Source organism: Pinus tabuliformis, chromosome 6 (assembly GCF_031772625.1).
Source record: "Pinus tabuliformis cultivar Carrire ecotype Pingquan chromosome 6, CPIR1, whole genome shotgun sequence".
NCBI classification, from domain to species: Eukaryota; Viridiplantae; Streptophyta; class Pinopsida; order Pinales; family Pinaceae; genus Pinus; species Pinus tabuliformis.
The window spans coordinates 492,726,577-492,798,665 of record NC_142292.1 but is presented as its reverse complement, the minus strand read 5'-3'; positions in this window follow the sequence as shown (position 1 = coordinate 492,798,665).

Here is a 72,089-nt window from a genome sequence, read left to right as displayed (position 1 = left end):
CTTGTTGACTTGTTTTCTCCATTGAGCATTGTTTGTGTATTTATCTCTTTGTTTTAGTTTATGTTTGTGTATGCATTGTTTACACTATTTACAATGATTTGTTTATCTAATTAGGCCGATAGGCCTTTCCTATGCATCAACTTTTCGTCAACACTTTTACTCTGAGCCGTTTGATCAGATGAGACACTTTCAACCGTGGATTTGAACCAGAAAAAAAAATAACGAAAAATCAAGAAAGCACGGTAATTTTGGCAAAACGCAAGATTTTCTGGACGCCATGCACCAGAATATGCATCAGCCTTGCTGTTTCTATTATAAAGCTTTCCTCCCTCTGCCTCTTCAATGCAATTGCCATGCGTTTCATTCATCACATAGCCGAAAAAGAGGAAAATAGGTGGCTGGAACTGCGCCTGGGCAGAGAATTTCTTGTCCCAGACGAGCAACCAATAAAGCAATTGCTTTGCCTGTGCTTGAATCAGTTCGGCCTTTCAAGGTATTTATTAGGCAATCTTGATCTGGAATTCAAGATTTGCAAGGGTTTTATGGCATCCAGGGTGCTTCCATTCGTGAGCCGAAGAGCCTGCAGAGTTTGGTCCTCAGCGAGGTCTGATGAATTCCGTTACATCAGTTCCCGTAACGTGAATTCCTCTTCGAAAACCCTGCAATATTTTTCGGTGGCCGCAGCCACGGCTCCTCAAATTCGTGCAGATTCCGTCAATGGAGCCATTAACGCTCCTGCTGCCGTTCACGACTTCGAAGATCATATTCTCAGAACATCTAAGATATACATGTAGCCAGAAGAATATAGATTGCGGCAAAGTCTCATTTGTTCTCATTAAAAATAAAATTTCTCCTTTTTTCGGCATATGCTTTATTGGTTAAATGTTTTCGACTTACCTTCACACAAATGAAAATATTTATTTTCGTGGTCATCACTATGAATGCATTTGTTCAATATGTATCCACGGTTCTAAGCATTTCCGTTTCTGTTCAAGGAGGGTATAGGATTAACTTGGTCAATTTTTTAACTTTTATTTTAATTTATTATCCTCTCTCAGTGAAAAGAGAGTTAAAAGAGATAGTTTATGATGCTGTTGAGATTGAACGGGAGTTTGTTTGTGATGCTCTCCCATGTGATCTTGTTGGGATGAATGCTATACTCATGAGTCAGTATATTGACTTTGTTGCTGACAGGCTTCTGGTATGCATTTGTTATTGTCAGGAATAAGTAGGGCTTTGTATCGTACATGCACATGATGTAATGTTTTACCAATTTAATTGGGCAATCTCTTTGTTGGCAATTCAGGTTGCATTGGGGTATAGCAAAGTGTATAATCCACAGAATCCATTTGACTGGATGGAGCTGATCTCTCTTCAGTAAGTATTTGGTTTTTATTGTTGATTACATTTCCTATGTGTTTGTATTTACTTAGAAATTTGTAATTTTAATTGGGTTTCTTTTCAATGAATGTGCCGAGGGAAAACAAATTTCTTTGAAAAAAGAGTTGGGAATACCAAAAGGCCTCTGTTATGTCTGGTTTGGGCAACATGGACGGAAACCATATATTTAAATTGGACGCAGATTTTTTAAATTTGATTAATTAGCCTCCCCATCTTGGGAGGGAAAGGATGGTGGCCCATTGTGCTTGTACAAAGATTTTCATCGAGTGAAATTTTGATGGCGTTTGAAGTTTCAAAATCAATCCTATCATTTCCATTGTTTTGATTAATTAGATTGGGCTATTCCTTTGTGCTTGTACAAAAGGTTTTTTAATGAGAATGAATGCATTTGGGGTTTCAAAATTAAATTTCCTTTTTTTTAATGTTTGTTAATACATTTGAGCCAATTATTTCAGGATCTATGTACGACAACTAGAAAATTGTTTACTAGTAAGATAATAAACAAATTGCCCTAGCATACAGGATGTCAATTTTCATGATCATTAATACATCTAAGGCAATTATTTCAGGATCTATGCACAACAAACAGCAAATTGTTTGCTAGTAAGATAATAAACAAAATGCCCTAGCATTCAATTCTTGAGCCATTTGAAAATTTATAAGCTACCCACTTCTTCTTTGTATGTAGCCTGGAATTGAACCTTAATATCAGGATTTGGCGCCAAGGACCTTGAATAAATACCCTATAATGATATATTATGACTTAAGGCCATTAAACATTCTCTTTGGTAAGTAGTCATAGGTCTCTGATCATAATGCAACGAATACCAGTGAATGATGTTTATATAAGCCAATTCATATTGGCATCCAAACAGTCTATAAGCAAACTAAATTAGCAATTTAACAATCACGACTTGGAGCCTCGAACAATGTATATCAGAAATAAGATTCATGAGTTCTATCATTAAATGCACATGAAATTACTCAACACTTGTCTGCTATATGTGGGATTTGGCATCATTTGGCATCAGCAGAACAGAGTTTTGAGAAATAAAGACCAGTGCCCTTGATATATTGCTATGAGGCAATGGAGTGTTGGCTTAGAATAAACAACCGACTTAATAATTTATATGATTAATGGAACCAGGTGTGTTGACCAAAGAAAAAATTGTTGAAATACGAATTTAGGTAGTTGAATTAACAGAGTACCAGAGCCCTTTTTAGGTTGAATGGGTTGAGGTATGGATGGAGGAGCTTGCTTTGCTGAAGAGAAATGACTTTACTTTCTAATAATCTTCTTTGGTAGTGATGAAATGTAGTCACTATCACTGTAATATTAGTATATATAACAAATATTAATGGGAATTCACCAATAATGTATCCAATAGCCATGGGATATACCAGGAATTCACCAATAGTGTATCCAATAGCCAAGAATACAACTACTTGAGCCACCAAAGTATATACTATGAAGTAAACACATTCATATTACTCAATAATAAATTCAACCTCAAGTGAGAACACCATCATATACCAAATTAAAACTTCTCTCAGAAAATCAAAAAAATAATTCAATACTCAGTCTTTCCAAATATATTAGTATCAGGGTGAGTGAATTAATATAAACCTTGGGTTTAAGGTGGATGGGCAATCTACAATATGATCAATACATTTATAGACATTCAAGTCGTGGTATGTAATACGCAGATCCAGTTATGACCATTTCATTCTCTGCATTCAATTAAGCTTAAAACAGAGATTTCAAAAAACATTCCTATTGAAGTGGAATAGCGGAGATAATTAATATGGAGAATACCCTCGACTGTCTATACGCCCCAAGGTGAACGGATGGACTGCTGCGCAAACTCTTCTTCCAGTTGTTGCTGCTCTGATCTCGAGGATGTATAATTCTATAGTGCCTTGTAAGGATGAGGTGAATATTGAGGTTTATATGAATGAGTATGGTATGGACACTCGTATTTGCACTGGCCAGGAAGAAGTCTGCCAAGAGTATGCACAAGGATACCAGGGATCTCCAACAGTATGCCAGCTTGCTTATGCCGCCTTCGAATCGGAAGTGGCTCAGGGAGGAGCTCGTTGCAATTGCTGAGTCGCAGATCCTATTTTCTTTCCCTTCATTTTGGTTTAAATTCTGCTTCTTTGTTTTGACTGATGCCGAACGAACCATCTTTGATGTCAAGAGATTCATTGGGAGAAAGTAAGTACTCTGATCTCTGATTTGCCCATTTATTAGACAATTATATTTATTGCATGTCTAATTCTGCCTTGATATTGAACCCACAAGGGTGCCAGTCATGAAATTGGCATGTTAAGTCAGGGTCGAGCAACATTTTGGTTCGGGTCAGATCAGGATTTGGTTTCTACCCTATCCAAACTTCACGAAAATGATTTAAAACTTTTACTTGATGAGCACAATTAAATGAAAACATTTGTTTTATATAGGTTTGAAGACAAAAAAGTTCAGAAGGAGATGAAACTGGTACCATACAAGATTGTGAACAAAGAAGAGAAACCTTATATTCAAGTTCAGGGACGAGATGGAGAGACAAAGGTATTTAGCCCTGAGAAAATCAGTGCTATGATTTTGACTAAGATGAAGGACACTGCAGAAGAATTCCTTGGCAAGACTATAAAGGATGTTGTGGTGACTGTCCCTGGTATGCTTTCTTTTCAACTTTTTTTTTTAATGAGGTTGTGGGTAACCAATTGTTGACTGCATTGTCACTGTTAACTTGTGGGCTTGCGCAACTTATTTTACTGATGCACAGTGCCAAGCAACGAAGGATGTTGGTGTTATTGCTGGCTTGAATGTAGCTCGCATTATCAACGAACCCACAGCTGCAGCAATAGCTTATGGCTTGGACAAGAAGGGTGGAGAGAAAAATATTGTTGTTTTTGATCTTGGAGGTGGCACATTTGATGTCAGCGTTCTGACTATTGAGAAAGGAGTTTTTGAGGTTTTGGCTACAAACAGTGATACCCATCTTGGAGGTAATCTATCTGAACTCTGTCTTGCAGTTTTACATTACGAATTTGAATACGTGCACGGTCGTTATCATTGACTTTTTTGGTTGGCTTTCGAGCTTTGAACTTACCGGGATGTACACTAATATGCAGGTGAGGACTTTGACCAAAGGATAATGGAATATTTCATCAAATTGATCAAGAGAAAGCACGGAAAGGATATTAGTAAGGATAGCAGAAATGAAATAAGACATTCAATGTGTTCCTTGTAATATAGATATAAACAAAACATCTAAAAAAAGTAATTGCACAATGATTCAGTCCAAGAAAACAAGGTTTTCCACAAACCAATTAACTCTTCTAGAAAAATTCAACAATTCCAATTTAATAATCCTATCGGCCTCTCTTTGTACCTTTTCGGACAATTGCTAGTTCTATCCACTAACAGCAACAACTTTATCTGTGATCCTTTGCAAGGAACAATCAATTGTTAAGGAGGCGTCTTTTGGTACACCATTCCCACAAAAACACTACCACAGAGTCGATAGTCGAAAAATTTTAAATACCCTTCACCGGGTTCATTGTAATCATCTAGTTTTTGTGTGATCAATTGAAGAGTCACAACTCATGTTATTGTGTGTGTGAATTTTGTATTATTTTGTGCCTTTCTCAGTCCTCAAGCAGCAGCCTTATCTCTTGTCACTAAACAATGCACAGTTTCTTCCTCCCATAACTGTGCACTGCGCAATCCCAGTGCTCAAGCCCAACCCCCTTAAGCCCTAGAACTGTGCAATCTTTCCCTCCATCCAAGTCTGAACTGTGCATTGCACAGTCTCAGTCCTCAAGCCTCGACCTTGAGCTCTTGAACTATATGATTGCACAATCACCTGGCCTCTTGTCCTTCCAGAATTGCGCAGTGGGGAAACTCAGTGCTCAAGCCCTCAGCCTGGCTTCTTGAACCCCTCAATTGTGAAATTATCAAGCCCAGTCCAACCTAAACTATGCATTACATAGTCTCAAGGCTCATACTTCACCCTTGATTGCTTGAGCTGCTTGAGCATCTTATACTAGCATTTTATCTGACTGATGTCGTCTTGTCATGAGTGAATTTCAATCGCAGGTATTCTACCATGTTGTGAAAGGATGATGATGAAGGAGATCGAGATGGAGGCCATCTTAGAAGACACCTCTGTACATGAAAGTACAAGTTGATCAATCAATAGGAAGTGAAGGGACATTATATTGTGACAATAGCACAAGGTCCAGATGACACTGAAGACTCCTCATCTCTAAGCCATATGGAGGTGAATGAAGAGATCGTGTTCTATCTTTAAGAACACACAAAGCAAGTAGCAACAAAGGATGGCTTAACATTGCCATGTCATCATGTAGTCCATGTTATCAGTGTCATTTCATGTCATGTCATGAGTCATCATGTACCACATCAGTTTGTGGATTATGTAATTTTCTATTCAAAAATGTATTGTAAAGTGGAAGTCCAAAGGACATGTACAGAATGTAAAGAGTCATGTAAGAGTTGAAAAGTCATAAGGAAGTCAAATAGTCATGAGGGTAGTCTAAGAGTCACAAGGGATGTGAAGGATCACCCCATTTGTTATATATACACCCTAATTGTATAAGCAAAGGACTTTTCACCTTGGCTTCTCCCATAAGGAAATGGAGAGACAAATTTTGTAATTTTTTATAGCAAGTAGTGGCTCCAATGCTCCACTATTGGAGAAATTGATGTTCATTGTATTCTTGCATTCTAGTACTTTTACTTAATATTTGAAGCCTGATGGCCAACACGTTTTTCATGTATGGATTATGAATATTTGTAAGATTGTTCAATACATATTTATGATTCATGTTTTCTTTCACATGCACTAAAGTAGTTGAACTATTTCAGTTATTTTAGTGCTTATTATATTGAGAATGTGTTGTAGTGGTTGTAATGATCATTGCAACTTTGTGGACTATTCCGCTATATGTTAGACGAATCTTTCATGTTTGTGTGTGTCTCTGCTAGGGTGGTACTATTGCCTCTCTCTTAGAGGCTCACTTTCTCCTCCCTCCACAATAGAACAATCTTAATGCACCTGCAACTGAACATTCACCAGGAACACTTGCTTTTTGAAGGCACATATGTGATTCTCTCTCTTGCTAATAGCTGAAGCCAAGGAAAATATTTAAGTAGATGACAACCGAGCCATATTCTAGATGGTTCTCCTACAACAAACGGTGTGATGTCTAGTTGGGACCGCATATCAGGGAGACCCCTTTGAATGTTGGCAGGTCCAACACTATCAAAATTTATGGTGCTAGAAGGAGGGCAACTAGCTTTTCATGGTTTATAACTCCACACATCTACATCATTCTTCTTTCGTACAAGGTAGAAACATTCCCAGCACCTCTCCGAACCATATTCCTAAAATAGGAGGATCTTCTTAGTCAAGCCCAGAACCCACTTGTGAAGTTACTTACGAGAAGATCTGGGCAACTCAACCTATAACTCATCGATTTGTGAAGGTTATTGGACTAATTCCTGGAGCAAAAAATCTTCCTTATTTTTCGAAGAGAAAAGAAACAACTCCTACTTGAATAGTGGTTTCTATAGTGGAAGATTTGCTTTTTTCTACTCTTGAAGAGTTAGCAAAATCTGTGAATGACACAGAACACCCAGATCAGTGTCCACCTTACAACAATTGGTACAAGGATAATGGTGTGCTTTTGAACGACATTTTCCATGGGATAGGCGATCACGAATAGGATTCATCATATTCTAAAGAGGAGGAGGAGCAGAGAGATGAGAACATAACATACCAAGATCTGGATTGGATGACTCAAGGCCCACTTGCTCTTCCAAGTATTTTACATGAAGTTCCAAGACACCCGAAAAATTTGTTAACGAAATAAGACCCTGACAAGTCGATCAAGGTGGAATACCACTTGTATAACTTCTACCTACATCTGCAGATGCTCGAGGTATGTTATGATGATGTTGCATGTAGATTCTTTCCTTGTACCTTAGAGGGTAGAGCAGTTGTTTGGTATCATAGTCTTCCCATAAATTCAATTCAGAATTGGAGGGGTTTTAAAAGGTTGTTCCTTGAAAATTTTGTTGAGAGTAAAACCCCAGCCATGTTATTAAAGGAGTTAGAGAATTTAAAGATGGGGTAAAAGGAGAAAGTTAAGGATTTCAACGAGAGGTTCAATCAAATATTGAACAAATTCCCCCCGGATATGAAGCCTCGTAGCTCAATCACGATTGATTACTACACTTTTGCCTTGCCGACAAGCATTTCACAATTTATGAAGAGAGCTGTGAAAGAAAATGTAATGCAAAATTTTGAAGAATCCATCACAGTTGGAAAGGACTTGTGTGCGATCGCAGTCATTATCGATAATGAATCATCTAAAGACTCCAAGGAGACTGGCAAAAGGTCTCGGACCTCTTCAAACAAGGCCAAGGATAAAGAAGCTACGGATCTTGAAAGCTTGATCCATACCATCAAGTCTCTTTCCAATGAGTTGAAAGAGTTGAAATAAAGGACAAGCAAGACCATTGTCAGTAGCAAGGCCCCAAGTTCAACTTCCTAAGAAGGAGCAATAATAACAACAACAGTAATCAGCAAGCTAAGTCTGTGTAGAGCTCGAATCTTGTTATGAATTTCAAAAGTATGGGCATGGACCAATACTATTCTTTTCATCAAGAATATCATTTAGAAAAGACATGCCCAAAATGGAACCACAACATGAACACTCTGACTACGCACATTACTGATACAATACTTTCATATAAGAAAACTGAGTAGATAGAAAAAGAAGAATCTATTGTGGCTAAGGAGACTGCAAGTATTGAACTCGCAATGAATACTTTCAGTTATGTTTTCACTATTGAGAAGGAAAATGTTGAAGAACCACCACTAAATGAGGCCCTAGTTCAAAAGAAAAATAGTTGATACAAGTTGAGAATTCAAGGGCCTATTTTTGAACACGAGCTAACAATGTAGAAATTAAAGGAACACTTATTAAGAAAAATCACACTACCTTTCAACTCTACTCAGAACACTTAGAGCAAGTTTGGAAATACTGCTACAGCGAAAAACACTTCTGCCAGTGGTAAAAGCAAATCTACCATTTCATAAGTGTCAAACAAAGTCACTCCTCCAGACACTTCAGCAATGTTTGTTGCATATCAAACATTGGATTACAATATAGTGGAAGACATGAAGAAAGCTCACGTGAATTTTTAGTGTTAGTCTTTGAAGCCTTCCTCCAGTGATCAAACATGCTCTTACAAAGTGATTTTAGGGTGTCAAGGTCAAATTTTGTCATTTCAATGAGACTTCAAGTAAAATTTGGTCACTAGGTATTAGGTCTAGGATTTTTTTTCACTCTTTTCAAAGTTTTCCAAAAGTCGGTCCATGTCACCATTCGGCTGAGTGTACCATCATTGAAAAGGTTGTCATCATCATTTCAAGCTCCAATGGGTCATTTTACACTTTGTCCGTGCTTTAGTTGTGCTCAAGTAAGGCTCATTTCCCAATCCTAGGGTTTTTGTTTCTGAGCAAGAAAAAATGAATTTGGAAAAATTGAGAAAGGTTCTTGTCCACAATAGGCGAAGGAAGAAAAATCTAATTCACTTTACACAAGTATCATGGTTTTAGAGAAATGTCAAAAATACAGTTGCCTCAAGAGAGTTGTTGCACCTCTAGAGTGACCTTGGTAAAATCAATTTTTCTCTAAGATCAAATGACCAAATGACTTGCTTGATGAGTCAACTGATAAGTAGACACAAAGATATTTCCAATGAGCTATCATGAGTTCACTTTGGAGTTGAGGAAGACCTTCAAAAGTTGACTGCAACAACACTCTACATTTGGGCAGCCTCATTCTGCACATTTTGACCAATCTTGGGATATTGGACTTTTGACAGGGAAAATGAACTCCAAATTGGAAAATTCAAGATGTTCTGGAAAGCATACTCAATAATCTTTCCAACAAGCTATCACACGCCCAATTTGGACGTCGGGAAGGCCTCCAAAAGTGGTCTAAAAAATGGCGCTACGCACCAAAGTTCGGCGCTACGCATAGAAGTGGCGCTACGCATAGAAGTGGCGCTACGCACCTGGGTTTTCCCTACAGTGTAATTTTGAACTGGTGCTACGCACCAAACCAGTGCTACGCACCTAGGTGAGTGCGCTATGCACCTGCAATTGGGCTACAAACAATTTCAAATTTCATCAAATCGCCTCAAAACTCCCAAATTCCTTCATTGCAAGTAAGTAACATCACTATTCCTGCTAAAAAGAATTGTTGCATTAGTTTTGTGTTGTGTTGTCTCCCAAAAACATCAAACCTATTTCGCTGAACTATCTCATATATTGTAAAAAATACACTCATTACTACTGTCCTATATCATTTTTACTGTTTCCCTAAATCCCATCCTCCCATACATAATTCCCTAAACTTTTCCCTAATTCCCAAACCCTATACACATACATCCCAAACCCTACACTATTCACTAAACCTACTCACACCCTACATCCCTTTCCAATTCTTGTTCACCCTCACCTATTTTCCTATTTCAAATCTCTTCATAATCATCTCACCAATCCACCACTCTTCATTCACCATAAAGAGAAACAGTTGTACAACAATGGAGATGGACGGTGAGTATGAAATGGAGGAACAAACCCATAGTGACAATTCCAGGAAGAGAGACACACAGGGAAAAAGGCCTCATAAGGGAGGAAAACATATTAGAGAGAATCCCACCACTTTGAGGGAGCCTTGTGCCAAATCTGGGCAAGTTTTGGTGAGGTTTTGTCATTTTGAAATTTTGAAATTTTCCAACATAGAAAACTGCATTAGGTGCGTAGCGCCACCGGTGCTACGCTTTTGACTGGGAGAATTTTTGGAGAAATGGTTTGCATATTTGGATTCAGCATGATGAGAGCATCAATCCTTGAAAGTTTCAGCAATTTCGGAGTAAAACTTGGTCACCTAAATGTCAAAAAACTAAAAAAATAAATAAAATAAAATTAAAATTATAAATTATAAATAAATAAAAATAAAAAAAAAGACCTCTCTGCCTCTTTTTGGGCACACAAGAAGTAGCCTTGGGAGATTCCACTTTTGAGGAGGAAAATGACCTCCAAATGAAAAACTTCAAGATGTTAAAGAAACTAGATAGGAAAACCTTTCCAATTAGCTATCTTGGGCTCAATTTGGCTAAGCGTAAGGCCTCCAAAATCAGTTGAGAAGTAGCGCTACGCACTTGGCAGGTGGCGCTACGCATAGAACCAGTTTGCTCAAAAGTCCAAATTTCGCCTAGATTTTCTACAAGTTGACTTTTTCTCTCTTGTTGTTCATAAACAAGCACTTGCGGAGAATTAAAACAACAGCTAAAATGCTTACTTGGTTGCATTGGTTGTTTCATTTCACCTGATCAGGTGATGAATGGAATAGTTAGAGTAGGTTTTATTGAATAAGCTCCATTTTGAGCATATTTTCTAGTTGGTTAGTTGTGTTTTAGTATTGAGTCAGTTTCAAGTCAGTTTGTGTCTTTGAGTCATCAGTATTCAATCATGTAATTTCATCTTGAGTTTTTTACTCCATGCCCAATGGATAAGGCTACTTGGTCTACAGTGTTCTTGGCACCTCCAAGGAGCTACCATCCCCAATGGAGCCAATATTAGTGTCAGTCTTTGAAGCCTTCCTCCAGTGATGAAACATGCTCTTACAAAGTGATTTTATGGTGTCAAGGTCAAATTTTGTCATTTCAGTGAGACTTCAAGTAAAATTTGGCCACTAGGTATTAGGTCTAGGATTTGTTTTCACTCTTTTCAAAGTTTTCCAAATTTCGGTCCATGTCACCATTCGGCTGAGTGTACCATCATTCAAAAGGTTTTCATCATCATTTCAGGTTCCAATGGGTCATTTTACACCTTGTTCGTGCTTCGGTTGTGCTCAGGTAAGGCTCATTTCCCTCTCCTAGGGTTTTTGTTTCTGAGCAAGAAAAAATACATTTAGAAAAAGTGAGAGAGGTTTTTGTCCATAATATGCAAAGGAAGAAAAACCTCCTTCACTTTTTACACAGGTGTCATGGTTTTAGAGAAATGTCAAAAATACAGTTGCCTTAGGAGAGTTGTTGCACCTCTAGAGTGACCTTGGTAAAATCATTTTTTCTCCTAGATGGAATGACCAATGACTTGCTTGATGCATCAACTAATAATTAGACACAAATATCTTTCCAATGAGCTATCATGAGCTCAATTTGGAGTTGAGGAAGACCTTCAAAAGTTGACTGCAACAGCACTCTACATTTGGGCAGCCTCATTCTGCACATTTTGACTAGTCTTGGGAGATTGGAATTTTGACAGTAAAACTGAACTCCAAATTGGAAAATTCAAGATGTTCTAGAAATTAGACTCAATAATATTTCCAACACGCTATCACATGCCCAATTTGGACACAGGGAAGGCCTCCAAAAAGGGTCTGCAAAACGGCGCTACACACCAAAGTTCGGCGCTACCATAGAAGTGGTGCTACACACCTGGGTTTTTCATGCAGTGTAATTTTGAACTGGCTGTACGCACCAAATCGATGCTACACACCTGGGTGAGTGCGCTACGCACCTCGTAGTTGGGCTACAAACAATTGCAAATTTCATCAAATCGCCTCAAAACTCCCAAATTCCTTCATTGCAAGTAAGTAACGTCACTATTCCTGCTAAAAGGAATTGTTGCATCAGTTTTGGGTTGTGTTGTCTCCCAAAAACATCAAACCCTAATTGTCACTAAACTATCTCATATATTGTTAAAAATATACTCATTACTGTTGTCCTATATCATTTTTACTATTTCCCTAAATCCCATCCTCCCATACATAATTCCCTAAACTTTTCCCTAATTCCCAAACCCTATACACATACATTCCAAACCCTACACTATTCACTAAACCTACTCACACCCTACATCCCTTTCCCATTCTTGTTCACCCTCACCTATTTTCCTATTTCAAATCTCTTCATACTCATCTCACGAATCCACCAATCCACCACTCTTCATTCACCACAAAGAGAAAAAGATGTACAACAATGGAGATGGACAGTGAGTATGAAATGGAGGAAGAAACCCATAGTGACAGTTCCAGCGAGAGAGACATACAAGGCAGAAGGCCTCATAAGGGAGGAAAACATGTCAGAGAGGATTCCACCAGTTTGATGGAGCCTTGTGCCAAATCTGGGCAAGATTTGGTGAGGTTTTGTCATTTTGAAATTTTGAAATTTTCCAACACAAAAAATTGCATTAGGTGCGTAGTGCCACCGGCGCTACATTTTTGACTGGGAGACTTTTTGGAGAAATGGTTTGAATATTTGGATTTATCATGATGATATCATCAATCCCTGAAAGTTTCGGCAATTTTGGAGTAAAACTTGGTCACCTAAAGGTCAAAAAGCCATCAAAAAATGACCTCTCTGCCTCTTTTTGGGCACACAGGAAGCAGCCTTGGGAGATTCCACTTTTGAGGGGTAAAATAACCTCCAAATGAAAAAATTCAAGATGTTACAAAAACTAGACAAGAAAATCTTTCCAATGAGCTATCTTAGGCTCAATTTGGTTGAGCGTAAGGCCTCCAAAATTAGCTGAGAAGGTGGCGCTACGCATAGACCCAGTTTGCTCAAAAATCAAAATTTTGCCTAGTTTTTCTACAAGTTGACTTTTTCTCTTATCTTGGATGAATTTATGATTGTAAATGATGATATTCTATGTAAATGTAATTTTAAAATGACCTTAAAGGGTAGATTCATCATTTTGAGGTGGTTTGGGGGTGAATGAATCAGTTTCCATGGTTTTAGAGGCAAGTTGTTCCACTGCCTATATTCATGTTCCTAGTTTAGATATGGTTGAAACAGTCCCTTATCTCTTGGATTCGACCCCTGATGGCTATCATAGGTGGTTTTCATGTCTATATTATGTATTTTATTACTCATTTGTAAAGGTTGGACTCTCTTGGATGCTCTAAGCTACATTGTACACCCTTATCAGCAGTTTGGCAAGGAAATAAACCAGGATTTGCGGCTATTTTTATGGGATACTTGTGGTAAAGTGTTTTTGCATAGTTTCTCCTTCTGTTATTAGTTTTTCTCATGTGTTATGAGCGCCACAATCTAATTTATTTCTTCTAGCTTAATGATATCAAGATAGATAGGTAGAATACATTGTTTACAGTGCTCTTCCTTGGGAACACATTCAGTTTTTGATGTTTTCTATTGTTTAAGAAGGATACATTGCATGTCCTCCTTAGCTCCTCACTAGTCTTAGATCTCTCATCTCACTCAATTTCAAGTGCCAAATCATCTACCTACCTCGCCCCATAGAACACCCTGCATCCTGACTTGATTTCCCCGACCCAAATATGCCTACTCCATTTGATCCAACAAAAAACCCAACAAAATCAATCAAAAACCCTAAAGCTACTATACCTAGCCTAAAATCCATATCTGATCTAGTCATCTTGACTGAGATTCATAAGGAGAGAGCCCTCTCCCGACCTGGTAGGGCTAGCTACCAGGTTAAGCGTGGTTTGTGGTTACCCTAGAATTGCTTCAATTCAACCTGAGGTCAATCTAGGCTCTAACATAGTGGCTACCATACTGGGGAACGCAGTGTTATGTTTCCTCAGTAAAATGTAACAAGTTCAGATATGATTGTTGATGGTGGACAGCAATCAGACACCGGATGGTTGAAATCGTTCACCTAGTGACTCCAAATGAGTTTCGAGATCAGATCCAAGGACTCCACTGGAGGATGAACCTGACCAACAAAAACATGAAAGGAAAATATGGAAAGATCAGGTATTCAAGTTGGAATTTCATCCAAGACATTATGTTCTTTGTTATAAATTATTTCTTCTCTTTTCCCGAGAATGTCAAGAAGGCTTTACAAAGTATACTGTATTCGAGAAAAGATCCTAGACTTGCATTTGATTCTTTCCCTTTGAAGATTGTGAATACAAAATATTCGCATGCCTTTGATCTTGATCAAGACCCTTTTTCTGAATCTTGTGATGACCATCGTCAAACTGATGAGCCTAAAGAGACCAAGACTGATTCTACACCTTCTGTACATATTCCTATACCTTGTAAAATTCTAGATAGATACAAGCCTCTGATTTTACCTCCTATATCCCATGCTTTCCCTAAAAATCATTACCTATATCTACCAAGATTTGATGGTGAATGTGACAAAATCACTGCTGAGAGACATGTATTGAATTTTGAGTCTTTTCTTGACCTTTTTGAAGTTGATGAAGAGGATGTCAATGTTAGGCTTTTTGCTCTTTCTTTGCAAGGCAAAGTCAAGGGTTGGTTAAAAACCCTGCCTGATGCGAGCATCTCAGATTTCCAGCATTTCGTCAAAATTTTCCTCGACAAGTGGGTGGTCAGACAAAACCAAGTGGGTGGTCAGACAAAACCCTTTCTTGATTCTAGAAGAGTATAACCAGCTGAAAAGACAGCCAGGGGAGACAGTACAACAATTTTATGCCAGATTTAACCAAATCTATTATTTGATGCCGGTTAATATAAGACCTCCTCCCCCGGATGCGGGTGATTAAAGGCAGAGAGAATGACACGGGCCATCACGTGGCCGGGTGTCACGACCACACTCAAAGGTGGTACCACGCGTTAAGGAGGTTTAATGAAGTTAAGAGCGGAGATGAGACGGCATTAATGCCTGTCCTCTCGGCTCGAGGGAGGCAGATGGGCAGTAGAGCGATGGAGAAGTTTAAGCGGGGGAGGATGGCTGGTTTGAGGGAGTATGGTGAGTCTGGTGGAGAGTCCCTCCTTTGTGCAAGCCGCAAGGTGAATGCAGAGTCGAGGGGGGAAACGGAAGACTGTGAGATTGCTCCACATCGTTGGAAGGTGAACTGGAGTTATATGCTGAATGTCCTATTGCTAATTCTTGCTGTTCGAGAGGTGAATTTGCTCGGTCATTGGGTTCGTGTGGTGAATTTGCTCTGTCATTGGGCTCGAGGGGCGAATTCAGGAAATTGGGGAGGGTTCTGGAAGTGGGCTCTGGAAGCCTGTTCTTGGAGCTGGCCCTCAAGTCTAGTTCTTGACGCTAATTACTATCTGGTTCTTGGCGCTAATTCTTGGAGCTCAGGCGCGTTAAGGTATTGGACTCCTGAGGCCAGAGACCGAGAGTGGTGGTGGAATTCGCTCTGGCTACTGGGAGTTGCGTTAATCCTGGTGAATGTTCACAGCATTGACTTTGAAAGGCATTTAAGTATGCCGAGGGATAGGCCACGAATGGGTAGCCGGAGGGGAGGAATTCAAGGTCGAGCTCCGCCGAGAGAAGACCATCACTCCCCTTCTTCTTCAATAGAAGTCACCTCTCAGCCTTGTTGGTTTCAGGATAGCAATGACGAAGTTGGTGGGCAGAAGGAAAGCAGCCCAATTGAAGGAGATAGCCAGAGAGAGCTCCCCATGCTCAGGTATCGTCTCCCCTGTCCGCATGTCAACTCCTCTCTGATCGTGACAATTGCTGTGGAACCCGGCATTGAGCCTCAGCTGCATAGGCAGCATCCCAGTGGGGATGACTCCCCTGTTGCTTGCCTTCCCGTGGGTGAAGAAAGTGGATGGGCTCAGCCCGAGCTTGTTCCAGGGATGGGTTGGTCGGTTCCATGCCACGCGGGTGGGCGGAAATTGGAACGCCCTGGCCTCAATCTGGACCCAGAAGCTGGCCCCTCGGTACGCGCAGTCACTCATCCGCCTGGTTCGAGTAAGGGCAAGCAGAAAATGGAAGACTCCGACCCCAATTTGGATCCTGTAGCTGGTCCCTTGGTGCGTGCAGCTAATCCTTTGCCCGGTCCGAGGGAACTTTCCCGAAAGGACAGGCCTCATAAGATCATTCAGCTCTCGGATTCGGAGAATACGCTCCACTTCGGATGCAGAATTGCAGAGGAGCTCCAGTCTACTGATGAAGAATGAATTTGTCATGGTAATTTCTGTTTTGTATGGGATTTTCAGGGGCAATTCAGTCATATTGTCCATATGTCGGCTTTTTAGTCCAAATGTCGCTTGTAAATGTCCAAGTGTCCAGTGTTTCTGTTCAGTGGTCTGTGTCTTTGTCCGTGTCAAATGTGTTTATGTGCATCAAATGTTCAGTCCAGCAATGGACAGTCTATCAGTGTTATGTAATAGAGTCAGCAGGGGTACAGCGAACCACCCAATTTTGAACACACTCAAGTTGGGTGCTGCAATATGGGCAAGGCCAGGGAGCCTGAGAAAATCCACTTAAACCTTGCCCTCTGTAATCTTTTTGTATATTTGTTTTGTAAAAATAATAGAAGTAGTCATATTCAGAAAAAAAAAATATAAGACCTCCTCCTGGATCCGCTCTCTTACACTACTCGGAAGCCTTTGATCCAGAAATGGAGTTTCAGCTGAGAGAAAGTAACCTTGCAACACTTGAAGAAATGCAGAACAATGCAGTAGATGTAGAGGCTAATTTGCTGATCAAAAGGGCAAAGTTGAAGGAAGAAGAGATGAAGAACATAGATCCAGAAGAATCGTTATCTTTAGTGGGAAAGCTCAACATTTTGGTAAGTGTAGTGGAAGAGATGATGCAAAATATCACCACACGGAATGAGTATGATGTTCAAGACCATGGCGCTCTAATTGAAGAAGAACAAGTGGTTGATCCAAAACATTTCCTTTCTTATCCCAGTTGTCATAGATCTGATAGTGATTGTTTTATAGAACATCTTGGAGAAGAGAGATCTGTTGATATGACATGTATGCTTGATGATGTGTTTTATACTGATGATTTGCCTCAATTTGATCAGTATGATGATGATTATGTTCTCCAAACAGAAGCTAGTCTTGCAGACAAATCAGTAGCTGGTTTGTGGAAGGAGGAAGTTCACTTTCAGCTCAAATACAGTGATCAGCCGTTACATATCAGCTATGGAAGTGAGGAGGAAAGTGCAGCAAATGTTGAAGTAAGTGAAGGATCTTTGCCTTTCAGTTCATCAGAGACAACTTTCATGCAATCACAAATCAACCGCCGATAAGTTTTGATCTGGACCATCTTGAGGGCAGGGAAATCCTTGTTCAAGACTTCTCATATCTAGATTTGCAGCCACCAAATGCCATTGAATGTCAGGTTGCAGATGAAGACTTAGAAGCTAGAACATATGATCAAATAATGCAAGATGATTCCGTACCATTCGTTTTTGAATCATTTGAGGTTTTGAAGGGAAATTTTCATAGTATATATTCAAATGAGCAACCTGTCGAAAATCATGCAATTTCATTAGAACCAATAGAAAATGGGTTGCAACAGTCTTTTCAAGTTTTTCATGATCCAATAACTTATGTGTTTGATGATGTTTGCAGTCAAATCCCTTCTCCATTAGCTAACTGTGAGCTTGAAACAAGTATTGATACAAATTTGATCCGACAACTGGTTTCTTTGTCATTTTCAGTTGGAGTCTCGTCACAAAGCCCAGATGAAATTTTTCATTCATGGTATGAGGAGAAGCAAAGTAATCCATTGGATGAGCTAAATCCCAATGCACATGAATTTCAAGATCCTTATGTAGTATTTTTGGAGTTAGATAGAGAATCCATGTTTTTCAACCTGGGAAAATTTGGATCTGTTTACAAGTTTTCATGGGAGTTGCCTTTCAGTACTTCTCTCTTGTTGTTAATAAACAAGCACTTGCGGAGAATTAAAACAACAGCTAGAATGCTTACTTGGTTGCATTGGTTGTTTCATTTCACCTGATCAGGTGATGAAGGGAACAATTAGAGTAGGTTTTATTGAATAAGCTCCATTTTGAGCATATTTTCCAGTTTGTCTGTTGTACTTTAGTATTGAGTCGGTTTCAAGTCAATTTGTGTCTTTGAGTCATCAATATTCAATAATGTAATTTCAGCTTGAGTTTTTAACTCCATGCCCAATGGATAAGGCTACTTGGTCTACAGTGCTCTTGGCACCTCCAAGGAGCTACCATCCCCAATGGAGCCAATGTTAGTGTCAGACTTTGAAGCCTTCGTCCAGTGATCAAACATGCTCTTACAAAGTGATTTTAGGGTGTCAAGGTCAAATTTTGTCATTTCAGTGAGACTTCAAGTAAAATTTGGTCACTAGGTATTAGATCTAGGATTTGTTTTCACCCTTTTCAAAGTTTTCCAAATTTCGGTCCATGTCACCATTCAACTGGGTGTACCATCATTCAAAAGGTTGTCATCATCATTTCAGGTTCCAATGGGTCATTTTACACCTTGTTCGTGCTTCAGTTGTGCTCAGGTAAGGCTTATTTCCCTCTCCTAGGGTTTTTATTTCTGAGCAAGAAAAAATGAAATTGGAAAAAGTGAGAGAATTTTTTGTCCACAATATGCAAAGGAAGAAAAAACTCCTTCACATTTTACACAGGTGTCATGGTTTTAGAGAAATGTAAAAAATACAGTTGCCTCAGGAGAGTTGTTGCACCTATGGAGTGACCTTGGTAAAATAAATTTTTCTCCTAGATGGAATGACCAAATGACTTACTTGATGAGTCAACTGATAAGTAGACACAAATAGATTTCCAATGAGCTATCATGACCTCAATTTGGAGTTGAGGAAGACCTTCAAAAGTTGACTGCAACAACACTCTGCATTTGAGCAGCCTCATTCTGCACATTTTGACCAGTCTTGGGAGATTGGACCTTTGACAGGGAAAATGAACTCCAAATTGGAAAATTAAAGATGCTGGAAAGTAGACTCGATAAGCTTTCCAACGAGCTATCATATGCTCAATTTGGACACCGCGAAGGCCTCCAAAAAGGGTCTGCAAAACAGTGCTACGTACCAAAAATCAGTGCTACGCATAGAAGTGGTGCTACGCACCTGGGTTTTTCCTGCAGTGGAATTTTGAACTGGCATTACGCACCAAACCGGCACTACGCACCTAGGTGAGTGCGCTATGAACCTAGCAGTTGGGCTACAAACAATTGCAAATTTCATCAAATCGCCTCAAAACTCCCAAATTCCTTCATTGCAAGCAAGTAACATCACTATTCTTGCTAAAAAGTATTGTTGCATCAATTTTGGGTTGTGTTATCTCCCAAAAACATCAAACCATAATTGTCACTAAACTATCTCATATATTGTAAAAATTACACTCATTATTTCTGTCCTATATCATTTTTACTGTTTCCATAAATCCCATCCTCCCATACATAATTCCCTAAACTTTTCCCTAATTCCCAAACCCTATACACATACATTCCAAACCCTACACTATTCACTAAACCTACTCACACCCTACATCCCTTTCCCATTTTTGTTCACCCTCACCTATTTTCCTATTTCAAATCTCTTCATACTCATCTCACCAATCCACCACTCTTCATTCACCACAAAGAGAAACAGTTGTACAACAATGGAGATGGACAGTGAGTATGAAATGGAGGAAGAAACCCATAGTGACAGTTCCAAGGAGAGAGACACACAAGGCAGAAGGCCTCATAAGGGAGGAAAACATATCAAAGAGGAACCCACTAGTTTGATGGAGCCTTGTGCCAAATCTACGCAAGTTTTGGTGAGGTTTTGTCATTTTGAAATTTTGAAATTTTCCAACACAGAAAATTGCATTAGGTGCGTAGCGCCACCAGCGCTACGCTTTTGACTGGGAGACTTTTTGGAGAAATGGTTTGCATATTTGGATTCAGCATGATGAGAACATCAATCCCTGAAAGTTTCAGCAATTTTGGAGTAAAACTTGGTCACCTAAAGGTCAAAAAACCATCAAAAAATGACCTCTCTGCCTCTTTTTGGGCACACAGGAAGCAGCCTTGGGAGATTCCACTTTTGAGGGGGAAAATGACCTCCAAATGAAAAAATTCAAGATGTTCCAGAAACTAGACAGGAAGACCTTTCCAATGAGCTATCTTGGGCTCAATTTTTCTAAGGGAAAGGCCTCCAAAATCAGCTGAGAAGTGGCACTACGCACCTGGCAAGTGGCGCTACACATAGAACCAGTTTGCTCAAAAATCCAAATTTCGCCTAGTTTTTCTACAAGTTGACTTTTTCTCTCATCTTGGATGAATTTATGATTGTAAATGATGCTATGCTATGTAAATGTAATTTTAAAATGACCTTAAAGGGTAGATTCATCATTTTGAGGTGGTTTGGGGGTGAATGAATCAGTTTCCATGGTTTTAGAGGCAAGTTGTTCCACTGCCTATATTCCTGTTCCTAGTTTAGATATGGTTGAAACAGTCCCTTATCTCTTGGATTCGACCCCTGATGGCTAGCATAGGTGGTTTTCATGTCTATATTATGTATTTTCTTCCTCATTTGTAAAGGTTGGACTCTCTTGGATGCTCTGAGCTACATTGTATACCTTTATCAATAGTTTGGCAAGGAAATAAACCAGGATTTGCAGCGATTTTTATGGGATACTTGTGGTAAAGTGTTTTTGCATAGTTTCTCCTTCTATTATTAGTTTTTCTCATGTGTTATGAGTGCCACAATCTAATTTATTTCTTCTAGCTAAATGATATCAAGATAGATAGGTAGAATACATTATTTACAGTGCTCTGCCTTGGGAACACATTCAGTTTTTGAACGTTTTCTACTGTTTTAGAAGGATACATTGCATGCCCTCCTCAGATCCTCACCAGTCTTAGATCTCTCATCTCACTCAATTTCAAGTGCCAAAACATCTACCTACCTTGCCCCATAGAACACCCTGCATCCTGACTTGATTTCCCGGACCTAGATCTGCCTGCTCCATTTGATCCAATCAAAAACCCAACAAAATCAATCAAAAACCCTAGAGCTACTATACCTAGCCTAAAATCCATATCTGATCCAGTCATATTGACTGAGATTCATAAGGAGATAGCCTTCTCCCGACCTGGCAGGGCTAGCTACCAGGTTAAGCGTGGTTTGTGGTTACCCTAGAATTGCTTCAATTCAGCCTGAGGTCAATCTAGGCTCTAACATAGTGGCGACCATACTGGGGAACGTAGTGTTACATTTCCTCAGTAAAATGTAACAAGTTCAGATCTGATTGTTGATGGTGGACAACGATCAGACATCGGAAGGCTGAAATCATTCACCTGGTGACTCCAAATCAGTTTCGAGATCAGATCCAAGGACTCCACTGGAGGATGAACCTGACCAACAAAAACATGAAAGGACAATATGGAAAGATCAGGTATTCAAGTTGGAATTTCATCCAAGACATTATGTTCTTTGTTATAAATTATTTCTTCTCTTTTCCTGAGAATGTCAAGAAGGCTTTACAAAGTATACTGTATTCGAGAAAAGATCCTAGACCTGCATTTGATTCTTTCCCTTTGAATATTGTGAATACAAAATATTCGCATGCCTTTGATCTTGATCAAGACCCTTCTTCCAAATCTTGTGATGACCATCGTCAAACTGATGAGCCTAAAGAGACCAAGACTGATTCTACACCTTCTGTACATATTCCTATACCTTGTAAAATTCCAGATAGATACAAGCCTCTGATTTTACCTCCTATATCCCATGCTTTCCCTAAAAATCATTACCTATATCTACCAAGATTTGATGGTGAATGTGACAACATCACTGCTGAGAGACATGTATTGAATTTTGAGTCTTTTCTTGACCTTTTTGAAGTTGATGAAGAGGATGTCAGTGTTAGGATTTTTGCTCTTTCTTTGCAAGGAAAAGTCAAGGGTTGGCTCAAAACCCTGCCTGACGCTAGCATCTCAAATTTCTAGAATTTCATCAAAGTTTTCCTTGACAAGTGGGTGGTCAGACAAAACCCTTTCTTGATTCTAGAAGAGTATAACCAGCTGAAAAGACAAACAGGGGAGACAGTACAACAATTTTATGCAAGATTTAACCAAATCTATTTTTCGATGCCGTTTAATATAAGACCTCCTCCTGGATTCGCTCTCTTACACTACCCAGAAGCCTTTGATCCAGAAATGGAGTTTCAGCTGAGAGAAAGGAACCTTGCAACACTTAAAGAAATGCATAACAGTGCAGTAGATGTAGAGGCTAATTTGTTGATCAAAAGAGCAAAGTTGAAGGAAGAAGAGATGAAGAACATAGATCCAGAAGAATCGTCGTCTTTAGATGTAAAGCTCGACATTTTGGTAATTGCAGTGGAAGAGATGATGCAAAATATCACCACATGGAATGAGTATGATGTTCAAGACCATGGATCACTGATTGAAGAAGAACAAGTGGCTAATCCAAAACATTTCCTTTATTATCCTAGTTGTCATAGATCTGATAGTGATTATTTTATAGAACATCTTGGAGAAGAGAGATCTGTTGATATGACATGTATGCTTGATGATGTGTTTTATACTGATGATTTGCCTCAGTTTAATCAGTATGATGACGATTATGTTCTCCAAACAGAAGCTAGTCTTCCAGACAAATCAACAGCTAGTTTGTGGAAGGAGGAAGTTCACTTTCAGCTCGAATACAGTGATCAGTCGTTACATATCAGCTATGGAAGTGAGGAGGAAAGTGCATAAAATGTTGAAGTGAAGGATATTTTCCTTTTTTTTTACTTTGCTTTAGTTCATCAGAGACAACTTTCATGCAATCAGAAATCAACCGTCGATAAGTTTTGATCTGGACCATCTTGAGGGCAAGGAAATCCTTGTTCAAGACTTCTCATATCTAGATTTGTAGCCACTGAATGCCATTGAATGTCAGGTTGCAGATGAAGACTTAGAAGCTGGAACATATGATCAAATGATGCAAGATGATTTCGTACCATTCTATTTTGAATCATGTCAGGTTTTGAAGGAAATTTGCATAGCATATTTTCAAATGAGCAGCCTGTCGAAAATCATGCAATCTCATTAGAACCCGTAGAAAATGGGTTGAAACAGTCTTTTCAAGTTTTCACGATCCAATAGCTAATATGTTGGATGATGTTTGCAGTCAAAGCCCTTCTCCATTAGCTAACTATGAGCTTGAAACAAGTATTGATAAAAATTTGATCCAGCAGCTGGTTTCTTTGTCATTTTCATCAAGAGTCTCGTCACAAAACTCAGATGAAAGTTTGCATTCATGGTATGAGGAGAAGCAAAGTAATCCATTGCATGAGCTAAATCCCAGTGCACTTGAATTTCAAGATCCTTATGCAGTATTTTTGGAGTCAGATAGAGAATCCATGTTATTCAACCTGGGAAAATCTGGATCTATTTACAAGTTTTCATGGGAGTTGCCTTTCAGTAGTTCTCTCTTGTTGTTCATAAACAAGCACTTACGGAGAATTAAAACAACAGCTAGAATGCTTACTTGGTTGCATTGGTTGTTTCATTTCACCTGATCAGGTGATGAATGTAAGAGTAGGTTTTATTGAATAAGCTCCATTTTGAGCATATTTTCCAGTTTTTCAGTTGTGTTTTACTATTGAGTCAGTTTCAAGTCAGTTTGTGTCTTTGAGTCATTAGTATTCAATCATGTAATTTCAGCTTGAGTTTTTGAATCCATGCCCAATGGATAAGGCTACTTGGTCTACGGTGTTCTTGGCACCTCCAAGGAGCTACCATCCCCAATTGAGCCAATGTTAGTGTCAGCCTTTGAAGCCTTCCTCCAGTGATCAAACATGCTCTTATAAAGTGATTTTAGGGTGTCAAGGTCAAATTTTGTCATTTCAGTGAGACTTCAAGTAAAATCTAGTCACTAGGTATTAGGTCTAGGACTTGTTTTCACTCTTTTCAAAGTTTTCCAAATGTCGGTCCATGTCACCATTCGGCTTACTGTACCATCATTCAAAAGGTTTTCATCAGCATTTCAGGTTCCAATGGGTCATTTTACACCTTGTTCGTGCTTCAGTTGTGCTCAGCTAAGGCTTATTTCCCTATCCTAGGGTTTTTGTTTCTGAGCAAGAAAAAATGAATTTGGAAAAAGTGAGAGATTTTTTTGTCCAAAATATGCAAAGGAAGAAAAACCTCCTCCACTTTTTACACAGGTGTCATGGTTTTAGAGAAATGTCAAAAATACAATTGCCTCAGGAGAGTTGTTGCACCTATGGAGTGACCTTGGCAAAATAAATTTTTCTCCTAGATGGAATGACCAAATGACTTGCTTGATGAGTCAACTGATAAGTAGACACAAAGATATTTCCAATGAGCTATCATGAGCTCAATTTTGAGTTGAGGAAGACCTTCAAAATTTGACTGCAATAGCACTCTGCATTTTGGCAGCCTCATTCTGCACATTTTGACCAGTCTTGGGAGATTGGACTTTTGACAGGGAAAATGAATTCCAAATTGGAAAATTAAAGATGCTATGGAAAGTAGACTCGATAATATTTTCAACGAGCTATCGCATGCCCAATTTGGACACCGGGAAGGCCTCCATAAGTGGTCTGCAAAACGGCACTACGCACCAAAGTTCGGCGCTACGGACCTGGGTTTTTCCTGCAGTGTAATTTTGAACTGGCGCTATGCACCAAACCAGGGGTACGCACCTGGCAGTTGGGCTACAAACAGTTGCAAATTTCATCAAATCACCTCAAAACTCCCAAATTCCTCCATTGCAAGTAAGTAACATCACTATTCTTGCTAAAAAGAATTGTTGCATCAATTTTGGGTTGTGTTGTCTCTCAAAAACATCAAACCCTAATTGTCACTAAACTATCTCATATATTGTAAAAAATACACTCATTATTGTTGTCCTATATCATTTTTATTGTTTCCCTAAATCCCATCCTCCCATACATAATTCCCTAAACTTTTCCCTAATTCCCAAACCCTATACACATACATCCCAAACCCTATACTATTCACTAAACCTACTCACACCCTACATTCCTTTCCCATTCTTGTTCACCCTCACCTATTTTCCTATTTCAAATCTTTGCATACTCATCTCACCAATCCACGAATCCACCACTCTTCATTCACCACAAAGAGAAACAGTTGTACAACAATGGAGATGGACAGTGAGTATGAAATGGAGGAAGAAACCCATAGTGACAGTTCCAGGGAGAGAGACACATAGGGCATAAGGCCTCATAAGGGAGGAAAGCATATCAGAGAGGAGCCCACCAGTTTGAGGGAGCCTTGTGCCAAATCTGGGCAAGTTGTGGTGAGTTTTTGTCATTTTGAAATTTTCCAACACATAAAATTGCATTAGGTGGCGCTACGCTTTTGAATGGGAGATTTTTGGAGAAATGGTTTGCATATTTGGATTCAAAATGATGAGAGCATCAATCCCTGAAAGTTTCAGCAATTTTGGAGTAAAACTTGGTCACCTAAAGATTAAAAAAACCATCAAAAAATGACCTCTCTGCCTCTTTTTGGGCACACAGGAAGCAGCCTTGGGAGATTCCACTTTTGAAGGGGCAAATGACCTCCAAATGAAAAAATTCAAGATGTTCCAGAAACTAGACAGGAAGACATTTCCAATGAGCTTTCTTGGGCTCAATTTGATAATGGGAAGGCCTCCAAAATCAGTTGATAAGTGGTGCTACGCACCAGGCAAGTGGCGCTACGCATAGAACCAGTTTGCTCAAAAATCCAAATTTCGCCTAGTTTTTCTACAAGTTGACTTTTTCTCTCATCTTGGATGAATTTATGATTGTAAATGATGTTATGCTATGTAAATGTAATTTTAAAATGACCTTAAAGGGTAGATTCATCATTTTGAGGTGGTTTGGGGGTGAATGAATCAGTTTCCATGCTTTTAGAGGTAAGTTGTTCCATTGCCTATATTCCTGTTCCTAGTTTAGATATGGTTGAAACAGTGCCTTATCTCTTGGATTCAACCCCTGATGGCTAGCATAGGTGGTTTTCATGTCTATATTATGTATTTTCTTCCTCATTCGTAAAGGTTGGACTCTCTTGGATGCTCTGAGCTACATTGTACACCTTTATCAGCAGTTTGGCAAGGAAATAAACCAGGATTTGCAGCTATTTTTATGGGATACTTGTGGTAAAGTATTTTTGCATAGTTTCTCCTTCTGTTATTAGTTTTTCTCATGTGTTATGAGTGCCACAATCTAATTTATTTCTTCTAGCTGAATGATATCAAGATAGATAGGTAGAATACATTGTTTACAGTGCTCTGCCTTGGGAACACATTCAGTTTTTTATGTTTTCTACTATTTGAGAAGGATACATTGCATGCCCTCCTCAGCTCCTCACCAGTCTTAGATCTCTCATCTCACTCAATTTCAAGTGCCAAAGCATCTACCTACCTCGCCCCATAGAACACCCTGCATCCTGACTTGATTTCCCGGACCCAAATCTGCCTGCTCCATTTGATCTAGCAAAAAACCCAAAAAAATCAATCAAAAACCCTAGAGCTACTATACCTAGCCTAAAATCCATATCTGATCCAATCATCTTGACTAAGATTCATAAGGAGAGAGCCCTCTCCCGACCTGGTAGGGCTAGCTACCAGGTTAAGCGTGGTTTGTGGTTACCCTAGAATTGTTTCATTCAACCTGAGGTCAATCTAGGCTCTAACACGAATATTGCAATATTCAAGATTACAAGGATAACAAGCGAGCGGGAACTGCTTGTCCGGGCCCTTTCGAAACCTTCATCAGGTGATAATGCTTATTCTTCGCAGAAGGTGTCTAGTAAGTCTTTCGGTCCCCTGTAATTAGTTGTTAACGTTGTAACATTAGAAGTTAACACTCTTGTAATAGCCCTTGTGAAAATTCCATGTAATAAAAGTAAATAAAGGAAAAATAATAACCACAGATGATGGGACACTTATTCCAAGTGGAATGTTGGGTGAATCCTAGCGATGGGGATCACTTGTGATTTTTTATGGCTAAGGAAATTGGCAAAGGAATGGCTAAGGCTTTGGAAAGGAAAAATGGAAATTTGGCACATTTATTTATAAAAATAATGGAAATTAGGAGAAAAAGGAGGTGAAAGTTCACAAGTTGCATGTGAGGAGGAAAATGAAGGAAAATAATGGAAAATGAAGAAAATAGAGGCCTCATTCATTAAAAGGCTTTTGAGGATCAGTTCATAGCATTTTGTCAGTTCAAAGTTGGTGCTCTCTCATTATTCTCTCTCTCTCTCATACTCTTGGAGACTTAGAGTTTTCTTGGAGCACTCTTGGTGGGTGTGGCATACTTGGATTTTTGAAGCAAGAAGGAAAAGGAAGAGCTAGAAAGCGCAAGAAGGTATCAAGATCAGTAGCTACATCAAATTCTCTTGCATGTATCGAGTTGCATGTATGTTTCTTCACTAGTTTTGTCATGCATGGCATATGCATGTGGATTGTTGGTCATGATCTAGCATTGGCATGGAGGATTGCCTAGATTGACAATGGATTACCTAGCCTTTCCATTTCCTGAATAGTCATGGAGTTTGTGCGTTTATTTCCTTGTTTTATTTTGGTTGGTAGTCATATTTCCTTAGCTTGGGTTGAGTTACTAATTCCTGGAGCCTTGGTTGGACAAACACTCTAGAGCCCTGTAACAACTTGGGTTGAGTTACTAGTCTCGTAGCCTTGGTTGGAAAAATGCTCTGGAGCCCTTGGTGGGTTGAGTTGCTAGTCTTGAAGCCTTGGTTGGACAAACACTATGGAGCTTGGCGGAAGCTATGGTTTGAGTTACTAGTCGTGGATCCTTGGTTGGAACAAGCACTCTAGAGCCCTGGAGGGTTGGGGTAGAGACCGATATGATGATGGTTTTGTGATGTCTGACTGTGAGGTGGAATTACTATTTGATGGGTTGAGGTGGATGGCCTCTGGAAGCCCTGGATGATTTTTTATCGATGTGTTATATGAGATCCGACATTCATGCTTGGAATATGGCACGGGCGTGGATGGTTGAAGAGAGATTTGGATCAGCCATTCTATGATTGGGTGGAACGTGGAAGTCCCATCCCGGGTTTGGATTTTTCATCATTAATGAAAGGTTATTTCTCCTTGTATTTCTATGAGTATTTTGATGGATTATATGTGGTCTATATCGTTGTACTTTCATTAGTATTTATGTTGCTATTATGCTAGTTATGTATGTGTTTTATGACAACAACCATGAATGTTTTCATCATGTTTTTACTTGTAATTGAATGATCAATGTATCTATGACCTAATGGATGGTGTAAGGGTCTTAGGTTTTTTTACGTCAAATGTATTTTCCTTGTCCATTGATTTTCAATTTTTGAAGCAGTTGAGCCTATGACTACTGTTGTTGTCATAGTCTCTAGATCATTGTCTGACATCCTTGAATTTATTCCATAGAGAGTTCATCCAAAGCATGAAAGAGTGTCAAGTTGGTGGGATTCATGAGGTCACACATGTTTATACAGTCAAGTCAAAAGGGGTTATGTGTCAGTCGTTCATTGATCAGAACCATCCGAAATGAAGTTGTGTCAGTCTAAAGTTCTGATGGTCATGAGGTCTGGTCATTAAATATGTTTTAAATTCTTATCCCCTATTCCTATCTACCCCATGTTTCCCTATTTCCTACCCTATTTCCCCATGACACCACTACCACTTCCCTATACTCATCACATGTACAATCCTCATGTATAACATGCAACCCCCACCCCCCCCCTCCCCAATTACCTAAGAGACATTATACTCCCAACATTTTAATGATTTCCCATGCTTTATGCTCATGCCAAATCAAGTGGAGTGCTCTAACTCATTAGTTCAAATCATCATTGCACTACAAGACAAAAGACAAGGGGTGATTCAAATTTTTATGCTGCCTTATTCTCATGCCACTGTATAGTCATGAAAACTCTGCCTAATCCAAGCACATAGCATCCCTACAAGATACCACAGATCGATTCCCAGCTAGCAGTTGATGAGAAATTGAGGTCACACTCATTGTGGGAATCTGTTGCGCAAGCTCTGTTTTAGTCACCATTTTAATAACAATTTCCGACCACGCAGAGGAGAATTTCAGGAAACTGAAATAGTTTTTTATCCAACATGGAACAAGGCACAATGACCTCTTCTAGTTTTTCCACAGGTGTAACATATCAAGAGTTTTGAATGCATATTCAAAGCTCATTTTTTGCAATTCGTAAATTTCTTTTTTTAAGCCATTTTTTTGCAGAGAATTTTCTGGGAATCTGGTGAAGAAGTTAGACAAACTGAGACAGGTTTATCTTCAAAAAACTATCATCTACAATAACCTCCTTCAATTTTTACACAGGTGGTACTGTTTTGGAGATATGGCCCATTGTAAAGGTACTATGTAGGCGTTGCACAGACCATGCCCACACTCTTGCATGCGTATTGAAAGGAAGCCACTTGTCAGGGTTTAAAGGGGCCGACATGAAGCATATGTGGAAGCCAGCTCAAGCCTTCATCTATCATCCACGTAACATTTTACAAAGCAAAAAGAATCCGTCATTGCGCAGCTGCTACGCAGCTTTTGCACAATCAACATTGCTTTTGAGCTTTTGTTATTTTCATTTGTTTCATGAAGATATGATGTTCGGAGGATAAATTTGTTTTATATAGACATTCAGTTTTTTATTTAGTTGAAGTCATCAGGATTTGTGTTTTTTGTTTTTCATCAAAGGAGGAAAAAGACTTGGAACAGCAAAAAGCTTTCCTCTTTTCAAGTTTTGTTTCAATCCATTGTCGGATCAACCATGCAACGAATCTAGACTTTATTCATATTATGTATATGCCTATTTAAACCAGTGAATACAATATGAAATGGTTGTTGTCGGTTCAACATTATTGTGGACTAGTATTCGATTTTATGTGATTGTGATCAATTTCGTGTATCGAATGCTTATGACTTGAGGGTTATCAATCATTGTCGGCAAGGATACTTATGGTATGACACTTTGGAGTTCTTTTTATATATTTATCAGTTATTCAATTAGTTTCTTCTCTACAGTTTCTTGTGTATGGGTATAGTGATTTCAATTATGTTGGAATTTAGTTCAATCTGCTCTAAAACAATTGTGTCCATATTTCAGTTGCAAATGAAATATTGTGTACTTGTGCATGTTGTTACTTTTGTTCAATTTCTTTCTGATGTATAAGTAGTATCGTTATGTGCAAAGAAAGGATTTGTGTTGGTGTTCTCTCCTCTATACTACAGCTCATTCCTCTCCAAAGTTTATGCTTGACAAGCCTTCGTGGGTGATATTGGTTTTACTTGCATAAGTAAAGTGGGTAGCAAGTCATATTGATCACATATTTCCATCCTCTCCAGTCATTCATACTTCAACCAAACATTTCAATTTCCCTTTTCAGATCTGGTCTCTATATACCATATAGTCGAAATCTTCAGTTTTCATAAATTTGAGGGAGCCCCTTTTAGTTGGAGAATACCAGTCTCTCAACGCAAATAGGTTTGTGGTTACCTCTGAGCTTTCTCCTTTCAACTTGGAGAAAACTAGAGAGCGCTAATAGATGGAATGGAAATTGATGTGTTGAGGCATGGTTCCTAGTGTTTCCCAACTAAGTATGAGACCCTTATGCTCAGAACTGTTCTTTACAACTTTAGATTACATATTCGTGAAATGTTTGATGGAATGCCTATCATGGCTAGTAGGGGTCCAGTCAAGGTCTTAAACAATTATTTGCTTTAGTACTATCATTTCCATGTTATTTTATTGTTCTAAAGAGATGGTTAAATTTTGGGCAGTGACCTAGGCCCTAGGCCTAAAAAAGTGGTTCAAATCCTAGGGACGCTGGCATAGCACTAATTAAATGAGTCTCTTGGCGCAGACAGGCAAGCTTGTGAGAGTGACTCAGTTTCTGGACATTGTCATGCCTATAGTATGAGAGTGATGGAGGCTTAAGTTTTCCACAAGTTCAGTAGGACCTAAGGGAAAGTTCTCTGAAGTGCTGGATTGGTTCCTGAGGATCCTAAAGCTGATGTTGAATATTTGTATGGTTTGTTTTTTTTGTTCCACTTCCTTAATGTGAATTAGGAGGTTGAATCATATCATAGTGGCCTCTTGTCGCATGTTTACCCCAGCTGGTCAGTTGCTTGGGTAGATGTGGGAGGCGGTTGTTACAGAGCAGTATCAGAGCATGGTTCACCCCTCAGACTGGATGGGCTATGTGTTGGTCATGCATGCATGTCAGTTGCATATGTGTCTCTCACACTTGCATTCCATGTGCTTGTTGCATTTGCATGATGTTGTTCATGGTTGTAGTGATGTCGTCGTGTGAAATTTAAGTTTGTTGTTGTGGAATGCAGCATCATGAGTGTATGACTAGTTACATGTCGACTTATGTCACTTACATGTATTGTTGTAGTATGTTTGGTTACAATATTGCATGTTTGGTTACATTCTTGTATGCTTGGTTGCATGTATCATTCTTGCAGGTTTGATTTCAAGTATCGTTCATTCATGCTTGATCATATGTGCTTATGCATATGTGTATTTGGTTACATATTGCTTATGCATGTTCATGTTTGCATGTGGTGAAGTGTACAGTGATGTAGTGGTTGTTGTCATGCATGAGGTCGTGGTGTGTGTTGTTGTTAAGGTCATTCTTTGATGACTGGACCCTAGCTAGAATGACGGTTGCATGGTCATATGCTTATGTATTAAGTTTCTATATGCTATCATGATTATGTTATACATGTATCATGCTAATTTGTTGATATTGCAGACAAGGTATCCTCCCTGATCTATACTAAGGCACGTTGGTTTATTGTGATTTGGTTTAGCTAACATGATATAGCTTGCTGGAAGAAATATAAAATGGATAGCAAGATGGTTGACTACAAAGACTCTCCCTATGAATCTGAAGAGCAATATGGTGTTGGGAATTCTTCTTATTTGGCAGTTACACTGAGAAGCTTAAAGGAAGAAATAAGGAGTTGTAAGGCAGACAATGACATAATCATGCAGGTACAGGAGAAACAAGCAGAGGTAAATGCAATGATACTTCATAGTTTGTCAGATTTGTAGCGACAGGGACCACGTCAGATCAGCTATGAGCAGGAGAATAGAACTAACATGGCATATGGCAGTAGGTCGTATGGTGGTCACAGGTCAGATAGAGATGACATAATCATAGATGGAAGATTGTTGGACACTCTGGATAGGAGAGGGGATAGACACATGTATTATTATAGTTCTTATTCAGATAGGCATTATAATCATCATCGTTATCATCCTTGCAGGAGGAGTGAATGAGTTTAAGAAAGAAAATCCACCTACATTTGACGGAGAGATGAAGAAACCACATGATGCAGAGGCATGGTTGCTTGGCATGAAGAAATTCTTCAAGTTACATGACTATTAAAAGAACATGAAAGCCAAAGTAGCCACATTCAGCCTCAAAGGTAAAGAAGATATTTGGTGGGAATATGTGAAGAACGTAAGATGTATTCATGAGGAGGATTTGACTTGGAGTGAGTTTGAGCAGTTATTCAAGAAGCATTATTTGTTAGAGAGATACTTTGATGACAAGGCGAAAGAATTCTATGAGCTAAAGATGGGATCCATGATAGATGATGAGTACACTAGCAGGTTCTTGGAGTTACTGAGGTATGTGCCTTATCTCACGGAGGAGAAGGCCAAGATTCAGAGGTTCATTAGTGGATTACTAGTTTCATTCAAAGACAGGATCGAGTTCGATGAGCCTAGATCATTAGAGGAGGCCATCTGAAAGCTAAGGCATTTCTATGAACAATCGAAGTGCAGATCTGAGACTAAGCCAGACTGGAGAGGTAATGCAAAGAACAAAGGAAAATGGGACAAGAAGCGAGTAAGACCACAGGATTCAAGTAACAAGGAGAATGTTTCACCACCTAAGAGGTTCAATGCATCAGATAGAGGACAGGGACAACAATCTGAGGAATAGAATAAGGAGCCCATGCAGTGTTGGACTTGTGGAGGAGATCATCATAGGAGGGATTGTCCATAGTACCAAAGTGGTAGGCCTAAGATATACAGTGCGCAGGAGGCATAGATTGTTGGGGATGTTGGTCAGAGTATTCCTCGTATTTATGCAGCATTAGATAACAAACAGATAGAGCATTAGACATCTATCATTGAGATGAATGGTAAGCTTTGTGATCAAGTTATTTCTATTTCGATTGACCCTGGATCTAATTATAGCTATGTTAGTCTTGACTTTGTGGATAAGTGTGGTTTGAGTAAGCTATTACATGCAGAGTCTTGTTTAGTGTAGTTGGCTACAAGTACAAAGAAGTGAGTTCATCATTGGGTAAGAGCTTATGAATTTGATTTGAATGGTATGGCTACCGCAACACAATTGAATGTATTACCATTGGGTTCATACAGTATGTTGTTGGGCACAGATTGGTTGTATCTTCATAGAACCAAGGTAGATTGTTATGACAAAGCCATTGAGCTTGTTAATGACAATGGAGAACCAAAAGTCTTGCAAGGTAAGAAGAAAGCCACATCAGTTGGGATGGTGACAATTATGCAAGCAAAGAGTAGCTGCAAGAAAGGGTGTAAGTTATTTGCAGTGCACATTTCTAGTGATAAGGGTAAGGAAATTGAGGATGCAGATGTTTTGAGAAAGTACCCAGTTTTACAGCAATTCAAGGATGTATTCATGAGGACATTTCAGAGTTGCCACTTCACAAGGAGGTAGAATTTTCTATTTATTTAGTGCCAAGGACAGCTCCAGCATCAAAATCACCTTACAGGATGAGCACACCTGAGTTGCTTGAGTTAAAGTTATATCTGAAGGAAATGTTGGACAAGGGATACATTAGGCCAAGTGTATCAACATGGGGTGCACCAGTATTGTTTGTAAAGAAGAAAGATGGTACTCTAAGATTATGCATTGACTATAGGCAGTTGAACAAATTGACCATCAAGAACGGGTATCCTTTGTTGAGGATTGATGACTTGTTCGATCAGATGAAAGGAGCAGCAGTGTTCTCGAAGATTGATATGAGATCAGGATACCATCAGGTATGCATCAAAGAAGAGGACATTTACAAGACCACATTCAGGACCAGGTATGGGCATTATGAGTTTGTTTTAGTTCCATTCGGTTTGACTAATGCCCCAACTACATTTATGTGTTTAATGAATATTGTGTTGCGTATGTATTTGGATAAGTTTTTTATTGTGTTTATTGATAATATATTGGTATATTCTAAAAATGAGAAATAGTATGTCGAACATTTAGCAGCAATGTTGAGGTTGTTGAGAGAGCATCAGGTGTATGCTAAGCTCAGCAAGCATAGTTTCTTTCAGACTGAGGTGCACTACTTGGGGCATGTTGTCTCCAAGGAGGGCATTGCAGTAGATCCCGAGAAGATAAGAGCCATCATGGAGTGGGTAGCTCCAAAGAATGTGGATGAGGTGATATCTTTCATCAGTTTGGCAGGCTACTATAGGAGGTTCATCAGGAACTTCTAACATATTGCTTATCATATCACATCATTGCAGAGGAAAGGTGGTTGAAGGGAAAGTACCCCTAGAGTCCTTTGGGCTGAGACTCTACCAGACTGAAAATTGCTTATACAAAGAAACACTCACACACAGCCATCTTTTTTACTTTTAAGCAAATCCTAATGTTTTAGGGTACATACCTAAGGTCCTACGTCCGAGAAGACCGTTAGGGTGCAAACCCTTCTTGGAGTTCCCTTCTTCTTTCTCTGACCTGCAAGACAAACAAATCAAAGAAATCAACAGTACATGTATAGAAGTTTATGTATAAATCATCTTTATACTATAAAGTTAGTTATGAATAATCTTTAAGTAACTACTTTCATAAGAATTCAACACAAGAATCTCATAAGCATAAAGAAAGATTATTCGGGAACAAAGACGTGTTTCTTTATATATAAAGGCAAATAAAGTACATATATCGGAAAGATATCACCTGAACACCTTCAGCAGGCTCCAAGCAAGCTTCCTCCCGGATTCGTTCCAGCCTCCAGCCTTCAACAAGAGCTCCTTCCAAGTCTTACTCAATGATGATGTCAAGGATGAATGATCACCAATACACATGGAAACAAGGGTTTCCTATGCAAAATGGGGGAAGTGCAGGATGCACCAAGGACTTCAGACCTGGTCTAAGGGAAAAATCTCAGCATAATAATCTTGCTCTCCTTTCTCTCTCTCCTTGGCCTTCCCTTTGATGTCTTTTTATACCCTCTCCAAAGTAGTTTTTTAGTTAGGAGTTGGTTGGGAACAGTTGGGCCACGGGCACTAACAGGTGATCCAGCAGGTAAACCCGCGATCACCCCCGAAAAAGAGGAAATTATATTTTTTTAAGTGTTTTAATAGATACACGCGGGTTGGGTATGACAGACCCGCGTGTACACGCGTTTAACACAGGGCAAAGTCGCGTACAGGGAATAAAACACTGTTTTTTAAATTTTTGGACCAGGTCTGGAAGGAGGGGTTGCCCTAGGCCATAAGTGCAGCATCACAAACCATAAGAGTGAGATTTGGAGCTATAACAGATGCCCCCTAATGTATGAGGTCAGAAGGGGAACATGATGGCCGAAATACATTAAGTAAGTACAAGGAAAGGAACTCCGCCAAAAAACCGAGGAGGACTTCACCGGAATTCAGCCTGCCAAGCCACCGAAAGGAGATCAGAAAGAAACACTGTCTGAGGCGGGCATACCCATGCTCAGGAAAAGTAAAGCATGTCCGCATATCAAGTACAAGCGGATCCACTAAGTATACAAGTATAAATGACTGTAAAAATACATAATGGATCATCTGATCATAATGAGTAAGTACATGTCTGAATATCACATATAAAACTGTCAATGATGCTGAAAGATGCAACGGATCACTGAAATCAAAGACTGATCCCATAAGGTACCAACTGAACATGATGGAATAGGATGGTACTACACTGCAAACTCAGGTGCCAGCATATAGAATGTCGCCATGACTGACTGCAACATATAAGGTGGAATGGTATCAACTAGCAGCAACAGGAGCAACTGTCAAGTGAACCAATGAATGCTGATACAACCTGAGGTCTTCACCGACCGCCGTGGTACATTTCTACACCATGGGAATAAATGATCTGAAGTCGACCATGTGAGAAATCGTTTGATTACCGGTCATTGATGTATACCGTTAACAAACGCGAGACTACTCACCGATAATGATAATGAGCGTCAAGGTACCCAGTACAATCTAACAAGTGTGAATAAATGAGCTGAAGTCGAACACCTGTAAGAATCTATCAATCAGGAGACAATGATGGTTTCCCACTGTCGATAGCGAGGAATCTGCCACTAATGACTGCAAACCCCAAGGTACTGCCAAATGGACTCTAGATCTTTGCCCCAGAGCAATGAGTCGTAGTCGATAGGGAAAGATCCGCTAGAAGGAAGGCATTAAGGCATCCTCCATCAATCTAGCGCGAGTGTAACCCGTAGGCCAATAATGTGGAAGGAATCGGACGAAAAAGATGTAGTAACCCAACCGAAAGTACGTTTCCGGCGTACACAAGATGTGGCTAGCGCACGGCAGAAACCCTCTGAACCAACCAATAATGAAAGCTGACACAGAGGCGAGGTATCCACCAATAGGGTCAAATGGAAACCAAGGTACTGCACGAATCCCAATGTGTGATAATGTATGCTGATGTCGAACACAAGGGAAACCACTCAGTCAAAGACCCATGATACTGATCGATGCTGAGCACAAGGTGACCTATCAATAATGAAAATAGGGCCAGGGTGCGGTCTCTAGGTCTGCCCTCAGAGCAATGTGTCGTCGTCGATAAGGACAAGACCCGCCAGCAAGAAGTCAATGGGGACCTTCTCAAACCGGCACGAGTGAAGGACCAATATAACTGATGTGATAATAGACATGACACTGACAACCAGGGATGGCCGACTGAAAAATGAGTCAAGAGACACCGCAGAAAGGCCGACTCAGGCTAACTTCCCTTGAACAAAAGCACGACTCAATGTGACTATGTGGCAGCATATAATGAATCTGTATAAGTTCGTCATGCAGGAGGCACGAACGAACCCTCCATATGATTGGAAGAGATAACCAATCGGGGGAGAACTGACTCGATAACAAGGTTATGGCTTACCTAAGTCAGACTAAATCCCACCCATGCGGAGGAGACTTTGTTTTGAGTGCTTTGTTCAAGGGCGACACGACTGACTCTAGCTGCCAACAATAAATGGAAATAATGTCCCTGTTCCCGCTCTTTTTTGGAATATTTAATTTTTTTGTCTTTTTCTGATAAGCCGGAAAAAGAATAAAAGAATGCTATGGTACAGTGGAAAGAACGAGTGTCGGTGAAACAGATGCTCTAGTTCCTGGGAAAGGAACGTTCCTATGCTCAATGCAGGGAGGTGAAAAACTGGTCAGTGACACTCAGAGGTATGTCCCTTCCACGGATCTGGGTATGTCAAGCTGCAGAGGTCAAGGGTATGCAAGGTTGATTTTTGCAGACGTCATGGTCAAAAGTGGGCTTAAACACGAGTCCAAGTGAAGCCGGCTATAGGCCAAAAGGTGCAAATGGTCAACATGCAATGCAGAAGTACAACTCAACACACATAGGAGTCTCTAGGGTATAAGGCCAGAACGAAGCGAAGAAGCAAGGAAGCATGAGTCCTCAACGCATAAGTCATGGCGGGACTACAGAGGACTCCCGAGCCTACTCAAAACGAAGCAGCATGGGCAACAAATGTCAGTGAGGTGCTAACTAGGATGCCCATGTAAAAGGATGGCTCTACCATCATGTCATGATTTAAAGAATCGGCGAGTGAAAATGGCTTGCGAACCATAACATGATGGGGTCGACCCTACGGCAGATGTATCGGTCAAATGGAGGCTAGTATGCATAATGCAACGGAAAAATGGTGTCCCTAACCTATATGCCAGTGAGAACACGATACCTGCCATGACGGGTCAGCAGTCATGGAACCGTCTCGAACCGTCGAAAAAATGTCCAAAATGTCCTGAAAAACAACTCAATCTCGACATTCCAAGCTCCCAAGTTAAAAGTGACATGAAACCAAACAAAATAAAATTTTGAAAAAATTTTGCATTTTCAAAACTTATAAAAAGCAATTTTGAACTTACCATTTTCACCGTTTGACTTGGAGAGCAAATTGTGGAGCAAAAGGAGCAAACTTTCCCCGTGACTTATTCAACCGTTCAAACTTGCCGAAAACTTCCAGGTAAGCACTAAACTTGTCTTGCAATCAATTGTGATAGTTTTTAGGAAGTTTAATTAATGTTTCACCGTTAGATTTTTGCAAAAAATTTCTCTGCGGCGTACACGCGGGTTGGATGTATATAAATCGCGTATACGACGGCCCTACACGCGACTGTGTATAGGGTAAACCGCGTGTGCGCAGCGAAAAATTTTTATATAAAAAACTAATGGATGAATTTGATTTTTTCTTCCAGGATGACTCTCACATGGCGTGAAAGAGGGCACTCAGCTGTAGATAATGAAGTTATGGAGAATGATGAGGCATTAGATGCCTTACGGGGATGCGGATTGTTAAAATTCTTTAAGTTGCCGAATATGAAAGCAAATGTGCGTCTGCTCGAGAGACTTATTGATTACTGGGATGTCGAGGAAGAAGCTTTTATGATTGATCAAATGCCACTCAGGATAGAAGTGGAAGATATATATTTCATCACGGGCCTTTCCCGAAGGGGAGAGGTAGTCCACTCCCGGGGCAGGACCCGGAATAGTCTCAGCGTAGACGACTATGTACAACTTTACTGCCCAGGTCATCGGAAGGTCGGGAGTCAGATCTCGATCCCACACGTGGCGAGTTTGTCACTGCGGATAATCCTGTTCACCATAGCTCGAGTGAACGGGTCATCTTCGCTACATCAGGCATCACGAGTAAACATGAGCGTAGCAGTGGACTGTCTCACCACGGTGTTTGACTGGTGTACTCCCCTACTTGCCAACATGAAGGAGCAGCTTGCTTCTATCAGGAAGGGACAGACCAAGAACTTTGGGTATGGGACCATTTTATGCACATTTTTCTTCGAGAAGGTTCCTGCACTCCGTCCCAGGGTAGCAGTTCCCATCAGCAGTCCACGTGATCCACGTATGGGCCGGTGGGCTGACTTGATGAAACGTCTGGGGGGTGGGGAAGTGCCCAGGAATGCATTCGACGACGACTTTTTTGCTTGGTGGGAGCAACAGATCATCGCCATAGACGACTACCCCTATGCTGGACTGGATTTCCGAGGAGATCCTGACCTAGTACTGCCACCAGATGCAGCATGGGGCGAGATCGGTAAGATTTTTTGATTTTTATGATTTTATGATTTTTAGGATTTTTCAAGCATAATGATGAACTTTGAAAAAGATATTTTTTGATGAGATTCAAATGACTGATATGATGATCATGTTTCAGACATTGGGCCTGTGCGACCAGATGGATTCCCACGGCACGGACGGCGTGGCCGAGGAGCCGAAGAGGCGGCTGCGGATGCGGAAAGGACCCTCGCCAACGTGCAGCGACACTTGGCGAGATTGAGCTATCAAGTGCCGATGGCCGAGATAGAGGACCTTCCTACAGATATGCAGCGTCATGTGGTTGGGATGCCACGTGACTGGGTTCGCGTTTTTCGGCGCGTGGCCAATGCTATAGTTAGTTATTTAGCTGCTCATCCAGAGCCGAGGCATTAGATATGCCTGACATGATTATGGGCATTTGAGTCCCAATTTTGTATATTTTTGGACACACATATGTACACTCGAGACGCTTTGTGATATATATATATATACAGTTTGACTTTTTGATGCATGATTTTATGATGATGAATGATTGATATGCCAGTCTAATGCTTGATTAGCGATAGAATCAGCTAACCAATTTTGAGATCTTGGAATGTGCAAATAATTAATGTAAATAAATGATCTTTGCAACAACCTCACCCTTAAATATTGGCGATATAATGATGGATCTCTAACCCGATAAATGTTATTTAACTGAGACACTATCAATTGAGAATCAAGATACACTACCAACGAGTCGATCCCATAAGAGATTGCCTCGGATAATAAACTGATAACAGCTGTATACTCGGCCATATTGTTTGAAGCAGGACCGATACACACACCTCTCGATGTCATCAACTGACCAGTTGGGTAATAAAGTACCCAAGCTGCGGAAGCAAGATTCCGAGTGTGCCGACTAGCACCATCGGCGAATCCAAAATAAACCAAATCATCCATCAACACCTGCCAAAGCAGACCAAAAGTGCTGATATCAGAAAAACGCTCGATAAGATATGTACAAATACACATAAAATACACAGAAGCCATTGCCTGGTAAAACTAAGCAAAATACTTCCTGAGGTAGAGCCCGTCAGGGGGCTCCGCCAACTGACACCTAGGGATGTTTATAGGTACGACGATCGAACCAATCAATATACTCTCTTCGGCAAATAAATGTGTCGGAGCCAAAGGGACCGTACAAACATCACTAGTCGAACTGGAGGACCGAGATTCTACTTCATGCACAGGGGAATGAAAGTATAACCGACGATGTAAATCTTCCAAAGGTCGATCTACGGCCGTCATTGCTTCGAATATCGCTTCATCCGATGGAAAAACAATATCCGAGCAATCCGATGCAGAGGTGGAATCAGGGGTCCGAAAATGAGTCACATCACCATCTATTTCTTTCCCCGAGGAAATAGTAGAATGGTTATCTACAGAGTTATCGATAGATTCACATCTAGGTTCTGCTGCAGACATAAGAGATTCTATTTCACCCACCTTGTCGTCACCTGATGTGGTCACAGATGAAGCTAAGGTTCCAGGATTCGAAGAATAAAGAGTTTGGACAAACTCTCTCCGTAAAGGATCCCTGGAGGATGAAATTGTATCTATACCAGCTGTAGGAGGGGGAAGGTTAAACGTACCCATCAATGAAGAATACATCCCGACTCCTAGACTCTCGATAGGCGGACGGGGGTTACCCACTAAAGGAATGGTAGAGTCAGAGTTTGCTTGAGGATCAGCTGGACAATAGTCCAATTGGTCAACCTTAACGATTTTCCCCTCATAAGGAAAGCAAATGACACGAAATAGAGTCGAAACAACGGCTTCCATCTCGTATACCCAGTTCCTTCCTAATAGGAGATTATAATCTAGGTTAGCGTCTATGACTTCTACTTCAATATTAACGACCTTTCCTCCAACACATATAGGAAAAGCCGGGATAATCCCGTACGGTCTATGAGAGTGACCATCAAATGCTGTCAATAGGGTGGGTGAAGGAACAACCGTCGGTGATCCAATGGCCTTCCAACATGACATAGACATGACACACGTGGAAGCTCCCTCATCTACAACCGTCCGGAAAATATTCGTTTTCTGGTAGGTAGACTTTATCTGGAAAGCCATGTGATGAGGAAGTCTCTTTTTGACATTACTCATATCAAAAGAGAGAGCTAAGGAATTACTTGGATCTACTGCCCCCATTGCCAATAGCAAGGCACTTCGTTGAGTAGGACATGTCTGGAGAACCTCTAACGCGGACATAGCACATGGACTCTGAGCCAGATCCTCGACAATGGAGTAATTCTGGGCTGCCCTAATATTAGGGTTGATAGTCGCGCGTTTAGCTGAACCTTTCGGCACCCGAGGTATAGTCTCAACAGAAGGTCGCTCAATATGAAGTGGGTTGTTAGTTTCGGGAACTGATTTACCCTTAGAATTTTCACCTTCACCATAATCGCGTGACCGTGTGGCCACATTAGCGTGAGCACCCATCATGAAAACATTTGATGACTTATCCCCTTCCTGGTTGCCCCCTGAGGAGGTCCCAGGATTCGAATTCGCGCCAGCAAGAAGTTGCTGCCCTTGGGGAAACGGGTTAGTCAACACAGCTTGCGAACTAGAAGTCCCTTGCTGTGCTAACAAGCGCTGAGCGTCTTCGATTTTAGGGCAAAGATGAGTTAGATGGTCTCCACTGCATAACTTGCAAGGAAACTTGACTTTCTTTCTCGACTCATTTCCACCACCACCAGCGTTGTTGCCGGATTTATTTGCATCGGGCTTCCCATCCGAGTTCTTCTTTTTACCACGTCCTTTCTTTTTCCCATCGGAATTTTGATTTCCTTTGGGGTTATTGGATTGGACGGCGTTAATGGAAGAATTTTGGGAAGCAGGAGGATTAGACATTGTGACTTGGTTGTTAGGAGCAGTTTGTAATGACAACTGCTGCAATTGATTTAGCAAGTTCACTGTAGTTGAGTCTACAGACCCCACGATACCATCCGCATGCGGACCTGGCTTTGGCTTAGCTAAATCAACCTTAGATCCAGGAGCATCTGGCAAGTACTTTTGGAGGATCCCAGACTGAGAGTAGATCAGTTCTAACTGCTGGGCCCTGAAAATGGCTTGCTCCTCAGAATAGACCCCAGACATGGAGACATCCTTGGAGATCTCAGGTTGCAAAGACTTCAAAAACCACTCTAGACGGTACTCCGGAGGGATTTCGGCTTTAATGAGCCTTTTTCTCCGTCTCCATTCCTGTATGTGATCAGAAATGTGGGTTGCCTTATCTTGACGAAAGGTAGCCAGAAGTTCAGTTCCGGCATCATAGCGGACAGGCAACTGAAAGTGATTCAAGAAGATATTAGCTAAGTCTGCGAACGATGTAAAGCTGCCCCCTGGCAACTCTATGTACCATTTAGCCGCATTACCAGTCAAGGTGCGCTGAAAAAGTCTCAACCTAACCGAATCTTCGATGAGGGAGTTAGATGAGCACCACAAATGGAATGTGGTTACATGATCGCCCGGATCTTCACCACTCTTCCCTTCGAATTTTGGGATGTCCGAAGGGAGTTTGGTTGGGACCGGAGGCCAGGCTGGATTGTATCTGATAGGGTCGTTCGTTAGCTTAGTGAGATCCGGCAAGTTTAACGTTGCCAGAAATGGAAGCCTAGGAGGACCTAGGGGATTCCACCCAGACTGGGCAGAACTCCCCAAGTTCTGAAAAGATTGTCCTGGGATTTGAGAGGCACCAGGCTGCCCCAAGTGACCAGTAGAACCAGCTGAACCAAAGGGCAAGCCTTGTGGTCCAGCAAAATTCGGAGTTTGACCAACTCCTGCCGTATAAGCTCCATAGCTTGCAAAGTTTCCTCCTATAGAATTGTAAGGAGTCGATAACCCCTGATATGGGTTCCAAGCCGAAGCGAGGGGAGGAATACTTTGAAACATGCTAACCGTGGAATACGGCCTACTTCCTTGTTGACCGATGAATGGATTCGAAGTTCCTGCGTTACTAGCCCCAGGGTTATTCCAACCTTGGAAAGGATTGCTGCTTTGTCCTATTGAAGAAAAAGGCATAGATCCTACCGTTGGGTTGGAATGTGGAATATGACCACTTCCAAAAGGAAAACCCTGAAATGAAGCCGATCCGCCCATCATGGACGTAGCGGCATTGAACGGAACTGACGGAATACCCTGTGATTGGGTGCCAAAAAGGAAGGAACCAGTACTAAAAGCATTGGTTTGGGCATTTCCACTCGTGGACGGAATGGAGGTAGACCCAACCAAAGATGTGCTAGCAAACGATCCGAACAAGGAAGCGGAGGGGATGGAAATGGTTCCTCCCCCTTGCACCGATGTTGGGGTTTGCATAGTCGCGGCACTTGTGGAAGCCATGCTTCCAGTAGTGATCATAAATGGTAAGCGCGTAGCGTAACCTGGACTCGCTGGTCTATATAATGGAGGCCCAACGTATTGCAATACGTCTGGGTAACTAGATGGTAGTGGAGAATTTGGAATCACTAATGATTCTGAAAGTTCTTCTACCTCTACGTTATCCTCCGCTTGAAAGCGAACTTGAGAAAAGACTGGAGCGTCCCTCTCTTGTTCAAAAGTACCAGGCCTTGCTTGGCCGCTAATATCCCCGAGAGGAGGATCAATCCCCGATGCGTCAGCCGGCGTGGGACGAACCCCACCGGTAGTATTCCCTCTGCGCCTTCTAGGAGAAGGCTCTAAACTAGGTGGCGAGAGACCACGAAGTCTTCGAGACCGTCTAGGAGACCGGTCAGCCACTTTGAATTTTTTGTTATGATCTTATCTAAAGACTCAAAAAATTAAAAGCTAGGCCAACTAGGAGCACAGAGCACACACTAAAAAGTTCCTAAAGATACAGCCAGTCAAACAACTTTCAAGTATTTCCGCTCCGGGTGATTGAGACCGGACACCAAAATACGAGAAAGTGAATCAAAGGGCCTTCCGAGGATAGTCTGGGATGATGAGGGCCCAGTCCTATCAGCGAAGGTATCAGAGGAAGTTACGCTGACCTCCTAACAACAGTCTGCGCCGGTGCAAGCCCCCAAGCTTCGCAAGGGTGCCCTCCGGAAGTACTGTCGAGAGTGATACAACGTCGACCTCAGGTGCCACGGGATTCCCCTCCGCAGCCACCTATGCAGATCCCTAGGAAAGGCAACTATGGGTACCAACTCGTCGCAGAAGCCAGGCGGAACAGTCGTGAGGTAAGTTCGGACAAGTAGGAGAGGGGGTATCTCTCTTCCCTGTCTTCACAGACCCTCGTGCTTAACTCCCAGATCCGGAGTCTTCCTGGTCTCCCTAACGCTATTGGATTTACTCTCTTTAATCAGACTCTTATGTTTGACGTTTTGTGTGGCCTTGGAGAGTTAACTCTCCACTCGCCTAATCCAAGGCCCTAAAATCCTAAACTTGTTGGTGTAATAACTAAAACAAAAAGTTCTAGTGGATTTTAATTAAGCGCTTGATTTTATTAGGCTGTTCTTTAAGTCAAAGGTAATGTAGGTGAAACTTGTGGTGTTTTATGGACGCAAAAGAAATTAATAAAACCTAGCTACATGCACATGCACTTTTGTTTTCGATGAATAGCAATTTCTATGAGGTTCAGAAGGCACTTGTAATATAAACAAAAATTTTCCTTTTTCTTTTCAGACTCCACACTCACAAAAACTAACAAAACTAAATATGCCTAAAAAGAGATGCAAATCTTTTCCTAATGCAAGAACTAAATGTGGATGCACAATTCAAAGACTACTCTAAATTCAAAGAAGGAAAGTTGCTGCTTTACCAAATTTTGTCTTGCCACTGAAATGCTTAGATAGAAGATGATTTGTTACTAATCATTTCGTCCAAACAATAAAAACAAGCTTTAAGATAAAAAACAAAGCACTTTCACTTCGCAAAAAAGGAAATCAGATGAGAAGCAAGTTTAAGAAAGCGAAACTCAAAAACTTTCAAAAGATTTTCTTTCAATCAAACCAAAAAGTCTTTTTCAAAGGAAAAACTCTCAAAAATACTGACACCAATGATTGATAAACAAGCAACCAAACACTTTTGTGAATTGACACCAATGAAATGATGAGAACTCAACAAAAATAAAATGTGTTCGAAGTCGCTTTTGACAATCAAAAGCAGCAATGAAAGTCCAAGAAATCAAAAGACAAGTTTCAAGGAAATGGTAACAAACAACTTTCCCGAAACGAAGGAGCAAATGGTCATAAAAATGATTTCGTTAAGCAAACACAAATGTCATGAAAACAAAATGGACCCAAAGATTTTAAGACAATCTTCCCACTCTGCCGAAACAGAGCAACCAAGACTCTTAAACAGAAACCTTGTGTGTCAAAAATCAATGACGCTTGCAATCAACGAAAAACAAGACTAGCACTCCTAGAGAGAGTTCGAAACAAGATGCCCCCTGTTAAACAGAGAACTGTCACTGGAAATTGACTGCTTTAAACTGACCCAAACCACCAGACAGACATTCAGCCAAAAGAAAAATTATAAATCTTGAAAATTATGTGATATACGCGCCTGCAATTATTTGCAGAATGCGTGTACACGCGACTGTAACTAAGGAAACCTGCGTATACGCGGGTTTACTTAGTGCAACTTGCGTATATACGCTTCTGTAATCCAGAAAAAGTGCGTATATGAAGTGTTTCAAGAAAAATAAAAAACACAAACTGAAAAACTGGAACAGCTTGGAGTTCAAGAAAATATCAAACAGTCAGAACCAACAAACAGAGGCACTGAGCCTAGATTGGCTTGAGGACTACCCAAACTAGGAACAACAAGAATGTTGTCCCCAGCGGAGTCGCCAATTCTGGTTGAAGGGAAAGTACCCCTAGAGTCCTTTGGGCTGAGACTCTACCAGACTGAAAATTGCTTATACAAAGAAACACTCACACACAGCCATCTTTTTTACTTTTAAGCAAATCCTAATGTTTTAGGGTACATACCTAAGGTCCTACGTCCGAGAAGACCGTTAGGGTGCAAACCCTTCTTGGAGTTCCCTTCTTCTTTCTCTGACCTGCAAGACAAACAAATCAAAGAAATCAACAGTACATGTATAGAAGTTTATGTATAAATCATCTTTATACTATAAAGTTAGTTATGAATAATCTTTAAGTAACTACTTTCATAAGAATTCAACACAAGAATCTCATAAGCATAAAGAAAGATTATTCGGGAACAAAGACGTGTTTCTTTATATATAAAGGCAAATAAAGTACATATATCGGAAAGATATCACCTGAACACCTTCAGCAGGCTCCAAGCAAGCTTCCTCCCGGATTCGTTCCAGCCTCCAGCCTTCAACAAGAGCTCCTTCCAAGTCTTACTCAATGATGATGTCAAGGATGAATGATCACCAATACACATGGAAACAAGGGTTTCCTATGCAAAATGGGGGAAGTGCAGGATGCACCAAGGACTTCAGACCTGGTCTAAGGGAAAAATCTCAGCATAATAATCTTGCTCTCCTTTCTCTCTCTCCTTGGCCTTCCCTTTGATGTCTTTTTATACCCTCTCCAAAGTAGTTTTTTAGTTAGGAGTTGGTTGGGAACAGTTGGGCCACGGGCACTAACAGGTGATCCAGCAGGTAAACCCGCGATCACCGCCCGAAAAAGAGGAAATTATATTTTTTTAAGTGTTTTAATAGATACACGCGGGTTGGGTATGACAGACCCGCGTGTACACGCGTTTAACACAGGGCAAAGTCGCGTACAGGGAATAAAACACTGTTTTTTAAATTTTTGGACCAGGTCTGGAAGGAGGGGTTGCCCTAGGCCATAAGTGCAGCATCACAAACCATAAGAGTGAGATTTGGAGCCATCACAAACCATAAGAGTGAGATTTGGAGCTATAACAAAAGGTAAGAAGTTCGAATGGACAGAGGAGTGTGAGGCTAGTTTTGAGCAACTCAAGCAGTTTTTGACACATGCACTAGTGTTAAAGATTGCATATCTGTACAAAGAATTTGTAGTATGCACAGATGCTTGTAATAGAGAACTTGGTGGAATCCTTATGCAAGATGGACACGTGGTATGCTATGAGTTACAGAAATTGAATAAGCACAAGCAAAACTACCCCACGCATGATCTTGAGTTGGCAACGATTATATATGCATTGAAGATATGGAGGCATTATCTTTTGGGCAGGAGTTTCACATTAATGAGTGATCCCAATGATTAGTGATATCTATTTGACCAACCGAATCTGAATGGTAGGCAAGCTCGGTGGTTGGCTATGATCAGTCAGTTTGATTTTGAGATCAAGTATATCAAAGGTAAAGAGAATAGAGTGGCAGATGCTCTCAATAATCAAGTACAGGTAAATCACTTAGCAGTTATGAGTTCCCATGGGACAAATCTACATGATAGGATCTTGCAGGAACGTCAGCAGGATGTTAGATACATGGAGATTATGCACAGGTTGCAGGAGAGTACAGGTACAGGTGATTGTACGGGTACAGGTGATCGTACAAGTATAGGTACATGTGATGGTATAGGTACATGTGATAGTATGGTACAGGTGCAGGTGCACAGGATGTGGATTATTACCTTATAGCAGATGGATTGATTAGGTTCCGAGATAGGATATATGTGTCAGATAGCAGTGAGCTCAAGAAGGTGATATTGAGAGAGTTTCATGTGAAACCATATTCAGGTCACCCAGGTTATCAGAAGACACTGACAGTAGTGAAGAGATTTTGTTATTGGTTGAACCTGAAGAGGGATGTAGCAAAGTTTGTGGCTAGATATTTTGACTTTTAGCGTGTGAAGGAAAAGTGTAAACATCTAGGTGGACTACTACAGCCAATTGCAATTCTAGAGTGGAAATGGGAAGTCATTTCCATGGATTTCATCACAGGGTTTCTAAGGGTAGTGAGACAGCATGATTCCATCATGGTTATTGTGGACAGATTGACAAAGGTTGCACCATTCATTCCGGTGAAGTCTACATTCTCAGCTACTGATGTAGCACACGTATTAATCCAAGATGTGGTTAGACTACATGGTGTTCCAAAGAATATTGTGTCACACAAGGATGCGAAGTTCACTTCCAAGTTTTGGAAGGAGTTGTTTACAGGTTTGGGCACAGAGTTGGCCTTCAATAGAGCTTATCATCCGCAAACAGATCGACAGACAGAGAGGGTCAACAAGATATTGGAGGACATGTTGAGGATGTATTTGATGCATCAGTAGTGAAAGTGGGAAGAGTATCTTCCACTAGTAGAGTTTGCATGCAACAATGGTCAGCAGGACTCAATGAGGATGAGTCCTTTTGAGGCATTGTATGGGCGGAGTTGAAATACTCCTATTAGTTGGAGTGATCTGGTTAATAGGGTGTTGATTGGACCATATATGTTGGCAGACATGGAACAGGAAATGCAGGTGATCAAGAAGAATATAAAGGCAGCACAAGATAGGCAAAAGAGCTATGCAGATTGGAACAGGTTGTCCAAGGAGTTCTAGTTTGAGGAATAGGTGTACTTGTGCATCAAACCGAAGAAGAAATCCTTGTGGATTAGATCATGTGCCAAGCTGGCACCACGGTTTTGTGGACCCTTCAGTATCATTAAGAGGATTGGTACAATAGCTTATCGACTTACACTGCCTTCGATAGTGAAAGCACATGATGTTTTCCATGTGTCATTGCTTAAGAAGTATGTTAAATATGTTGATCGTGTGATTGACTGGTATGTATTGTAGGTGGAACCAGATGGATAATTTCAGCCGAAGCCTGAATGTATATTGCAGAAAAAGGTGCTCATGCTCTAGAACCAAGCAATCGAGCAAGTTAAAGTGAAGTGGAAGCACTTTGGGCCCGATGAAGCTACATGGGAGATGGTGGATCAGATGCGGGCTATGTATCCTTCCTTGTTTGTCGGTTGAGGCAAAGCAGTTTTGGCTTGGTATTTTAGTGTGATTTTGGTACATGCTTTGGTATATGATTTGGTATATGTTTTGGTGATTTTTATATATGTACATATGTATATGGATGTAAATATCGCCATGAGCTATGTTATAAAGCTCCAATAAGCGGTATGGGTGTCATGTCATTATGATGTTATGGTTGTTATGTTTTCATGTTGGTTTGCTTCTCAGCAGGTTGATCATTGTAAATACTGCAACGAGCTAAGTTATAAAGCTCCATCGGCAATATGTTTTGCTTACAACAGTTTTGTGGTTATAGGTGTTGTTGAAAACCAAGGACGATGTTCCCCCAAGGGGGAGGGTTTTGTAACAACCTTGGCGAAAATTACATGTAATAAAAGTAAATAAAGGGAAAATAATAACCACGGATGATGGGACACTTATTCCAATCGGAATGTTGGGCAAAATCCTAGTCATGGGGATCACTTGTGATTGTTTATGGCTAAGGAAATTGGCAAAGGCAATGGCTAAGGCTTTGGAAAGGAAAAAATGGCATTTTTGGCATAATTATTTATGAAAATAATGGAAATTAGGAGAAAAAGGAGGTGAAAGTTCACAAGTTGCATGTGAGGAGGAAAATGAAGAAAAATAATGGAAAATGAAGAAAATAGAGGCCTAATGCATAAAAAGGCTTCTGAGGATCAATTGGTAACCTTTTGTTAGTCCAAAGTTGGAGCTCTCTCATTATTCTCTCTCTTTGTCATACTCTTGGAGACTTAGAGTTTTCTTGGAGCACTCTTGGTGGGTGTGGCATACATGGATTTTTGGAGAAAGAAGGAAAAGGAAGAGTAGGAAAGCGCAAGAAGGCATCGGGATCAGCAACTACATCATATTTTCTTGCAGATACCAAGTTTCATGTATGTTTCCTTCACTAGTTTTGGAATGCATGGCATATGCATGTGGATTCTTGGTCATGATCTGTCATTGGCATGGAGGATTGCCTGGATTGACAGTGGATTGCCTAGCCTTGCCATTTCCTAAATAGTCAAGGAGTTTGTAAGTTTGTTTCCTTGTTTTGTTTTGGTTGGTTCTCATATTTCCTTAGCTTAGCTTGAGTTACTAGTTCCTGGAGCCTTGGTTGGACAAACACTCTGGAACCCTATAACATCTTGGGTTAAGTTACTTGTCCCATAGTCTTGGTTGGACAAACAAATGCTCTCAAGGAACCCTATAACAACTTGGGTTGAGTTTTTGGTCCTATAGTCTTAGTTGGACAAACGCTCTGGAGCCCTTGGTGGTTTGAGTTACTAGTCCTGGACCCTTGTTAGACAAATGCTCTGGAGCCCAGTGATAGTTGTGGTTTGAGTTACTAGTCCTGGAGCCTTGGTTCGAACAAACGCTATGGAGGCTTGGATGGCTAGGGTAGAGACTGATCTAATGATGGTTTTGTGATGTCTGACAGTGAGGTGGAACCATTGTTTGATGGGTTGAGGTGGTGTTGTAGTGGCCACAACCACCCTCCAAAATATTGCCTTCTCTTCATTTTGGAGCCTCCCTACTAAACTCTGAGTAGTTTGTCTTACACTACCCAGGTATTTGTGCTTTCATTAAGTTTTACGTTTCGCTTTACAACTTGTGTTTGCTTACTTGGTTTGTCATCTAACCACAAGCTGGCCCTGTCACTTGGTTGCAAAACGGTTCAAGGATTGCCTTGATGATTTGCGCAATCCTTGAGGGAAACAAACCTTGCTCTCAGGAAATGCACAGTGGGTGTTAGCCGTCGCAGAGTTGTTGCATTGAGGAAAGTATATTATTCATGTGTTATGATTGTTCCTCATTGTGTCATCAAGTAATCTAAGTGTGTGATCATGTTCAAGTCTTGCTTATGTTCAGTCTCATCTCATTAATCCAACACTTAGTCAAAGCTGGGAAAACTCCCTAATTGGGCCACTCAGTCTTATCCAACCCTCCTAGATTGTGCACTGTGTAGTGTCAATCCTCAAGCAGTAGCCTTTTCTCTTTTCACTACGCAATGTGTATTTTTTCCTCCCATAACTACACAATTTTTCCCTCCAATTGGGCCTGAACTGTGCATTGTGCAGTCTCAGTCCTCAAGCCTCATCCTTGAGCTCCTGAATTGCGTAATTGTGCAATCACCTAGCCTCCTTTCCTTCTAGAAATGTGCAGCAAGAAAATTCAGTGCTCAAGCCCTCAGCCTGGCTTCTTGAACCCCTCAACTGCGCAATTGTCAAGCTCAATCCAGCATGAACTATGCATTGTGTGGTCTCAAGGCTTATTATTCATAATTGTGCAGTCCTTGAGCCTTCCTCTCAGCCTGCCATCCAGTTCCAACTCAGTCAATGGATCATCATGCTACATCTTAGATGAGGGGTTTATCTGACTGATGTCATCTTATCGTGAGTGAATTACAGTCGTAGGTATTCTATCATGTTATGATAGGATGATGATGAAGGAGATGGAGAAGGAGGCCATGTTATAAGACACCTTTGTACCTGCAATTACAAGTTGATCAATCAAGAGGAAGCAAAGGGACATCATATTGTGACAACAACTCAAGATCCAGATGACACTAAAGACTCCTCATCTCTAAGCCATATGGAGGTGGAAGAAGAGATCATGTTCTATCTTCAAGAACACACAAAGTAAGCAACAAAAAAGGATGGCTTGACATCACCATGTAATCATTAAGTCCATGTCATCAATGTCATGTCATGAGTCATCGTGTGCCACATTAGTTTGTGGGTTATGTAAATTCCTATTCGAAAATGTATCGTAAAATGGAAGTCCAAAGAACATGTACAGAATTTAAAGAGTCATGCAAGAGTCGAAAAGTCATAGGGAAGTCAAACAGTCATGAGAGTAGTATGAGAGTCACAAAGGAGGTGAAGGATCACCCCATTTGTTATATATAAACCCTCATTGTACAAGCAAAGGAATTTTCACCTTAGCTTCTCCCATAAGGCAATATAAAGACAAAGTTAGTAATTTTGGGGAGAAAGTAGTGGCTCCAACGCTTCACTATTGGAGCAAGTGATGTTCGTTGTATTCATGCATCCTGGAAATTTTACTTAATATTTGAAGCATGATGGCCAAAATGTTTTTCATGTATGGATTATGAATATTTGTAATAATGTTATGTAAATGTTTATAATTCATGTTTGCTTTAACCTTTACTAAAGTAGTTAAACTATTTCGGTTATTTTAGTGCTTGTTATATTGAGAATGTGCTGTAGTGGTTGTAATGATCATTGCATCTTTGTGGACTATTATGTTGGATGTTCGATGAATCTTTCATGTTTATGTGTGTCTCTACTAGGGTGGTACTATTACCTCTCTCTTAGAGGTTCACTTTCTCCTCCCTCTGCAGTAGAAGAACCTTGATGCATCTACAGCCAAACATTCACCAGGCACACTTACTTGCTTTTCAAAGGCACATATGTGATTCTCTCTCTTGATGATAGCTAAAGCCAAGGAAAAAATATTTATGTAGACGGCAACCAGGCAGTATTCCGGATGGGGCTTCTACACCAAACAGTGTGAGGTCAGGTTGGGACCGCATATCGAGGAGACCCCTTTGAATGTTGGCAAGTCCAACACTGTCAACACCTCATTAGACGCTTTTGTTGAATATGAGCCAACGAAGAGAAGGATTTTGTGTTGTTAACCCATAACCTTGGGTTTCTTGATGACCCATAACTAAGTGTTGTTGAAGACAAGTGTTTTGTGTTGTTAACCCATTGGTATGGGTTTTACACATTAAAACCTACTTTCACCATAAGAAATAATTTAAGGGACCGCATTTCCCAAGTTTTTTTGTTTTTTTGTTTTTTTTTGTTTTTTGATCGCAAACATTGTGTAGTCGTTACATCCATGGGAAAATTTGGGTAGGTCAATCTCGAAGGGAATCTTTTAAATCCCGTCGGCCAGACTAACAGGGCCTAACCCCAAGGGCGTTGAGGAGAATTAACCCTGTGACCTCCCGATCGGCAAGGCACTTAACAACGGGGACTCAACCAGTTGAGCTAACCCTTGGGGCAGCATTTCCTAAGTTATTTCCATTTAATTAACTTATCCACATGAGAATAAATTGCAAATTCATTAATTTTATCTTTACCCATTAAAGCAAAAATAAATAAAAGTATTTTCACTCACATTTTATGTTTCTATAGGAATAATTAATTAAATTATTTATTTATTTAGTATTCCTTAATATTTTAAACATTCTCTTAGGAATAATTTATTAAATCATTATTTAATAATTATTTCTAACCCATTTGATTATTTCACCACGAAAAAACTTAATAAACCTATTTTTTAACTAATTATTTCTTATTTATTTTACCCATTTTTATTAGTTAACTCAATTAATCATTATTTTTTTAGTTAGTTATCTAAATAAAGGTTATTGACCATTTTTTTGACATTTTCCTCTTAAAAAAATTAATTAAATACCAAAAGTCATTAGATCTTGATTTCATGTAGCAAATATTTTATTACTTGACCAGATAAAGTTTTATCCACCATTTTATTATAAATAAAGAGGTTTTCTCCACTATATTTACCATGACCATTTTATTGTCAGCATTTTGATCCTCTATCTTTCGAGCTCTCCAGTAGAGTTCCATATTACCATTCTACTCACAACATAATACAGGAAGAAGGAAAGTCATCTACAACTGCAGAATCGAGAGAAAAGAACCCTCCCAGAAGGAGAACGTAGTCACCCCTCACTCATACTTTTCCTCCATAGGTGTAATGTTCCATATTCTTAATAAAAATATATTTTCATTGGATATGATCTTGTAATGTTGTTTATGTTTTAGGTTTTGTTTACTATCTCGCACTTATTGTCATTTTCTTCTTCTGAAAATATGATATTAGCATATTCATCATTACCATTTGGGTTTTAAAACCTCATTTTGTTGTTAGGCTAATTTAAACCACAGTAGAAAGGTTTTATGCTAACACTTGTGTAGATTTATAGTTAACCACCATAAATATGGTTTGTGGATGACCCATAACCAAGTGATTACAATGTGTCGTAGTGCCAATGAAGCCAAAGGTTTTGTGCAGTTAACCTATAATCATGTTTTTGTAGATGACCCAAACATTCGAGTTGGCAATAGCAATATTGGAGAATGGTTTTGTGTGGTTGACCCATAATTGTGGGTTTGTGGGTAACCCATAACCATGAAGATTACAATGAATTAAGTGTCAATGGAGAAGGGTTTTGATTGGTTCACCCGTAACTGTGGTGAACAAAGGTTCGAGGATAGAATTACCCTGCAATTCTTGTGGGCCAATTGTGATATTAACAATGTATGGCCAAGCAAAGACTTTGAGATAGTTTGCCTCCACTAAATTCACCTTTAGAGAAATTATGAGGAGTATCAAAGCCTTCAATATGCCTTGTAAGCTATGACATTATGTAGTGTGAAGCAATTAATGTTGTATTACATGGAGAAATTAAAACTTGGGAAAAAGTTGGTAAGGAACTCCCTTGAATAAGGCCAATGTAAACCTAGCCCCCATTTTCATGGATGATCTTACATATGTACCAATACACTCCTCATACACACCATGGGTTGAAGAATAAGTCACTATAAGTTCTAAAAGGTTGTCCTTCTGCATCTCAGAATCTTTACTTAGTTCCTTGATATTAACATATCCTTTGAAATATGTGCCAATGGAGATAATTTTCATTCCACATAGCATCACTTGCAGGATTCATTCCATGAGAAAATACAAGAATAATACAGACATTCCTATCCCCCTCTCCTCTTTCTTGATGATAAGCACAAACAACCATGAGTCCAGCATACTCCCCTGCTACACTCGCATTGGGTTGCAAAGATAATGAATCAAACCCAGCAATGTCATAAAGAAGCTCTCTTAAATATTTGAGCATTTCTTGATAACCATGAGCTTGATCTCGAGGTGCAAAAGGGTGAATGTCAAAAAAACTTAGCCAAGTAATAAGCATCATCTTCATAGTTTCATTCAATTTCATGATACAAGATCCCAAGGGAATCATAATGTGGCACAAATATCTTTTTCCTGTAACCTATGGTTGTAGCACAGTCCCATGCTCTATGTGGTACCTATCAAATAATCACTCTCCCAGATAAAAGCTTTTGGAATTGCAACTTGGACTTATTTGTCCATAATTATTTAGATGATTTATCTCCCTCCATTGAATCATACACATGTAGTAATAAATATTGATCACCACAAGAAGGGCCTGGTTCTAGTTTCCTTCCTTCTTTTATTGCTTTCTATATCGTTGTAGCCTTCTAAACAACACATTTCTACTTCTACTCAATTTTAGGTTGTAGTTCACCAAACTATTGGAGAATTCAAAAAAATGTTTGTTGCATAAAACATCTTTTCAATATTCAAGTCTACCCATCCTGCTCTATGTTGTTTGTCATCTTCTATGAAAACATTTGAAGCAATCCCTCCACTTAAATACCATCATCAGGACCTAATGTGAAAGACTTCATTTCCTTCTCCAATTGATTCCATTATATCCTTGTGAGGAATTCCCAACATAACGCGGATAAGGATTCTCACCAACATAACATGGGAGTAAAAAAATGTTTTCAAAAGAGAGAGAGAGAGAGAGAGGCCAACTGACATAGCTCTACATCTCCATTTCTATTTCAATCTTATTGTTCTGAAACAAAGGGAGTTCCCAAGGATGAAGCGATCATGGTAATGGTGGTTGAAAAGTGGATCAAGGGGTTGTGGAGCCCCAAGGGGGGCGTAGTTCTACACAATATGATGGAGAAACACAGGCTATGGAACTGGTCTCAAATAAGCAGGTGAATTATGTGGCACTCAAGGAAATCATGCAGGATATGGTGGTGCAACCAGTTGAGCCCCTAGGTATATCACCACCCTTTTATCCCACATGAATATGCTACAATTATACAAGCCCATGTGTGACATAGCTTGCTTCCTCCCCATCCAAGTTGACAACATTATCAAGAACCACTAGAACTTGCATGTGTTGTCACTACCATGGTGAGAAAGACTAGAGCAACAAGTTATTGGTGAACTTCGAGTCGGTAGCTAAGGACAAAAACCACAACTCTGATCAATCGTATCACAACAATGGAAACGATAATGAAAATTCCAATGGATTTAGTATTTTTGGCAGTTGCGGTAACATTAGCTGAAACAAATCAACAATATTTGCAGTGCTAATGACAATCTGGGAGATGATGAGATCAATTCCTGTAGCTTAAGAAGCTCAATTTTTCTGAATCCCCGTCTAGTTCTAAAAATAATAATAATAATAAAGAAGAAACTTTTAGTGTTCGTTGCAATTTGGTCGCCCTAGGTTCGATCCCCAAGCAACACTGCATCATCTTGTCCATGACAATCTGATTTCAAGTGCTATGAAAATGTGAAAGTGCAAGAGGGATCATATGCCTCTATTTTTGCTTCCAAGTAGGTTGGCGCTTTCAATGCTTTGACCTCCTTAAGACTATTGGTGCCTGGAAGCGCTTCTTAGAGCAAGAATAACAGCAATGGAGAATGAAAACCCACAGAACATAGATCTTAAATAAAATCTACAAAGTTTCAGGCTTACCAACAGTCGCCTGGTTATTTGTTTTCCAATTTGTTTCCTATTGGTGGCTACTTGAAGATAGAGGATCCCATGTTATGATGATGGAAATTTCCCATGCTACCTTGTTATTCCATTAAGAAGTACTTGAAGGGGTTTGTTCGAGAGATTGAAACACCATCGCTTACTTCCTCTGCAAACCCTTCAACATAGGTGGGACAAAGGGTAGGTTGTCTTGTGATAATATTAACATATGATTGTAAGCATGGAACTAAGGGATAACTACCTTTAGAACCCATCTTGATAAACCCTAAAAATTAAGATAGATGACCTTCAAAAACCCTTACACAACCACTAAGCAAACCCTAATCACAATGGAGTTGTAACTCATTCTGATGCCGCTGATCTGGGTGGTGGGAGCAAGGAGGCTAGATATCATCATAAGACATAGAAAGAGAGAGAACATGACAATATGATAAAAAATTAATTCTTTATTAACTAGAAAAAGAACCTTTTATCGCTACATTGTGAAGAAGAATCTACCCTTTTAAAAGATGAGGCTCGCTCCTGGTGCCTCCTTGAGTTACATCATTCAATACCATGGGTGCATACCATGGATAGATACCACTTTCCATTCAGATAAGGTGGATACCACTCTCCATTTAGGTCTGATTTATTTGAAATTTTAGTTTTGACAATCGAACAAAAATCTTAAAATTAATCGTCAACTCGAAAAGTGATGCTACTAGTAGCATCATATTTTTTTGGAATTAAAATTAAGAATTGATTGAAAATGTGGCCTTAACTACTAGTACCATCATATTAATATATATATATATATATATATATATATATATATATATATATAACTCAAAATTGACTCATTAATCATCACTTGACATTTTTTAATTTTATTTTTAATTTACATTAAAAATAAATCGTTTAAAAAAAATCCACATACAATTCCTTTTTTTGCATTAAATGACAAAAAAAACATTCCTATAAAAAGAAAAATCATAATGCAATTCTTTTTAAAATAAAGTTTTAAAAAAATTATTTAAAACCCATTTTAACTCAAAATTGACTCATTAATCATCACTTGACATTTTTTAATTTTATTTTTAATTTACATTAAAAATAAATCGTTTAAAAAAAATCCACATACAATTCCTTTTTTTGCATTAAATGACAAAAAAAACATTCCTATAAAAAGAAAAATCATAATGCAATTCTTTTTAAAATAAAGTTTTAAAAAAATTATTTAAAACCCATTTTAATGTTTATATATGTGTGTATGTGTGTGTGTATTCTATGTATCGATAAAGGAACATAATCCTCAGCTTTGAAAAAAACTTGAAATGGTAAACAATAATGGAATTGTTTTATTTGAGGTCAAAACTGAATTAAGGAGAACTAAGATAACATATCTCAATTAATTCATATGCCAAGGCAATGTCAAAATCTCAAATAGATTTAAAGGTATAGGAAATATGAAATTATTTAAATCCCAAGAAGGGTGTATTTGCAGCAATTGAAGGAGTACTAGTTCATCCAAAAAGGACAAAACCGATCACACAAATTGCATTGTTACGTATAATAAAAAAACCCATGTATTTAATTTCCAAGAAATCCATTTCGTGGGGCTTGTTTATGGTTTCATTAAAAGCATGAAGCCTCTATAGAAAATGACTAAAAGAAGGAAGCTTCTGAGAAAATTAAGATTGTCATTACTATTACGCTAGCCTTCAGTAATCTAGATTTTGATACTTTCATGTCAATCACGGCCTAGTTATTATCCTCACACAAAAGAGTGATGAAAGGTATGGATTTCCAGTTTGTTTTATAAGCATAGGTAAGTAAGATACTATACTAAATTTCCTTATAATAGAAAAGCAAGCACATAGTGGTTAAAGTTGTCAAGAATGTGAACCTTACATTTTGAATAGTCGCACAAAGGTTATCATGCTTCAATCACCTATTAGATCCCTATTCATATATAAAGGACTTGGTGAATAGAGAGGAAAATGGATGGCTTCTATCCATGAATATGATGTAACACACTAAAGACTCACTTATGGGCATATGTCACCAAACTTCAACCTCTATCAATCTGAGTTTTAAAATTCCTTGTAGCATGGTTATGTCGTATTTTGATACCATTATTAATTATACCCAATAGAGCTTTAATTCCAACTATAACATTTATGATTACATTGATATCAATTATGTAAGAAGCTAGACGCTGAGTTTGAGCTATGATACCACTAGGTAACAATATTCCATGCATATGAAAAACATTAAAGTGTTAATAACATGTCATTTCATGCATATATTATAATAACATGCATAATTGTAAGCAAACATAACATAAATATTATTAACATATAAAACACATCAAATAAAATCATATAACATAGAACACTTATCTTTTTATAAAAGCACCAACTCGCTACAAACCTTAGACATTCCACCCAACCATAGACATTATTATTCTAGCTCTCTCAATAGTAGGTCTCTCTCGAGTTGGGGCTCTCACTCCACCAAGACAAAGGATACATAATCCAACTATATCTCACAACTAGTATAAACAATGACTAGGCCAATGCACCAAACTCTAACAATAAATACAACCTACATCCTCTCATTCCCCATTAGGCCATGAAATTTAAGGAGTGTACCCCCTTCTGCTCTGCGGTCCCTCAATCTATACCACTTCCCTTTCGAGGCTCCAACACAAGCCATATAGGAATTCAAAGAGTTACATGAATCCAGGAACTCTAGTTATTGTAATGGAGTCTCTAAGCACCCTCTAGGCCTCACCGAAGGGAAAAATATTCCCAACAATTCTCCCTCTAAGGTTCCAGCTTTCCCCAAGGCAACCCAAGGAGAATTTTCCACCCAAATCCGCCTTATATTCACAAGGTAACAGGATTATGATGGCTCCTCAACTCACACCGGAGATACCTAGACTAAGGATGACAAGAATGAAAAAGAATTCCGTGATTTTTCTACTAGCCTCTCAGCTTAAACATGCATGTATTTCAATTGACAAGTGGCACATAAAGAACTACTTCCTCCACCACTTGGGAACTTTACCCATCCCTTTGGGACTTAAGATAAAATCATATTATAATAATGACATAGTTCTAAGGGATATAATATTGCATTCCTTGACTCAGCCCCTTTCCTTAAGCCCTTAGCCCCCTTTCCCTCTTGTGGAGTGTCATCCCCCCATACTCTCTTATCTGACCTATCTATAGTAGTAATATATTTTATTAATATACGAGTGTGATTATAACTTACATTACAAAGTTCACCTTCCTTTCCACACATTGGATTTCCAACCTAAGAGCATGCAAGCATTTCACCCCAAAATATGCATAATTAGGCACTCCAACCTAGAACATATATACACAAACACTTCGACTCAAAAACATATTGACTCACCAACCTCTCTGACATATGTACATTTATAGCCTACGGGTATTACATTCGATCTCAACATCAAACCTATCCCCGTAGTTTGACAATATGGAATTTGTAAAGTAACAACTACATTACAAGACCAAGTAAACACCAATGAATCAAGTTGGGAAAATGAAGCATATGTATATGTAAATGATATCCTTTATCTCCTAGAAAATACGAATTTGCAGTGTTTTGACTTGATGAATTTTTATAACATGGAGCTTGTTAGGGTAGTTAGGGTAAAATTGACTCGATCATAGAGTCAATTTGATATGATCATTAATGAGTTTATCGTTGGTTGTTTGCAAGCTCGAGGTTGCAGTAACCCATTATTTTTCCCATGGCATTTTTATGCAATATAGCATATTTAAAGGCATGATGGTTGCATCATAAGATGCCTTTTGGCCAAATAATAATAGAACTATTATTAAGATCAATTTTCATGCATGGGTTTCCAAGATTGTTTCCTTGAAGTGTTGCTATTATTTTTTTTATCTATCTCTCTTTTTATAACAGTGGTATCAAATTTTAGATGACCTACTGCTTGTACAACATGTGTGATGGGGAAAGCAATGATTGCACTGGTTTGTGGATATGTAAAAGATTAGGACTCAGTCACTACTTGAATGTAAATATTGGCATTTGTTGGTGAAATGTGATATGAAGCATAGATCATGGTAGATCATATCAAAAGCAAGGGTTGAGATGAAAATGATAATAGTGATGATCATTTTCCACGGTTATAGCACTACTTTAGATGGTGAGGCCATGCAAATTTCTTTGTTTTCATGGAGACTCCTAGTAATCTACAATATGATGAAAGACATGTCATTGATTGGGAAAATATGGTAACATGAAAGTTCTCATGGTAGTGACCATGCATTAAAACTCCTTAGAGAATGGGTATGGTGGGAGCGGAGAAGAATGATGTTTACTAAATGGATGCAAGTTGAGTCACTGAGATATTGTAGGTGCAAATGAGGTTAAGGTGAGGTCAAGGCACTAGATGATTTTTGAGTGGAGGTTAAGGAGTATGTGCAAATTATGGATGGGCATGGTTTGGAGTTACAACAATGGAAAGGTCACATAGTTGCATGGATGAGAAAACATAGATGAATTTGATGGTGCCAAGGCCGAGTGAAGGGACCATCATGTTATGGATACTAGTAGTAATGCATGAACACCCTAAAATGTTAGGTCCAATTTGTAAATCCTATCCATAAGAAAGATGCATTCCCTAAAGTTGTTGTAAGACTTGTCATTCATGCATACATGTTCTAGCACAATAGCACATGATGTCATCCCTCTCACACTTAAAGAGGATGGATGATCAATTGTAGAATTTGATACTAGAATAGGTATGAGTGTGGCAAGTGTACTTGTATGTTAACTTGAAGTTAGTATGTTATAAGATTCGTTATATAGGCATACATGTTCTAGTACAATGGTGCATGTAGTTATGTATAATCAAGTTGTGGAATGGACGACTTGAATAAGTATGAGGGTGGCAATTCTACTCGTATGCTAGCTTGTTGGGGGAATGTGAGATCTTAGGATGTGAGATGGTTTATTAACCATGTATGAGAAAAAGTGTCCTAGAAATTTTCCAAATACAACAGCTGATTATCCATGTATTCCAGTGGATGGTGTTGGAATTATGATTATACTAAGAGGGGGAATGAGTATAATGGCCAATTTATAAATTTAAAAACATTTAAAACCATATAGACATCAATCACATAAGAAACACATGAGAACACTAGATGTACGTGGAAACCCCTAAAAGGAGAAAACCAAAAAACTTATTTGTCTTAATATTCTTGTAGTTTTGTTTTTAAAGGAACGGATAACATTTTCATTATACTGTTTGGAAACGGGTCAGGTCCCTTACAAAAAATAGACTTGATCTATCTGTATCTCTCCTTTCATTACAATGAGTATGGACCTTCTTGCTACCCCTATTATTTACAAGTGTTCTATTTATAAATCTATAGCTATAGATTCTCCAAAAAGTGTCATCCACCTTGATTTCTATATTGTCAACCTTCTGTTATATGCTCAAACGTCCATTCACAAACCTTCCACTGTTTTCTGCGTAAACTCCCAACCTTTACCCAATCTAAACACTAAGCATAGATGACCGCCATATTCTCGTTTAATTCTTTGACGATTTCCTTTATCACATGTTTGCAGTAGCCCTCAATCAGGCTCTCCATACCACCGTTCCTCGCGCCATTGCCTAACCCCGAGCTCCCAGAACCAGAACCACCCCCATTGACATTCCTTGTTGATGACATTTTTGCAACAATTTACTTCTGCACGACGAAGAACTTGTGATTTATTGACCGGAGCCAACTGAGGTATATATCGACCTGAGCCACCCTGACATTTCTCTCCATCCTGTCTTTCATAAATGCGTAATAGTGTAGGGTCTTATCAATTGTTATACCTTTCATGTTTCTCCCCATCCAAGACCAAAAACTCACAGTAATGGTGCTATCTTCCCCTGATGAATCAGTTATATTATACAAACCAGCAAGAATTTGATGCCTCATCACACACACGTCATTGAAAATGACCTTCCATCTAACGACACCACAACTATGAGTTAAAATACCACCTACCATCCCAATATCCAAGATGTGAATGTACCTCAAGTAGTCGTCCAACATATCTACCACCACACAGAGGCTCCTAGGGAAGCAAGCCTCCTTAACTGCTTCCATAAAGTTCTGACGACCCGTACCCCCAACGTACAACATCAACCTGAAGCCATCGACTAAGGGATGGGACATAATGATCTGTGGTGATTTATGCATACTATACCAAGTCCTAATATAACCCCTGCATTTGCTTGAATGTCTAACATCTGGTTGTTGGATCGCAGCACGTGGAATAGATTAACTTTATCAAATATTTGTAACATATATATTATTCTTACCATGATTGAATAAGTTTCATTTGTTAAATGGGAGCCATTCTCGAGAAGCGTAATTCATTTTTGAATGATTAGCTTGGAATCGCCCACTATGTTCAAGGAGTTGACACCATTGTCCAAACATATTTTTAATCCTTTACATAATGCATTACTTCCGCCTAGTTGTTAGAGGTGACCCCAAGTCCCCAAGCATAATTAACTTCTGTTTTTTCTTCGAGGTTGATTATTACCCCTCCCACTTTAGCCTCTCCGTTGAATATTCTTGTAGTTACCAACCAACTATTACATCAATTTATTGGCATAAACCAAAACGAGACACCCATCCCCTTATTTACAGCAACCAACTTGAAGGAGACATCTATCCAGTAATTTATAGGAACCAACTTGAAGGGGACACCAATCCCCTAATTTATAGGCACCAACCTGAAGGAGACACCAATCCCCTGATTTTACAGGCACCAACCTGAAGGAGACACCAATCCCCTGATTTTACAGGCACTAACCTGAAGGAGACACCTATCCCTTGATAATGATTATGTGCTATGTTTTGCTTTGTTCTTCTTAACTTTACATATTGTGCTAGCTCATATATTTACACCTATGCACACTTCTCTCTATTTTGTACTTTACTGTTATACTACTGCACTTTTCTTATTACAGGACTAATATGCTACATGATTAAACATTTCTCCTCTTTTACTATCCTTAACACATTTCTCACTTCAACAATTAGCCTCAATTTATTCACCTCAAATATTAGCTCCTTACTCAATCATGGATGATTCGCATCTTGATCACCTCAAACCACATAATTTTGTATATCATATAGCATTATTGGCTTGGATATTCTTCACACACCGTAGACCTCATTACCCACTTCAACACTCTCTTTGGATAAATTCCCTACGTAGGGTACACATTTTCATCAAACTTCATTCTCGGCACCAAACTTCAAATTGTGCAACTCTTCTTCTCTATGTTTGATATTTTTATTATCTTACCATACCACTCCACATTACACAATACTAAAACACATATAACTTTTTGTTCAAATTATTTATAGGAAAAAATAATTTGATTAGGGCTGACACTTCATCAATATGTGATCTAGGTGTATAGTGTGCCTTGGATCCTTGTTATGAATCAAATATATATAAAAATAGTACAAATAATGTCAACAATAATAATAAATAATAATGATTAATTAACAATGATGCGGGTGACACTACGGATAGAAGTGAGGAGCCACATGGAAGCCATGTGCTGCCTCAAGCCTAAGACAGGCATTCAATGCGAAACGCCGCCAAGGAATATAAGTGTGGGTTCTCATGGACGGCAATTCAATGCTCTGTCCGGGGTTCAGGTGCGACTGCAGCGAGCAGTTATGGCGTACAGGGTTCGAGGAGGCGATGAAGAGTTTAAGAAAGGTGATGGGGTGGATTGTAATGTGCTGGTTCACGCTCAGAATCTGGTGTTTGGTGTTCAGGCTCCTGCCTGGTCTATGGTTTACGGAGCAACAGCTCTCGCCATCCCTCTGTCAGTTGAACGCTGTATCAAGTTTGAAAGGTTGGTTGGGTGGCGTTTCAATTCCTCCAATTCCTCCTATTCTGCTTTGTTCTATCCCCCTGGTACTTTTGCAAAGATGGTCAGGCCTCGACAGCGCCTGCTCAGCCGTCGAGGCTCTGGCCGAGGTGGGTCTTCTCGTCCTTCAACTGAAAATCCCCAATCCCACTGCTGTCGATGCCTTTGCCATCGAATTGCTGAAGCCAACCCCCTCCAATCAAGCCAATTCATGGACTCCAGAAGCCCAGATTCTGACTCGGCACCTCTGCCTGCTTTTGGTACTGCCATCTTCTCCTTCAGCAGCTCCCAGGAAAAATCCCGTATCAACGCCCACGTCTCGGTCCTCTTCCTTGAAGAACCTCAGGATGAGGGCGAGGAACACCCCAGCAAGGGGATGCACCAGGCAGGGAGCTCAAAGGACGTCGAGGAGACGCCAGAGGCTGCTCCAGAGCATGCCGCCAACCCACCTCAGACTCAGGCAGCGTTTTCACCCACGGGGGACAAGAACGACTTGGATTCTTTCCCTACGGCAGAGGAAATGGAAGAATATGGCTGGTGCAGGATCGTCGAGGAGAAGCCGGACGATTAGCCGTCCATTCGCTCAGCATCACTCGCTCAGGCGCTGCTCAGGTCCTTCTTTGATTTTCTGTGTTTGTTATGTTGGCCTACTGTATGTTCTTGCTATGTTTGTTTGGTTCGAAAGGGATCTTGATGAAGGTTTTTTTGATGCCCCTGCGTGGGATCTTGATGAAGGTTTTTTTGAGCCCCTGCGCGGGTTGTTAATTTTGAACTGGTAGCACTTCTGTGGTTTAAAGCCCCTGCGTGGGCGGTTTTGCTTAGTCGCGGTGCCCCTGCGTGGGCTGCTCTATCTGATAACTTTCAGTCCAAAGTGCCATCCGTGGCCTTTGGCAAAATGACTCAGTGACTGTAAATGTTTTTCCTGTTCCTGTATATAATAGAATAGTATAGTTTTAACGAGAAAAAAAAAATAATGATTAATTAACCAGTAATTACTTAATGAAGAGGTATGTCCCTAAAAACATGACCGTTAGTGCAGAAATATCTGCCTAGGTATATAAGCAGGCCCTCACTCTCATTTGTAATCATCTGACTATATTCTTATACAATATATTATTTGTTCCATGCTGGACATTCTTATTTACCAGATATTTTGAGTACTTTGTTGCATATATGAACTTTGTTTGTTACATTGGTATCAAAGCATTCCTCTCAATATACGAACTTTGTTTGTTACATTGGTATAAGAGTTGTCACATCCTCTAGCCGTCAACCATTGCATAGAGCCAGTCTAATCTGACCTTTGGCCATCAACCTTGCGTCAACTTTGTTGTTATGTAATTGAAGCATTTCGCTATAGAAGTTTTTGGAGTTTCTCTATTTGCTAATTTTCATCAAAGGCCTTTGGCTATATATATATATAGATATATTATATTATAATAACCTTTTTAAAAAAATATATATTTACTCTCCTTTTCTATTTTTTTAATATGTATATATATTAAAGAAATTTATAAAAAAAAAAAAATTAATATGTATATATATTAAAGAAATTTATATAAAAAAAAAAAAAGAGTAAATATATATTTTAAAATAAAATAAAAAGGTTATTATAATGTATATATGAAAAATAAAAAACTTACCTGGCTTAACAGGTCGACGACGACCATGACCACTGCCACAATAAGGCGGTCGTAGATCGTCCAACCCGATAGCCACCATGACAACAAGCTGCCTTCACCAGTGCCATAACTACCAATTAAAAACACGTCTTATTTCCCTATTTACGAGCTACCTCGTTGTGATCGTTGTCATCTACAAAAAATAATCGCTTCAGTATTTCGGTCCGCAGAAGGGTCAAGGTTAATTCTACCACTCCTAGATCGGAATTGAAAACTCACCTCAAGAATCACATTTGTGCAATTCCATACACCTTTGTTCGTTACAAACAAATCACACAGATCGTTGTGTCTATCTGTCGTACATCGGCTATCACACTCCACCTTCAATAGTATATAAACAAATGACATAAAGGCGTTATCTGGAATGAACACGAGACAAATAGTGATCTTAAGAATACAAAATCTTAATTAATGGTTAGAACTCCATGTTTTGCTTCTACATATACTACCAGTTGTTGAGGAGGCTGAGCAATTGTAGATCAATTGTATTTGGGAAGACACGCCAAGAGAGTTGCATAAAGGTTGATATGGCCCAACTATTAATTTGTGAGAGGCCACTAAGCTCAAATGCCAATTCGAAAATCGTGACCCTTTGTTTACGGTCTTAACTAAATTGGATTTAAGGGTAAACAAAGTTACACGTTTATTTGAAAAAAATCATATATATTATCATATTTATTAAAAAAAATAAAAATTATAACCTTCTATATAAATATATATATATATATATATATAATTGTAAAGATAATACTTAAGTTATAAAGCACTTAAATTTAGATATTGTGGTATAACAAAGGAAGCTAATTTGAGTCACTATTAACTTCGTTACTTTTCGGTAAGTGGAAAAAAAGCTCATCTCGAAAAAGAAAAAGAATGGAGACGAGTAATGAAAGATTTCCTAAAACCCTTAGTAAATGTGTTAGTACACTATTTAAAATCAAAGGATCACTTACAAGAAGAGATATTATAATCTCTATCAGTCTTACTGCACTCTTACTGAAGATAGTGATTCTATTAGTACTAAATGTGCAAACCAATTAGTGATTCCTTAATCGAATATAATTGAAACGAATTTTGTTGACACAAGTGACAAACAAAACGACAAAACCAAACTACAACTAAGTATTGGGGATTATACTTTTATCTCGCACTTCACTGTGAAACCTTATTTTTTGACGATATCGACATTGTTTTGGGCTCACCCTCAATGGAAACTCTAGGGTCCTTTATCCTAAATACGAAAAATAAGTTTTTGACATTTTCCCACAAAAAAAAAAACACTAAAGGACGTTATTTTGAAGCCAGATTCAATGACACCAGAAGACATATAAGAAATCTCAAAAGTAATTCTTCAAGAAAGTAAAAAAAGCGATACAAAATATGCAAAGGGAAGTTGACAAAATCACCGCTCACAAAAATGATGAAATTACTTGTCTTAAGGACCACAACTCAAAAAGAGGACAAACCAGTTGAAGGAAAAACATATTCAAATGTTGCATTTCAAATGATGGAAATTCCAAGTGATGATTCAGTAATCAACTCAACATCGACACCTAGAGTAAATCAAGAAATTGCCAAACACATGATAAGAGAAAATCAAATCACCAGTACTCCTTATCGACATCTGCACCAGAAGAGTAAACATCCCAATTAGTCTGTGTATCTGTATCACTCAAAACAGAAACAACAAACTCATGTTCTGAAGAATAATAATGTCGACACAATCCATATTGACGATAACAAATTGTCACAGCTATCAAGTAATTGCCAAGTTTCATAGAATATTAATTTAGGATGGTTTGATCCCTTCAAAGGATCATATCGTCTTGTATCAACGAAGATGACAGCTTTGACACGAGAAGACATTCAAAACAGTAAAAGAGATCAAGCCTTTTCATCAATAAGCTTTGAGGACAAAGCTTTTTGAAGAGAAAGGCAATATATATATATAGTGATTAATTAATTAGTAGTTAATTAATGAAGAGGTATGTCCCTAAAGACATGAATGTTGGTGAAGAGGTATATTCCTAGTATATAAGTAGGCCCTCACACTCATTTGTAATCATTTGGCTTGTATTCAAATATTCTTATATAATATATTATCTGTCCCATGATGGACATTCTTATATACCAGATATTTTGAGTATTCTGCTACGTATACGAACTTTGTTCGTTACATTGGTATCAGAACATTCCTCTGAGTATATGAACTTTGTTCATTACACAAGTTTGGACAATCCACTCATGTGATAACAATTCATCACAAGTTTCCAATCACTTCAAGATTCCACAGAAGATTAACTTAGGATTGGCAGATCCTTCTCAATTCGAAAATTTTATTTATCACTCCAAGGATTTTATCATCTTGTGTCAATGAAGATGAAAACTTGAATAATTTCGAAAGATGCAAATAGTTACAAGACAAAGAAACAGGTGACATGCTTTGTCAGCAATAAGCTTTAAGGACAAAGCTTTTTGAAGAGGAAGACAATGCTATGAATAAAATATATATATAAATAATACAAATAATGTAAACAATAATAGTAATAAATTAATATTAATTAACTAGTAACTATTTAATGAAGAGGTGTGTCCCTAAGGACATGACCATTGGTGAAGAGGTATATGCCTAGGTATATAAGTAAGCCCTCACCCTCATTTGTAATCATCTCATATCAATTATTAATATAATATTCAATATTCAATTACTTATCCTACAATGGATGCTTTTGTCTTCGAAGTATTTGAAGATTATTGTTGCGTATACGAACTTTTTTCGTTACATTAGTATCAGAGTTGTTTGATCCTTTAGTCGCTCAACCACTACACAAAGAAAGTTTGACCCGACCTTTGGCCATCTACCTTGCGTCAACGTTGTTGTCATGCAATTGAAGTGTTTCGTTATACAAGTGTTTGGAGATTCTCCATCTTGTCGTCAAGGCTTTGGCCACTGAAGAAATATATATATATATAGACACACACATTTAAAAAACAAAAAACAAAAACAAAAAACCAAAAACAAAAAAACAAAACCAAAAAAACAAATTAAAAAAGGGCTATATATATATATATATATATATATATATATATATATATATATATATAAGTTTGAAAAAATAATTATATTAAAAAAATAATAATAATAAAGAAAGGGAAAAGAATCATTTCACTTCTACTGCACTATATTGGCAATCATTGATGTACATACAATCCTCTACAATATTGACCAGTGGAAAATAGAGCTGTACAACCACTGAATCTGCAACATAACAAAAAATTTAAAAATAAAAATAATAAAAAATAGCACCAATTCGCAAGACCAATTGTGGTATTGGTTAATGATGAGGCGCTCAAAATTAGGCTCAAAAATCAAAGTGTCAGAATCTTGATAAACTTAGCTTTAGATCGAAGAGCTCGTCATTTTGATTCCAACGATGTGAACGACACTGAAATCTAATCTCGTATGCAAAAGTTATAGCAAGTCAAAGTTAAGGTTTGACTTGCTCACATGGCACGATTGGATGATGTGGCAAGGTCCTTCAGTGAATGAGGAGGCGCTAAGTGGCAATCTGCCATTGGCCCCCTCATGTCACAAATTTCAATCGCACGCAGGTCGCCATTAAAAATCGGCCCCCACGCAGGGAAGGGTGCGATGTGATAAGGCAACCAAGAAGGCTTTCAAGAATCGGCCAGAGGCACGATGCGATGGATCATAATCGCAAATTGACGAAGGTTCGATGTTACAAAATAGGTTCCGAGAAGGTATTGGGTTGCGATGCAATTTCACAATCGCAAATCGCAGCAGACTGCAAATTCCCGCATATCCAAGACCTGGTACTCCACCAATTACGAAAGGATCCCATACGTAATACATTTATAAGCTCCTGTTAAAAGTTTTGTCGGGTCCGTCGAATCACAATCGCATATCGCCGGCCTAGTTCACTGTCCATAAGACTGCAATACTCTGCCGATTGCAATTTGTGATGGACCGTCGGTGCCGACGGATTATGGCCCACCGCTCGACAAAATTCTCGCTCGGTTAGTGGATTTTTGGAGTGAAATTGTGGGTTCTTGTTGGATTTGGAGCAAGTTGTGGAACGAATAGTGGGAAAACTAGGGGAGGTCATAACTTTTTCAGTTTTCCACCAAATTGGATGCAAAAATAGGCTAGATAGCCAATTTTGAGTATTCTGGACTCATTAGAGCAGGTTTCAGGAGAATTTGGGCATTCTAAACACATATTTTTACACTTTTGAGCATAATATAGAGGCCCAAGCCATTGGAAGTTGGGCTAAGGAGACGTAGCCTAGGAGGGTGAACTCCTTTATCATGTGCTTGTTGTAATGTGTTTTTTATGATGTTATGTACATGTTTATGATGTTGTTCAGTTTATGATTTATGTTGAATTGCTCATAAAATTAACGTAAAAACTCTTCATTTCACTTGCAAAAATTCATGAATCCTTAAGCACAATGAAAGCATTATGTTTATAATCTGAGGAAGATCTTAGCACTACAAACTAATATTCTAAATCAGATCAATTTTGGTATCAGAGCCCAAGGTTTGCTTTGTGAAAGAAGGATTTAGTTGTGTGCAAGTTTATGTCGTACTTACAAGGTTAAAACTCAAAAGAGGTGAAGGAAATTTGGTTTGAAGCCTTAAAGTTGAGTCAAGGGGAAGAAGATCAAGGTTGCCTCAATCTCCAACGCCAGTTCAACCTCAAGTTGTAGTTGAGACTCCAGAGATCATGTCTCACGAAGGAGAACCTATAAGCATGACAGAAGATGAGAAGACATTCAGAAAGGCTTTCTTTGATATGACAGAGATGGTGAAGGTCCTCTATGAAGAGAGGAATACCAAGTTGCAAGGAGAAAGTTCCAAACCTCCCAAAGGAGAAGGCTCTTCAAGAGGAGGTAATGGAAAAGGAGGTAATGGGAATGGAGACAAACCTCCACCCTCTCCACCATCTTCTTCGTCTTCTTCTTCACAAGCATCTTCACCCTCTTCCACTAATACAACCCTTACTCATACTCATCATCCTTCTTAAAAAGGAACTGGTAAATCACCTTTTTTAAAACTTGATGTTAAATTTGAGTTGCCTATGTATAATGGTGAAGTGAATGCAGAGAGGCTTGATAACTGGATTCGTCAGTTGGAGGTCTATTGCAAGATTCAAAGCCTTCAAGAGGATGACATAAAGATTCAGTTAGCTTCCTTGAGAATGGAGGGTGCAACACTAGTATGGTGGGAATCAAAGACCCAAAAGGAGATTAAAAAACACACACACACACACTGTAAGATCTTAATTTCTTGGAATGATTTTATTGCTGCAATTAAAAGAAAATTCTA